Here is a 63,398-nt window from a genome sequence, read left to right as displayed (position 1 = left end):
TAGTAAATAAAATAAATTTTAACACCACTAAAATGAATTTTTGAGCAGCCCCAAAGGTTTTATATTATACATTTAATAAGTTGTATAATTATTAATTTTTTTTAACTTTAGACTAGAGAGAATACTCTGTGGGATAATAATTCATACCCATAATTCCCTTTATGGATACAATTTTATATTGCTTTATACAGGATGCCATATAAATAATAAATTAAGGAAAAGCTAGAAATGTTGCTAGAAATTGATACATCTTTGAAATTTTCCACAGTTGTTTATTAGGTTGTAAAAACTTTGTACCAAAAATTCAACCTCTCAGGGGCGGTCCAAACCCCCTTTTTGGGATTTGGTCCGCCCATCGAGGTATTAATATTTCAAAAACTATGGTATATATCGAAAATTTTTACTCTGAATTTTCGTCTAATTTTCCCAAGTTCTAAAAGAATTCACCCTCAAAATTTGAAACGCAAGTCTTAAATATTTCCATACACTCATTATTTTGGGAACGTTCTTAAAATAATTAAATGTATTAAATATATATTAAATGTGTATTTTTTATTTTTTCAAAATTTCGAACCCTAGGGAAAAACGAGGTGGAGCGTTAAAAACTGACCATTCGGTATAAAATTAAAAATGCATTCAAGTGTGAAACAAAATCACATATTCAAGGTTTTATAGAACACTTTTTTCTCATTAAACTTAGTCATTTGTACATAATTGATTCATTTATGAAACAATTTTTCAAAACCTTTTATATCAAGCAAAGTATGAAAATTTTACCTAGTCAATTAAAATTTAAAATTTGATGAACTATCTTAAAATAAAAAAAAGAACAGTTTTAGTTGAAACTGTCACACCAGTGTAACTAACGAAAGGCTACTTACTGACTGGGTTGCTAAAATATAAAAGAGCTCCATGATACCGCAATTGAAGAGGATGCGATAGAAAAAGAAAAATTACTTAATGTTTGAAACATTATTTTTAGAATTTAGAAGTTAATGAGAAGTTGTGTGGCTTTTATAATGGATTTTTTTATCTCTTTTACGATAAACCTTTGCCAAAAAAGCCACTCTGGAATCATTCATATTTCGGGAGTTAAATCTCCCGACTAATTGGAGTTACGATATTGAGTTTATGTACAAAACGGTAGATAGGAGAATATCATTGATGGTATTAAATCTCGATGCAGCCATCTCGAATGGATATTTTCCACACATCTCCCGGAAGTTTCGGTAACATTTGAAAAATTTGGAAATGGTCCACTTCAATTTGTATGTATGTAGTGTATGTATATGACTTCATTATAGCTGTCGAATCGAAACAGATTTAGTAGCTACTTTGGAATTCTTCGAAGCTAAAATAACACTTGAAAAAGTAGAAATTGATTAATTTATTTTTTCCATAACTGTGCATGTAAAATAATTCTTTTTGTGCGTTCTTTCTGGCTCATTTTGTATGTACAATAAGTATAGACTGTCACCTACTGGTTTGATTACATTATTTACATATAAACACTTGCTATATAAGCTCTCGTACAACGCGGTGGGAAACGGAGTTAATATGTGGAAACTTGAAATGTTGGTAGAAAAGAAATCAGATTTATATTTTCACTAGAATAAAATTTCCTTTTTGTTAATTGTACAATTTGCACTGCGCTCAAATTGTCAATAAAATGAAACTCAATACAAGATGTTGAAAAATTTTTGAAACCAAACTCATAATACAGAAATATTTATCGTGTTGTAGGTAGTTTATACGAAAACAATAGGAATGCGGTTAATAAATTGTTGATATTTTCTAAATTTAATAATAAGTAAAATAATATAATAATTTACCATTTAAGAATTGATCAGATCCAGCAATCATTTTATGGCTTATTTATTAAAAAATTTTTGTTAAAAAATATTTTTTAGAAAAAACACCGAACACAATTTTATTCTCACTAAAATTTTACTTTTTTATGCAACAATATGTAACATATATGTGCATACAATTGCCTATATTTTTTTCGAAAACAACTTTTAATTATTTAAAATTAAAGCACAACACAATAATTGAAGAAAATAATTGTAATTAGAAAGAAAATTTAATGTTTTAATTAAAAGATGCGAATTTAAAAACATTAATCAGGTTCTCTGGTTAATAATAAAGATATTTTAAAACGCATTTAAAAAACTTTTGTTTTTCTAAATTATTAAACACAAAATTTTTATAATAATTTTTATTTGTTAAAAAAGTCAAACATTAAGAATTAATTTTTATAAGAGAATTGATCAGCTTTTTAATTCACTGGATTATTTCAATTTGGACGTTTTAAAAATGTACCTAAATAGCTAGACGATACCACTATTTACTAAAATCATCTTTTCTAGAATTCTACATCGAAACAACTACATTGAATCGATTTAATATATACACTAGAAAATATAACACACAATTCGGGAAAAAATACTATCACTATGCGTTCAAAATTTTATAATTTCACTTTTAGAAAAAATAAATATATTTTAAGTGTTATTCAAAAATGTCTAAAAAGTGATTTTAATTAGAAAATTATAATTTTTTTAATTATCCATTTTGGTTTTTAAATATTTAATTTCATCCATACTGATGTTGGATAACAGCGCAGGTCTTTTCATGATTGTTGCCTGTTGTTGTTGGATATGCGCGCATGGCATATTTTACATCTGCTGGGTAAGTTTTTTTAATTGTTTACATTTTATACAAACGCGTACGTTTGATGCGACACGACGAACGACGGCAATGACTGATCAACTGCTCATTGCGTTTTCGTTTCAGTATTGCGTCAATCCTTTCGTGTGTTTTTTTTTTTTTTGTGACAGTATGAACACGTTTTGTGTTACTTTTATGTTTTTTTTTTAAATTTTTTTTATTGGATAATTTAATTAAACTAACGGGGTGAGTTTCAAAAACGCTCAAAATTTGATCTTTATCACATGTGCTTCGATCCATCCGTTAAAAATTTATTTAAATATTGCAAATATATATATATATTTTACTCTTATATTGAAAATTTATTTCATTTTTTATTATATTTTTTGAAATTGTTCAACTGCAGTGTTGTAGAATTCGAAATCTACTTAAAGTTAGGCAACTTGACTAACATATGTGCAGAATTCGTAATTTAATATACATGAAAAACGAATAACTTTTCTGCTATCTTAAAAAAGAAATCAATCGTTTTAGCCAACTTTTTGATTAATTTTCAAGTACATATTGAATTTAAAAAAATCATTATTAACATATTTTTAATGTTACCTAGGAAAATATTTATTTATTTTTTGATAGTAATATTTCTGTAATGTTTTTTTTTTTCTTTACTTTGTTGAGATAAAAATAATTTAATTTGAATTTATTAGAGAAAAAGGTATGTATAAAGATATTATGTCATCTATAATATTTATTAATTTATTATGTCATACTCTGTGTTCATGAGAGAAAAAAAATTGTAAAAATACTGTTTATTTATTTATTTTTGTTTATGATCACTTCCATCGATGATCTCATTGAATAATAAATTACAGAAATGTTCGGTAATTTAGGTGTTACATCATTATAAATGGAAATGGTAAATTGATAATCTGTAAATATCAAGTATTGTATCTAATTATGGCGTAAATATAGTTCAGTTGGATTTCCTTTCAACATTTAAATCCAGTGATCTATCTGGAATTTATTTTATTAATTATTAAATATCATAGGACTTGATAGAAGAAATATCCAGTAATGTTCGATATTAGCCTCTTTTCTTATCACGAAGCTATGATAGGCAACTCAGTACTTGGATATGTCATATAACAAAATATCCACCAAGCACTGTCCATGATTTAAAAAAAATCCAGGACTACATACTTACAAGTTTCCTATGAGCATCATGGGCGTACTGAAGAGGAGGGAGGGCCTTTCTCAGCCTAGGCTGTCCTTACATTTAGTTAATAGGACAAAAACCGTTTGTCTTCATCTCATAAATTTCAACATTCTGCCCTTGAGAAAAAAAACACGTATTCTTAGTGTTGAAGCTAGAGAGTTTACAAGAAAAACTTTCGCGCAAGGAACAAAATTTTCAATCAAAAACATCGCTTATATAATCGTTCGATTTTAAAATTCATTTATAACGTTCGAATAATTATTGTTTGTTTATATAAAACTAATTGTGAAATAGTATGTGGGTGTGTATTAGTACAGGCGCTGTTTAGTCTGAGAAAGCAATAACCGATTCTCGAGAAATATTTTCCTTTTCAATTCCTTTTCCATAATTAGTTATTCCTAGTATCATAATTCTTTAGCGAGAATTTGCTTTTCAAATTTTTAATTAAGTTTAATTTACAGTTACTGACTGAAAGTCTGTGTCGATTTAAGCGAGGAAGCGTGGTGCAACCTTGGAACTTGAAGGACGTTGTTTAAGTTGTTCTACCAACACGCGTATGGAGCTTTGATTTTAATACAGAATAATTCTGGAAATTTTTATTTCTTAAAACTTAAATTTTTTTTTATTAGGAAACAAGTTTTTTTACTTACCAAGTATAATAACGATTATGATTAAATAACTTTAATCGATAATCATGATTAATTATTTGATCGATAATTTTTAATCATTAATCAGCTTAACCTTTTGCGGACATTGGTTTAACCTAAGGCTCCAAATCTTAATCGTATGTGAAAGATCTTACTCAACTTAGCCAGCGCCTGCAATACTATATTATATATTTATTAAATCGTTCTAGTGAACGGTTTCAAGCAGTTTTAATTTATGTATCGATATCAATTTATCAAAAGATTTATGGTAAATGCATGTACCAATAAATGTTTATGCCACGCTTATATGAAAATTAAAATAAAAGCATTAGGTCATAATACAATATTCTAATTAGTAATAGTGTTTTGAAGGTCAAAATTGTAATTGGTACCTGCATGTAATTGAAATAAGACGTATCTGTTATAATTATTATAAAAGGTTTTCCAATGAGAGCACGCGAGCTTGAAACTTAAACAAGTTGTCAGTTTTGTATGAGCTCATCAAAGTAGGTTATATATCTTTAAAAAGAAATAACTCATTTTCATATCAATTGCAAAAAAAACAACGTTAAAATAAATCAAATATACCTTTTCTTTTAGCGTAGACATAAAAGTTTGATTATGGTTTTTAATTATATAAAAAAACAAAGCAATATAATTTCAGCTTCAGATCCAAAAAAACGTTTAAATTCGGTTAAATCTAAAGTCACAAAATTGTCCCTCTTAGGTAGACAACATACATGTCCAAGGAGATGGAGCCATGACATTGTGTCTAGTTCTAACCAAATAACCAAAAGTTGCAGAGTTTGATGGGGAACATCAAGTTCTGACTTCAGATTGGGCTTAGTTCTCCGGGTTGCTTTAATACCAATTTAGATCCTAAAAGGTAGGAGGTAGACAGAAAACCTACTCCTACACCTACTCTTACCACCCCTATAAAAATAATGATGGATATTTTTTAAAAAAATAAGAGGACAAATTGCAAAAACCAAAAGTTTCACGACAATTCTACTTACAAAATAAGCGAGCGTGTACCATGCCTGCCTATCACGCCCATATCTATGAGAAATTTAAATAAATTAGTTAAAAAAAATTTATTTAAATAATAATTTTATTGTTTGTATTATCAATTTATTTTCAGACATAAAATTTTGATTTCAGACAATAATGTATTGAATTGAGTAAAATAATATATTGATTGCTCAAAATCGCTCAAAATGGTTGTTATGGAAGAATTTTACCATCTGGTAGAGGCGAATCACTTTACCATTAGTGGTATTTGGAAAAGTAAGTATAATCTCTTTAATAATTACGAAGCATTATCAAACTGAAATTGGGATGCATATCTTTTTAGCATTTGCGTCGATCGATAAATATTATTATTAAATAAACATATAGGCAATGGAATTACCTAAATCATATTGAATTTTTATTAGTGCCATATCTTCAGTGACACTCGCAAGATTAATACAAAGCGATTGACGTTAGAATCATTAAGATCGATTCAAGCATTTGTTTTCTATAGTGTGCCTAAAAAAACACACGTACATACATATATAGATTAATAAACACATTACCACTCCTTTGCGTCGCGCAGAATTCTGCAACCATAGAATATCAGTATTTTTTAAAATTAGAATATTCATTTCAGTGATGACTTTTTTTTTCCAGTATTACCAATGATGTTTATAATAGTTGGCTCATTGTGCGGCATAATATATGCATTTACCTTAGGACGTTTTAAAGAACGTTTTAATAGACGTTGCGTATTTTTTTCATATTTTTATACTCCATCAAAGACATCAACAATTACAACAAGAACCTTTACGGCTGATGATGATTTTACCCATCAACAACAATGGAACGAAACATTATTTGGCCGTAGCTATAATATATCACTTCAAATTCATAATAACTTAACGAATAATATATCACATTTCTATAACGAACGTATGTTACCATCATCGTTTATCACAACAGATAATAATAAATTGATCTACATTAATGATGAAAATGATAATAAAGAGAATTTAACAAAATTATTACATATTAATCAACAAGATTATGAATATGTATATTATTTAGTGAATAAAACAATAAATGGCACAGTCAAACAAATACAAGAAACACGTGTTGAATTACCAAAATTAGCAGATATATTTTGGACTGATGAGAGTACCTGTGATTTTTTACAATTTACACCATTAATGTGTAGTTTATTTGGAATAACACTTGTCGCCTTTTTTGTTATGTTTGGTAAAGGTGGTAATTCAGCAACAAATGGGTAAGGATTTTGTAAACTTTAAACATGCTTAACAAATATGAGATGCCGACCCCACAACCAAGTCCAGCCTTTGCTATCTAGGCTAAAAAGCATGCATTTGGCACACTTTCAGGTATACTTATTTGATTATTTCGAATTTCGAATATGCCCTTTTTTTATTTTGTACAAGCAAGCAATTTTAACATTGAAAGTTTTATTATTAATTTTTTGCGCTTTATTAACACTGCTATTTGATTTATCAACAATTCCTTTTGCTTATTTCAGTTTACGTAGTCCGTGGAGGATTGTAGGACCAAGTTTAATTGCTACTACTATATTCGCAATATTAACAATTATAACGTTAAATTATCTGAATAAAGGAACATTAACATTTTGTCAAAATTTCGTACAAACCTATGATAAAATGTAAGTATTTTCAAATTTGATCTATTTTGCGATTGAAGTTTTTGAAGTATGAAGTAAAGAAATTGTCAAAAAGAGGCACCCGCCACCGGCACATAAGAAATAGAATCGCAAAACAAAATGTATGTTTTATACGTAAAACGAAAAGTTAGTAAAAAATCATGTAAAAGACTCATTCATTTACATAACGTCATAAAGTTAAAAATTCGATTTTTTTATATTTATTTTCAAATTTATTTTATAGGCCTTGTAGTGAAATATTAAATACAGTAAGTAATCGCATTGAAAAGGATCATGAAAGAATGCTATTGAGAAACGATGGATATTTAATACAGCATGGTTTAACCCGTATGGCAAATGGAACTCTCATTATATCGAGTAGACCGGATGAATCAACAAAAATACCTTTTAATATAAGTGCAAAACATCTAAATCACATTCGGTGGTTAAACACACACGAATTATATTATTTATCCGAGTTAGTTTTAGCAATTGGAATGTCTGCATGGATATTATGTGCCGTATTTTTAATAATACGTATGGTCACAATCATCGATTTTCAATTAATTAAAGTAACTGTATCGACGAATGAGGTAAATAAATAAAAATTTTTATTCATGCGGAAATAGAACTCTTTCTGCACTTTCTGACATTTTTGTGCAACTAGTAAGAGAAAAGTAACTAACCCTGCACGCAATCGTAAAAAAATTACTCATTTCGAGCTAAGATTTCTAAATTCTTCTTATATAGTAACTTCCAGTCAATACTCCCTGAATTGCTAATAATTCCCGGTTTGTACCCAATCTGTTTAAGAATTGGAACAAATTCGAAATTTGATTCACAATTCAAATAATAATTATATAAATTTGTAAATTACAGTTAATTTTTTGTTTTGTTTAATGTAATTATTAGCCACCTAAATATAAAATATTTTTATTTTACAGAAAATTATTCCTACGAAAAATGTTAAATTTATTAGTACTCCTGAATTGCAAACTATTTTTAGTCGACAAGACGATGAAGCAGAAGAAGAACCCGACACTGAAATGGAATTAATATCGCATAGTCCGGAGGGAGAAAACTCACAAATTACATTAGCTAGTCCAGATCTGTTCGAAGATGATACTGAAGACAGTAGCTATGAATTAATTGATTTAAAACCAAAAATTGCAAAAGACCAACAAATCAGACAAAAGGAATTTGTTTGATAAAATTTTTAAGAAAAAAACGTCGTTTAAATTTTTTTAATATTTAAAAAAATATGTTCTCAGGCTTAAGACTATCAATATGTAGGCTTAATTCTAACAAAAAATAAGATCAAATCAATCAAAATGAAATTGTTTGATACAAATTTTAGAAAAACGCAAGAGTTTTACATTAAGAGGTCATTTTAATGTTATAAAAAACATCTCTTACTAAAAACGTAACTATATTTGTAGTTCAATTTCAAGTTGAAACTCTCTGCCACGGTTACAATTCTTTGGGAGATGTGCTGTACCACTCTGCCGCACATTGGCTGATCGCGAATAACAAAGGAATTTTATCCTTGAGTACTGCAATTGTTGGAAGATTATTGTAAAAGTGTAGTATGCTGCAGCGTATATGGGTATCATATCCCTGACAGTACAAAGATGGTGCGAACTTTAGATGATACCTCTTAATGGAAAACCCTAGAGTTTAGATATTCAAAATATTTTAATTTAAGTATTCTCAACTGCCTTAAATATATGCGCTCAATGTGATTTTAGACAAAATGTTTTTTAATTTCATAAAACTTATTCAGCTCAAAATTGTTATATTTTGTTCCCTCCTTCAAAAAATCCAAATCCGAAAATGATAAAAATTTTTATGCTCTCTTTACCTAATTATTCGACACATAAAATAACAAATTGATTTATGTAGAAAAAAATCCACAACGTGAAATGGATGAAGAGACGTTTGAAGAATTAAATATTGCATTTGAAACCGAATCATCTCCGGACCCAAGCTCAATTACATTAACAAGTCTACATTCAAATGTAGAAGATGAAGAAAGTGAAAATAGTAGTTATGAATTAATTGATAAACCAAAAAGTTCAAAAGACCAAATCAATCAAAAGGCGCATAAACATGTTAAGTACAATTTTTAGAAAAATATAAATTTAGTATTTGTTATCAAAATATTTTCGATATGTTTATAATCTTTATTTTAAAATTTGTTTTATTTATGTAATTTATTTTTTTCTTAATAAAACGTAACTAAAAGAAAGCACACTGTGAACTATTTCACGCTATTAAAGATGTATATGATGGATAGGCCGCAACCAACTAGCTTAATTAGCCGTTCAATTAACAGTTTAGCCATTTTACTGAACAGCGCTGTTTAACTTTTGGGCTGAATTTTATTCAGACATTGAATCAAACACCTAGGTAATTGACTTATACCGATAACGTTCAACTACTTGCCAAGCCTAGCCATTAAAATTCAGTTCCACTTTCTTCACAGTTTGATTGCGATTACGTAAAAAAAAGTACATGGAAGGATGTAGTGACAAAAATTTGAAACTAAGCGTGGTACTAATAAAGTCTGGTTTTCACTGCATGAGTTGCAGTACTCGGCTACAAACTATGGCGACGAAATTTCACGAAATCTTTCTTTGAGAGAGACTGTGGGAAGTAAGTCGCCTTTTGGTGGCCAGGGATCCAAAAATGTAGTTGTTAGCTTGCTATGAATCCTAATACCAGTTATATTTTAAATAACGAAAATAAACTATTTCTAATATCAGATATTTCATCTTTTTTTATCAAATAGTCATCCTATTACATGAATGGTCTAAGCATCAACCAGCCAGTTCATTAAATGTTGTATTAGACGCTATGGCTGAATATCATTCAGGCCGTTGAACAGCGCCGTTTAGTCAGCATCAAACCTTTGAAATGCAAGTTTCTTAAGATAATATTAAATAAAGAAATGAACTTATACTTACAATTAGTGCTGACATATTTCTAACAGTAAGTCCCATTTTTAGTGTATACTGTAAGTAAAATTTGTCAGGGTACTACCGGCAACATAATAGCAGTCATCACTAGGAAACAGTTTCAAAGGTGTAGAATGTGAGAGTGGATCATCTTCGTTAAGTTATCATCATGATGAACCTCATTATCTGGAAATATTTTTCTATTTTTGCCCATATTTCCTAGATCAATTTTTGTATTATATAAATACGTATTTTGGCTACCAAGTAATCATCATCAATATGAATATGCGTTGCTAATTTGGTGACGGTTTGGATAGACACGAGTTCAAAAAGTCGTTATAACTTAATCTAATCTTAAGAATATGAACCAAGAAGTCTAAGGTAAAAATTATAACTTCTACTTCTTGAAATACAAAACACATTTTACGAATAAAATATTTAATATCAATATTATTTTCAATACATATTCATTTTGCAATGTTCCATTAAGAGATCCCCATATACAAAACGAATATTAAGCCCAATATTATGTTATTCAAAAATTTCCATTTTCAATGAAAGATTTTTAAGCATTTTTGTTCACATCGTAAAAAAAATAAAACATTTCAAACTTTCTTTACAATTTGTACAACATCTTCGTCGCACAAAACGTGATCAATACCAACTTTTTGTGGTTGATGTTTTACAGATGAACCCCAAACTAGAGCACTGTATTAGAGAAAAATAATAATTTTTAATTAATTGAAAAAATTTTTTGTTTAATTTAAACTTACTATTTAAATTCTTTTGCAATAGTGCGATGTAATTTATTACAAAAATCTTCAACAGTTGTTCGTTCTGAATGTAATACAATTGGTGAACTGTAATCGGGTAATTGTCCTTTTGGTTTTGTATAACTGAAAAACAAATTCAAATATTACAAATGCTTTTTAATTTACGTCTAAGATTGTGATATTTAATAAAAAAAGTCCGTTTAATTGAAACCGATTTCAATGCAGTTTTGTTTAGACTAGAATATTTCATACAATTCAATTGACCCGAAGACAAAAGATCCGCGCGATATTTTTGTTTCGAAGGCAAAATAATCCGAGAACAAAAAATATGTATGCAGTAATTAAGAAATAATCAAAAAAAAAAAACCAAACGATTAATTAACATATCTACGGACTACAGAGTGGCGTAGATATTTACAGGATGATCGAAGTGGGAAATTTTGGGTTCGGTATGAAAAACATTTACAGAAAGTCATTTTCCTAGTCATATAATAAAACTATAATATAGTAGCTCGAAAATAACTCCTATGATTCAATGAACATTTTAGGATGGGTTAGAAAAAGTTTCCCAGAAAAGCCATTTTTCTATCTTATATTGCGGGATCCCTTAAAAAAGTTACACTTATACTTGAAATTATACAAAAAATCTTAATTTGCTACTTACATTCGTACTAATTTTAAATATTCCCACATTTTTTCTAATAAATCATCAAAATTCCATTTATGATGAGCTGAAATCGGCACACAATGTGGAATCTTATAAATAACATCCAATTCTTCAATGCTTATTTGATCTATTAAAAAAAATACAACAATTTACAAAAATAAAATTCACGAAACGGCTATTTTTATTATCTTACCTATTTTATTGAGTAAATAAATACAGGGTACGTAAATTCGATTACCCTCAATAACATCAATTAAGTCATCGCTGGTTGCATCGTATCTTAATGTAATATCAGCGTTATGAATTTTATATTCAGATAAAATTGTTTTAACTGTTTCCGAATCCAACTCAGATTGTGCACACTAGAATATATAAATTTTATAGCATCGTATTTCATGAGCTGTGACATTCATCAAATTAATAACCAATAAAGAGTAGCCAGGGGCGGATTTACGAATTTGCCGCCCATAGGCAGGCATCAAAGTGCCGCCTTTTTTTACAAACAAAAATCTGTTTTATTTATTTGGAAATTGAAAAATATTAAATATAATAAATGAAAGAACTTTTTAATCATAAGTAAGGCTTACAAAACAAAAAAACAAATCATTTTTCAATTATTTCAATGTACGTTTTTACGCCGGACTTTTTCAACAGCAAATGTATCGATGATTTTGTTCAGATCAACTTGTAGCAAAGTTTCAACTTCAATACACATTATAGCCATAGAATTTAGTCAGTTCTCTTTCATCGCGGAACGCAAATAAGTTTTGATACGTTTCAACCATGAAAATGAACGTTCCGCAGTACAATTTGCTACTGCAGTGCAAGTAAGCATTCTAACAGCGGTATCGATGATCGGATACACCTGTTGCAAGTTCTGTTCGTGCAACCATTTGCCTAGTGAAACAGGATTGGTTGGTTTCCCATTTTGGATCGAGAGTTGCGAAGTGAGACTTCAGATGTAGCAGTTCTGGAACGAGCGTATCATTGAGATTGTCAGGATAGTGTGCACGCAAATTTTAGACATGGTACAGTTGACCAAAACAAGACGGAAGGTTAGGTTATAGTATTTCTGAGAAACGTTCTTAAACTTCCAGGATAGTGACATTCGCGAACATAGTGACTAGATAAAGTTTAAGTGAAGTTGCGACTTTTTCAAATGATTGTTTCACTCAAAATTATAATAATTGAAACGAATTTTTTGCCGTCCCATTTTTTTTTGGCGCCGTAGGCACAGGCCTACTTTGCCTACGCATAAATCCGCCCCTGAGAGTAGCAATCGATCAAACTTAAGTAATGACGTTATTTTAAAACTTAATTATACAAACCATTGAATTTAAATTGATTCCACCTTTATCTTTCCGTCGAAAATTAATATTTGGTGGTTGTTTATTCAGTCGTAAACCAAAACCTTCCAATTCATGTTCCAATAATTTTTTGTGGTGTAATGGTTTTAAAACATCTAATACCATAAAAATAAGACTGCAAGTGCGAGCGACGGCAATTACTTGTCGACCACGACCTTTACCATCTTTAGCACCTTCAATAATTCCGGGAAGATCCAATAACTGTTTTTCAAAATTTCCGTTACAATCGATTTATTCTTAAAGAGTTTATAATTATAATAAACCTACTTGAATTTTAGCACCTTTATATTTAATACATCCAGGAACAGTTGTTAAAGTTGTGAATTCGTATGCGGCAACTTCGGAATAAACACCGGCTAGTGTACTTAACAAAGTTGATTTACCGACAGATGGAAAGCCTACAAAACCAATACGAGCATCACCTGTTTTAGCCACATCGAAACCTTCGCCGGTTGCACCGCCACCACCTTTGGGTGTAATTAATTCCCGTCGTAATTTAGCTAAACGAGCTTTTAATAAACCCAAATGTAAGGCTGTTGCTTTATTTTTTTGAGTGCGGGCCATCTAATTAACAAATTTAATTATTAAAAAAAATGTCCAAAACTTATTTGTGAAAATTTTATACATTACCTCCGATTCGATGGCCGCAATTTTTTCCAAAATTGTACTCATTTTGTATTTTTAATTATAAAGTTTTTGTTAGATGATTTGTCTCAGCTTGAAACCTCGTGGACTCCATTAGAAAAATCTACACTCTACAGTGAAAAATTTGGTGTTGTTCTTGTTATGTTGGTAATTCATGGTCTCATAACCAATATTTATTTATTATTATTGTCAAATTTTCTGTCAATTTCACAATCGAAAAATTGATTTCACAATCATAAGAATGGCATCGTCTTCTCCGTTGGAAAATTTAGAAACTCAATTAGAAATGTTTATTGAAAATGTACGACAAATACGAATTATTGTTAGTGATTTTCAACCACAAGGACAAAATGTCCTAAATCAAAAAATGTACTAAATTATTTTTTTACTTAAGTTTATTCAAATTTAATGATATTATTTCATTTTAGACAATCTTTGGTTCATGGTTTACAAGAAATCGACAAATTAAAGTCACAAGTAACTGATGTTCATGTTCCATTGGAAGTCTTTGAGTAAGTAATTTGTATTTATCCTAGAATTTTCAGATGTATAAATTTGTTTTTTAATTTCAGTTACATTGACCAAGGAAGAAATCCTCAATTATATACAAAAGATTGTATAGAAAAAGCATTGGCGAAGAACGAACAAGTTAAGGGAAAAATTGACGCGTATCGTAAATTCAAAGCTAATATGCTTTTAGAATTAAGTCGAACATTTCCTAATGAACTGAATAAGTATCGTGCTGTAAGAGGCGATGAATAGAACTTAAGATGTATGTTTTAGATTTAATTATTTTAATTATTAATTTGATATTATTTAAAATAAATTCTATTTGATAAATACGATGTTTTATTTATCAACCATATTTAAATTGTGCCCTACAAGCTACTACATAGTTACGCAGAGATGTATATACCAAATCTAGATTGCCAAATTTTTTGGTTAGCTATGCAAACGTTAAGAATAACGCACGTTAAGTACAACATGCAGTGAAATCTAAGATCATAACGTTTGCGCTTAACTTATTAATAAAATTGATAACCGAATGGAATAACCTATGCAATATTTATTTCAGAAGGATCGGATGGTTTTAATTCAAACGATTCAACGTTTGCGATATTGGATACAAAAACGAGTTAAAACTATTTTTATTTCTTATTTGATTTTTTCCTGCTAATAAGCTCAAAGTTTGAATAGTTTCAACTTCTCATTTTATTTATTATTACAATCTGTCTACAATATATGGTAAAAGTCGGATGAATATATGATTATTTCAATCAGGGCTGCCAGATTGTATAATCGGATACAAAAAGGGTATAATATGGTTATTTTATGTATCCAGTTTGTATAGCAGATTGCCTTGTATAATTGGATACAAAAATAAAAATTCAAACGTGAAGTAAATTTTGTCAGAGTTAAAATACCGATTATTTGAGATAACAAGAGATCGAACATTTCTTAATCGTAGATGGCGTGATGAGATTGTCGCTCTTTCGAAAACTATTCTAATCGAAATTGGCGCTGTCTAAGTAATATTCGTTAGCATTACAAGTAAACGTAAAAGTGACTTTTTAACCCAGCGCCACTTGCTTCTGGAACTGTTTTTTAACAATTTTGTCGCTTTGTATAATGAGATTTGATTCAGTATAATTTCAGTGACCGAGCGGTATAAAATAAGTTGGCTCTACTGGCAGCCCTGGTTTCAATATATATGTGCCCCTTAGATTATCAATATCGATTTTGACTCATTAATATTGATTGTGTGAGGCAGGTCTTACAAAAATGATAAATTTTCATACCATCCATTGTAATATCATAAAATAAGAGAAAATAGAATATAAATATTAAAGAACTTGCTATAAACAATAGCTTGTGTATAACCTAGCTGTGTTTTGCAACGCTTAAACTTCTCAATTCTCACGCAGCACTTTTCACTAATCATAAACATATTGAAAGCGCTCTAATGTTGGGATTGACATCGATAATGATCTTTCATAGGGTTTTTTTTTATGATAATGCACTAACAGTAAAATAAAAATTGACATTACCTACCAACTTCACATTAATTATGTGTGGCCTATATATTTTACGCGGGATATTTTTATGTCAGTGTAGTTATTGTTTTTAGTTTGGTCTAATTAATTTAATTTCTGCCGTATAACGCTTTAAAACACGTTCATCTTAAAAAAATAGTCATGAAGACGGGTTCGTCGAAAATATTTATTCAAATTGATTCAAATGAACAACAGGTTTGTACTTGTAAATAAATGTTTGTAGGTTATTTGCGTCTATATAAGATTATGTTTTTAGGAAAATATTCGAAATAAAAAATCATTAAAGACATTTAAAGATTCGTCTGATGATAAAGAAAATCTTCAAATCATTGGACGTCCATTAAAACCATTGAAGATTCATGAAAAGTACGTATTGAAATTTCCACAAATTATGGTTTTACGATTAGTTAATTTTGAAATTTGTTTTTTTAGTGAAATGACATCAGAATTTAAAAAGAAGAAAGTTACAAATAAAGCCGTTCAAACCGACTCTGAAAATTCATCTAAAATTACAGCAAATGATTTGACATCAGAGGCTGGTCCAAGTGAACATTATTGGGAAATGATTGCAGAAAAACGACGTCAAGCACTTGATGAAACGCTCGAAGAAAATCGTAAATTACACGAAAAAATTGAGCTACTCGAAGAGGAGAATAAAACTTGTAAAGAAATGTTACAGGAGTCGAAAAATCTTGTTGAAATTCTTACGGTAAGTTTGTAAAAACAAAAATTTTTTTTAGAAAATGTTAACTTTACGTATTTTACAGGAAATGTTGGAAGAAAAAGACTCAACAGAAGCTGCAGAAGAAGCTATCGAATAACAATTTAATTTTTCTAGAATAATTCTTTAACTTATGTACAAATATCTTTTTAAAATAGATTGTTAAGATTTTCTAAAATATGTACTCATTTTTGAAGTAATATATTTTTGTAGCTTTTTAGTTTTTTTAAATTATTTAATAAAGTTTGAAAATTAACTAATATGTTTATTTTTATTATTAAAACCTAAACTAAGTAAATAGAGTGCTTCAGAAAATAACACAAAGAATTTAAAGCCATGCTAGTGCCGTCAAAACATTGTAAAAGTACGAAACGAAATTTCTACTTATAAAGGACAAGAAAACATGATCTATATTCATGTTTTCTTGATAACTTTGGTAAGTTTTCTAGTATGCTTTCTTACTATTACTTTATGGTACAATTACCTAACGTTTTCTAGAAAACAAATTGAGCTTTTTTTCAAGACGAACTTTAGTTTGAAAATATTTTGATAATCTATGTTTTTTTCACACTTAAAGGTAAATCTACAATAACATCATGTAAGTACATGCAGGGTATTTAAACAGTTAACTCTCATTATTTGTTATTCTAACTTTTTTTCAAAAAATTTGTATTTTATCAAGGTACTGCATGTTTCATAAACTTTCTATGTGTGGGAATAACTGAATCTTAACAAATTTAGTTAAAATAAATGGTGTGAATAGTCGCACGTACCTGTGTACACGGGCACAAGTACGACATACTTAACTCGTGAATTACAGGGTGAACGCAAGGACCAATAAACGAGCAGACCCGTGCTAACTCAATTCCATTTAAGGCATGTTCAAGCCTTGGATCACAGGATGAAATCAAGATACAAACAAAACCCGTCGTGCACAATAGCCCGTGAGAATAGCCACTCCGTAAAATAAAACGAAAATAAAGGATACAGTTTTTTTATTATTAAAATGAGAGTTTGTAATGAAATACCTATATTATGGACGGTGGAAGGAAGGAGCACAATCTTATATGGCCTCTTGATTCAGAAAGTATCCACAAAATAGTATTAAACAAGTGAAAACAAACAATTGACTGAGTTAATTGTTGAAATGCCATGAATAGACAGTGTTGATTACTCGACACATTACACATACATACATGTCACATATACGTAACTGATATCCCCATATAATAAAAAAAACTCTCTAACGGTTTACAAGATGGGTCCTACGGACCCATAGATCAAGACACAATTGACCTTTGTTGCTCATTTACGAACTTGACCTCACTTTTTACGTCCTGAGTACGCTGTAAAAAATTCAGCTTGATATCTTTTTTCGTTTTTGAGTTATCGTGTAGGCAGACAGACGGACAGACAACCGAAAATGGACTAATTAGGGGATTTTATAAATACCTATACCAAAATTTTGTTCATAGCATTAATATTTTTAAGCGTTACAAACTTGGGACTAAACTTAGTATACCTTGCATATTACATATATGCATGGTATAATAAAGAGGTGCCTTTATCTCTACACTCCATAAACTATATGAAAAGTTTACGAATATATCATGAAGGTTATAAAGAAGGAGAAAGATCGCTATGTACTAAAGCATGAGCGCACTTGTCCCTGAAAATTTGTAGAATATATAGTTTATTTTTCAGCCACCAGCCGCGCTGTCATCAAGAAGTAGTATCTGCGAAGTTAGCTGTAAGTAGATGAAGTTAGTTGCATAATGTACAAATTGAAATATCATTTCAAATTAGCGCACAACAGCCCGCTTTTATTGATACTACTTAGCGGTCGCAGCGCCTCACTTATTTTATCCATATTTCGGGGACAATATTTTCTATAGCGATCGTTCTCCTTCTCATAACCTTCATGGAATATATACTCGGTATGCTAAAACTTTTTTGGGAAACACATGTTATTATTTTATAAATAAAAAAAATTTGTTATTGAGTAAAATAGTTAGTTACTTTTACTTATTAGTTTAGTGTAACTTGTGTAAGATTTTATTTAGGTTGGTACCTCTTTTAAAATCCCAGTCTCATAACAATTGAAAGAAGTCTAAAAGTTATTCATTTGTTTTTATATTTGAGAAAGTTATAGCTTCGAGTTCATGGTTTTAGTTTAGTAATTAAAATAATCAAAGTATCGTTTAAAAAAAAATTGAAACTACGAAAATGGATCAACATAATTACTCGTTTCAAGGAACTAATTTTAATCCTAATGAAATGTAAGCATTCTGTTAAATTTTATTTTTACAGTATATTACATTCAAGTTTGGTATATTTTATTGTTTTTAGATATCAACGTAACGAAAATCGAAATGATTTTATGCAAAGGAAATTTTTGAATTCAAAGACATCGACAGCAACATCAGTTTCTCCCATGACCTCATATCGTCAAATGGGTTTTCAGCCACCATACTTGACTCATCACGGTGTCGAAAATAATAATAATATTAATACAACTGAATCATCTCTTCAAAGAGAACAACGATCGCCATTTTTTGTAACTAATGAAGTTAACAATTTTCCTCAATTTGATAATCGTGGAAACAGTTTTCAACCAGTGCGAAATGATGGTTTTAATCAAAATATTAGGGTAAGATTGGTTTATAGATTTTTCAAACCTATCCCTTTTAACTGATCAGTGATCAATTTCAGTAGATGTTGTATTTTTGCGAGGATGAAATTAATAAAGGGTTGTTGAAGCATCGGGGATAATTTTAAAAGTAGTTTCTCCATTATTTGGATGTTTTTAAAAGAAAATTGTGCATTATTGTGGAGACAAGTTCTCCCTCCCTTAGAGTCCCTTCCGTAGCGACACCTATATGTTTGCTGCGTTGGTTGAGTCACATATTATACGATTTTAATCACAAACTATGCACATTTTATCATAAAGTAGAAAATTTTGAGCTAAATATTGGACTTTGTCCTAAATTTTACATCAGGAACTCAGATGCGTTCGTTTCAAGTCGGTTCCCTAGTAAGTACATTGCCATAAAATATTTCTATACCCTGTATATATGAAATAAATATCAAGGCATATTAATTTTAGTCCTAAGTTTGTATGTATGTATGGTTCCATATCCCTTTAAGGGATGCTAGAGACTACTTTAGTCCATGTTTTTCGCTTTTCCGGGGCTCTGCATATTTCTTCTAATGTCATTCCAGTCCAAGCTTTTAGATTTTCCATTCAGCTAATTTTTTTCCATCCAACTGCTTGTTTAGCTGGAATTTCACCAAATAAAGCCACCTTGATCATATTATAAGTTTGTAACGCTTAGAAATATTAATGTTACTGCAAACAAAATTTTGGTATAGGTGTTTATAAAATCCGGTTGTCCGTCCGTCGACATGATAATTCAAAAACGAAAAGAGATATCAAGCTGGAATTTTGATAGTGTGCTCTGATTGTAAAAAGTGAATTTGAGTTCGTAAATGAGCAACAAAGGGAGCAAAAATTGGGTCTTGGATCCGTAGGATCCATCTGGTAAAACGTTAGAGATAGAACAAAAGTTTAAATGTAAAAAATGCTCCTCATAAAAAGATTAACAACTTTGATTCAAAATTTATTTCGTAAACATCACTGTTTACCCGTTAGGGTGCAAATTAGGACAAAACTTGGTATCCATTTTCTCCAAAACTATAAAAGATAGGGAGTTGAAAATTTGATGCTAAACCAAACAAATGGCAGCGGACAAGCTGCCATAATTGTATTGGTTTTTTAAATTATTCTAATTTATAAATAATAATACAAGAACTGACATTTAACACTTGTTATACAGGGTGTTTCAACAATTAACTAAATCAATTTTTATTTCCATTTTATTTTTAGTTTCAAAATAATAATCAAAGCCAATTTTATAAACCAAAACCATTTATAAATATGAATTCTAATCCATATGGTTCCATAAATTCATATCAATCATATGCGTTAAATAATATGTCAACAATGACATCCCGAAACGAGCCCGATATACAAGTTATCGACTTAGAACAATGTCAAAATAATAATAATAATAATTTTGCTGCTCCGAATTTCAATCAAAATCAACAACAAATTAAAACCACCATTTTTAATCCACATTTAAATAAAACTAAAGAAATTACAAAAAATGATCTTATCATTGAATCAACTGAAAAATTACAAATTGAAAATAAAGAAAATTTACCAAAAAAACCAATTTTAAAACGTAAACTTATGGATTTAACAATGGAAGCTGAGGATCTAGATGAACCAAATATGAAGGTATTCAGTTTTTGTTTAAAACTTACAGTACAACAGGTGATGTAAGGTCGAACTTCACCCATCTGATAACTAGATGAGATATATTTTTTATGAAATTTTATTGATTTTTAAACACTTTATAGCTATCACAGTTTTCCTACCGAAAAGTGTTCATGACTATTTTCAATTACAGTGAACCTCCGGTAATCCGGCCCCTGTCTAATCCGGTGCCCCTTGTAATCCGAACTTTTTTTATATTAAAAGATAGTAAGATACCTATTATTGAATATAACATATAGAATCTTATCATTGGATTTGTGACTTTTCGGATTACAAGGTACTCTTTAGTAAAAAATTCTGGGCTATAGGGGGTCTTAGACAGTACTTCATAATCCGACAAATTCGATAGTTCGACACTGCTCTGCAAAACGTTTGTCGGATTACCGGGGATTCACTGTATAATAATTTTAATCAATTTTTTCTATAAACAGTTTTTCAGGCAAGGCTATATCATTATTTTCGTAATTAAATGATCTTTCTTCGTTTCGATTGGTTAACAGATCGGCATAGTTACCCATATTGATATCGATATTGGTATCAGAAGTGTTTATTTTTATTTTTTTGCTTTCACATTTATTGTTTTCAAAATAAATTTCAGCGTCAACGTTTACAAACAATGCGTGTGTTAACTGGAAGTATCGAAAAAATTCTTCATTGGCATAAAATATTACCCAATAATGTATTTTGTTTGTTTGAGACAATAGGTATACAATTTTTGAAATATTCATTTTTTTTGCAATTTTCATCATAAGCATATATTTTTGAATAATTTTGTATTTATTGACGTCGATTTCTCTGTGGTTTTATTGAATAATTGGAGCTTAATATTATCTGAAGCCATATTCCTTCATACTCGATCGCCATTCAGCTATTTCAGTATTGTAAAATAAAGACAGAACGGTTTTACTTTATTCTTATACCTACTGTTTCAAAAAGTTGCAAGATACACCAATTCATTGACTAAATCAACTTCTAAATCTTGAAGATAAAAATCGACAAATTTTTGGAGATTTATATTAACTGAGAAGATTCCATCGTGCTTATCTCGTTAACAAACCGAATTATCCATTAATGTTTGCCAGTATTGTGTAAGGTTTATATTGCGGTCGTTATGGAAGTTATTTGGCAAGCGTTAGAAATTTTTTTCAGTTTTTACTAACTTTGTTTTACAGCAGTTTTCGGGACTTCCTCCTCGCTTGATTTCAAATTACCGTCATACTGCCAGTGTGCGGTGCCTGCCACTATTTTGCAATAAGAGTGTATGTTGTTACAAGAAAATGGCACTTGAATTTATCCTATTAGGATCCACTTTTTCCCGGTTTACTTTAACCCCACCCCCCTCCGAAACCGCCAAAAAGTTTTGCCTGCCACTATATTTTCCGATTTATTAAAAATAGATTATTTGACTTACCGTTGTTTCCAGACGGTTAGGTTCCACTTTTTCTCCAGATTTCTACACCCTCTTCTATCTCGAAAATGGCCGTTCTGTCAAATATATGTCCTATGAGAGAAAGTGCTCCACATCGACTCAGAATCTTATTTACTACGTGGCAGAAAGTTAAGGTTTATGAAATTTTTAACGTGACATATCCTTAAATTCAATCCTCGGAATGGTTTTGTCTAGGAATGCTTATGATGATTTACCTTAAAATAGTTTCATAAAATAAAAAATATATTTAAAATCATACAGGCCCGTGCATAAAAGTCAATAATGGTTTCAATAGATTGGAGAAACGTTTATTGTTACGTGATGAACGTGGTCCAGTGTTACAAGTTTCATATTATGAGACTGAAATACCAATCAATGAAGAACTAATTCAAGCGGGTAAAATCATTCATTGTATAGGACGTATGGTATCAGCAAATCGTTTAATTGCTTTAAAAATATCTGAAATTCAATCCGATAAATCGAATATACAAGCGTATTTATCACGGATTTCATTTAAATTGGAAAATACTGTAAATCGTATAACTTATCAATGAAATTAAATTTTGTATTATTTTAATTTTATTTAGTTTAAAATGAGTTTATTTTTGTAGAGTTTATTTTTGTTTAAATAATTATAAAATATTGTTATATGTAATTAATAATTTTCAATAAAATTTAAAAATTATAATTATTAAACCATTTTTTTTTGTATAATTTTAATTAATATCCTCTCTCCGATGTTCTTTAGCTATAAATCTCTGCATCCAATCATTAAATTAACCGGATTTTTATACTTTTTGGATCAAAATTACCCCATCCACCGAGTTTCATCAAATTCCAAAACCAAATTTTTTTTGCGTTTTTCTCGATTTTTTCAAAGGGGTACCCCTTAAAAAAATTGCAAAAAATCGAAAAATTTTTGTTATCTCCAATTTCGATAAAACTCAGTATATAAGGTAATTTTGACCCAAAAAGTACGAAAATCGGGTGCATTTGTCGACTGGTCTAATAGTTTTTGAGATACGGACTAATATCGATCCAAATATTGCGATATCTCAGAAACTCTGCATCCAATCATTAAATTAATCGGATTTTTATACTTTTTGGATCAAAATTACCCCACCTACCGAGTTTCATCAAATTCCAAGGCAAAAATTTTTTTCCGATTTTCTCGATTTTTTTAAAGGGGTACCCCTTAAAAAAATTGCAAAAATTCGAAAAATTTTTCTTATCTCTTATTCCGATAAAACTAAGTATATAAGGTAATTTTGACCCGAAAAGTACAAAAATCGGGTGCATTTGATGATTGGTCGAATATTTTTTGAGATACGGACTAAAATCGATCCAAATATTGCGATATCTCAGAAACTCTGCATCCAATCATTAAATTATGGAATTCAACAAACTAAAGCATTCAACAATCAACCGTAATTTTTTTTTAATGTGAAAATCAGAAGGTTTTTAAATTAATTTTAGGTCAAACACACCCAAAATACTTGTAAGGATTAATAACTGACATTATAAACCTAGACATGGAACATTTCATGGTTCTAAACGGAGATCACAGTAGGTTAAACCATCTCCCACACAGGATGCAAATGCCATTAAATGTGGTATAACATTTTGTTCATTCATTCCTGTAAATAAATGTGACCATGGTCCTAATGCAAATACACCTACATCATCACCCCCATGAGTTTCCGATGCCAACGGAGCTATTGCAGGAAATTGATAATCTTTGTATGACACATCATCATTTGAAATATTGTAACGTATAAAATTTTTACTGCGTTTGTCTTTTACTGGACGTTTATATCCAGGACCATTTGCATAGCTTAACGTTGAATATGGTAACTTATCTTGCCCCATTCCAGCTAATGATAAAATATCACCTCCACGGTCTGCGTAACCAGCAAAACTCATTGTATGAGCATGGTCACTAGTAACAACAACGAGAGTATCGTCTAAGTCAATTAATTCAACAGCTTTTCGTATTGCGTCAGAAAGTTGTACGGTTTCATCCAAAGCTTTATGAGCTCGAGTTTCATGGTGACCATGGTCGATACGCCCACCTTCCACAAATAAGAAATATCCATTTGAAGTTTTATTTAAAACAGTTATTGCTGCTTCAGTCATTTCAGCTAATGTAGGTTCAGTTTCTTTATTTGTGTCTAAATTGTAAAGACAATGATCACTTTCAAAAAGACCCAATAGTGAATCCAAATCTGAATCTGCTGTAGCTTCTAAAAGTTGATTTCTATTCCAAACATATTTTGCATTAAGACCAGCAATTTGTTTCTGGTTTTGCCATGTTTTAATTAAGTTAATTCCATCTGAACGATGGCCTTGTGAACCTTCTTCATCAGTCACGTTCTTTGGTAAAAATTCACGACGACCTCCGCCTAATATAACCTAAAAAATTGCAAGAACACCTTTGGTAATGTGTTTAGAAAAGCTGTGGAAATGAAAAAGTAACACTAAAGAGGCGTTAGACGTAGACCAACTTTTGTAATTAGTGTAATGTGTTCGAGTTTGATAATTACAGACTATCCCAGCAATGGTAAGTAAGCTTTTACAAAGTAAGAAAACAATACTTCTTTAAACATGATAAAAAACAAAAACTCATGGACCTATTTTAGAAACCTGACAAACCTGATACTTTTAGAAATCTGGCAAAATTGAATTGTTATTTTAAAGGGAAATATTCTTCAATTTGTAGGTATTAAGTATTTTCAGTTTATAATTAGTGCTAATTAACTGACCTTGAAATGTTTGCCCGTAGATGATGTGATCAATTGTGTTGCAATGTCTGGGCAAATTGTTGGATCTTGGTTATCCTTAATAATATCAGTATCACACTCCCAATCACGATTAGCAGTGTGTGCGTAGGTTCCGCCAGGTGAAGCATCTGTTACACGAGTTGTGGTTACAATTCCTGCTGCCTTTCCAGCATCTAATGCCCATTGTGCAATGGACGTAACATGGTTGTTTGGATCACTTTGAGCCTTACAATCTTTTCGTTTTACTGCAGCCGTAACACCCATTGTGCCTTCATTAGCCTTTACACCACATAAATATGCGGTTGCTGAACATGCTGAATCGGCAACTTGAGCATTTACACAATATGTTTGGCTTAAACCAGTGTAGGGGAAAGTTTCAAAGAATAAATGTGATTGTTCTCCCAATTCACCATTTAATTGGCCTTTATAAATTCGGGCGGGAGCCAATGTTGGTATGGACATACCATCACCCAAAAACATGAGAACATTTTTTGCTTTTTGTTTGTTAATACGTTTGTATAAATGCTCACGAACTGTTACTTGGGCTCTTTTTTGCCAAAAGTCTGCATTATTTTCATTTGTAGACCGTATTGGGTGCTTGTGTGTAATATATCGATATGGATCTGCTCGATTTCGAACAGGTTCTGGGCCTATGTGGTATTCATCTGTAATTTAGTTTAATTAATTTTTTTAAATTTCTAAATCTTGATGCTAAGAAATTTTCTCTTCTCAACAAACGTTTTATATATTGGGTGTAGTATATTTTACAAGCACCTAAAGAAGGTAACAACTTTAATATTTTACTTAGTTTGCTTAGGTCTATACGGTTGAATTACAGAAACTTGTAAATATACGCTAGAATTCACTGAAGAATTCCAAGGATTCTTCTGCCTGTAGTTATCTATGCACTCTGTATATAAATTTTTGTTAACATGAAAATAACAACTGAGATGAATAAGGTAAATAAAATAGTTCTCCAAAAAATGTCTGTTTCAGCTTAAACTTTCCCAAATTTTACAATAGCGTAATTTCTTTTTGAAATTACTGAATAATTAATCATTTGATTTTATTTTAAATGGCTAACTGAATTGATGATTATATAGATAAATTATTAATAATAGTACAGACAATAGAATCAAATATTCACCTTAAGCTTAAAAATTACGTGAAAATGATGAAAATTTGGTTTTAGGTATATAGTTGTGTGGTTATGGGTAGGTAATTCCGAGACATCAATATTTTTTTTATTCAAATTTCTAATTGGTTGATATATGCCACATTTTCGACGAGTATTACTCAAAAATCGAAAATTCAATCAAACAAAAGGTGATATTTCAACGGCATAGAATAAAAAAAAAATCGAATAATTGTCGATACTGTAAAAATAATAGTTTACGAGATATGGCATATTTAATGTTGTATGAAAATGTGCAGAACTGAAGTTTGCTTAGGCATATCTTTTTACTCATATGAGAAAATACTAGTTTTAGTATTTAGTAGAAAAAGCAATACATTCTCGGACGACTATGAAATTTGCCGGCAGAGGCACCAACCTTGGTCACAGGTTATACATAGGAGTCCGAGATTCTTCTTGTCCTTAGAAATGCAAACGTTATTTTTTTCTGAAATTGTTAATAGAAATAAATTTTCCCGTACTGAATTTAATTTCCCGTACTGTTATTTTTTTTCTATGCCCGGTAACTATTTAAAATGCCAGACAAACAGGTTTTTTTCTTACTGTCATGAGTTGAATGACGAATTAATATCGGAAAATTATAGGTATACAATTTGCAAGTGGCAAGAGGGTTGAAATAAAGAACTGATTTTCTAAGCAATCAAGACAAATTTCTGCGATGATTGACAACAGATCTGTGAATGAGTAAGATCCTTAAAAATGTAAAGCAAATTTCCGAAAACTTTTCCTTTTCCGATGCAGAAGCGAGAAAATAAGACATCCAAATTTTAAAAGATAAATTGGGAAAACAAACAATATTAAAAATGTATTAAAAAAACATACCATTATTTTCGAGAAATGTTGAGGGTAGTACTGGACGTGCGCCCAATGGATAAAAATAATTACTATTACACATTAAAATTAAAAATAATTTTAATAGCATTGTCAAATAATATAAATACTTTCTTTTGTACAAATTCGTTTTCAATTTACAGCTGGTTAATTTTAGTGACTAATAAAGTTTAAATGATTGCAAAATTTGTATGTCTTAAATTACAAACTCAAAATATCTTTAGAATAGGTGGGATATACCTATTTTCAAATTAACAAATTTTTCATTCAAGACTTACATTCACTATCCGTTACTCGCTCGCTTCACTGGTCGATTTATTCAAAATTTCAAAATTATTTTAAAAAGTGATTGGATGTACAAAACCATACAATAAACAACTTTTCCCTCTACTCTGGAGGCTCCGATTTTACAAAATAAGAAATTTTGGGACTCCGTTTTTTTTTAATTATCGATATTAAATATACTCACCGTTATAATGGGTAAGAAACTCAGTTCTAAATTGAAATTATTCAAGAAAAAAAAAAAAAAACTACTAAAATGTTTATAAATATTAACTTCTTTTATTTTTTATTAAAAATAATCGTTTTTATTATATAATAAATATTGTTTGATTGAACAATATAATAACAAATTAAATTTTTCTTTAACGTTTTTTAAATAAACTCTTTTATTCCAGTCGCTAGCAAAAATTTTGTGGACATGAAGGTGTTGATACGCAATTTAGATTATTTTCTATGATTTTTGATCCATAGAACCGATTTTTCATGGTTTCAAGCTCGTCAGCCTGGTCGGTTATCTTCCGACCATTATTTGACTAATGCAAAAATGTCCTTTATACGATCGACTACAAATTCTTATACGTAATCTTTGTAAATTAACTGACTTGTTACGAAAAATATTTTTCCCTAAACTGAATCGTTTTCGCCTCCTAAAGTTAAACCAAAAAAACCATTTTTGCATGTTAATTCTAAGCAGTACAAAACCTTGACATTGACGAGATAGTATTCACCAAAAAAAAAAGAATTTTGTAAGGTTAATATACTTTTAGATTGGGGGGCGATATTGTGAAAATGGTATAATTTAGGAAAATTTTTGTCTAAACCTAGCAGATATTACCTATACAATATATTTTTGAATCGATCGGATGAAGGGTGTTTTTTCCTGTCCTGCCGAACGAATTTGATACCCTTTCATATTTACCCTTTGAACTTTTTTATATCCACAGAATCCTTGTTAGCGACTAGAGTATTTTACATACAATTGTAATTATATTATTATATACATTTTTTTAAACTTATCACAGCGTTAATACATTGATATCAAAAGGATCAACAGAATCATGGAACATTTCAGTGGCCTGTACGAATATCACAGTACGTTAAACCATCACCCAAACACGACGCAAATGCCATTAAATGTGGTATAACATTTTGTTCGTACATTCCTGTGAATAGATGTGACCATGGTCCTAAAGCAAATACACCTACATCATCACCCCCATGAGTTTCCGAGCTCAATGGAGCTATTGCAGGAAATTCATAGTTTTTAGCAGACATATTATCCTCTGAAATATTATGACGTCCCCCATTATGTGACGCAGGTTTATATCCAGGACCATTTGCATAGCTTAACGTTGAATATGGTAACTTATCTTGCCCCATTCCAGCTAATGATAAAATATCACCTCCACGGTCTGCGTAACCAGCAAAACTCATTGTATGAGCATGGTCACTAGTAACAACAACGAGAGTATCGTCTAAGTCAATTAATTCAACAGCTTTTCGTATTGCGTCAGAAAGTTGTACGGTTTCATCCAAAGCTTTATGAGCTCGAGTTTCATGATGACCATGGTCGATACGCCCACCTTCCACAAATAAGAAATATCCATTTGAAGTTTTATTTAAAACAGTTATTGCTGCTTCAGTCATTTCAGCTAATGTAGGTTCAGTTTCTTTATTTGTGTCTAAATTGTAAAGACAATGATCACTTTCAAAAAGACCCAATAGTGAATCCAAATTCGAATCTGCTGTAGCTTCTAAAAGTTGATTTCTATTCCAAACATATTTTGCATTAAGACCAGCCTTTTGTTTCTCTTTTTGCCATGTTTTAATTAAGTTGATTCCATCTGAACGATGGCCTTGTGAACCTTCTTCATCAGTCACGTTCATTGGTAAAAATTCACGACGACCTCCGCCCAATATAACCTGAAAAAATATGAAGAAAACCTTTGGTAATGTGTTTAGAAAAGCTGTGATGATAATGGACAGGTTTAGCTAAAACAGAGCTAGCTTATAATGGATGTTTTGTAATTTTTTACTGCCTTAATTGAAAGGTAATTCTAGCAATGAATAATATGCATTAATATAGTATTCATAGTGAGGACTAGGTTATTTGCAACATGGCAAAAATAGAAAGGAATTTTGGTTGAACTTTCAGTACAAAAATACATCTACAAGTTTAAAATCATAAACCTCAAAAAAACTGAGTTGTTCTCAAAGGAATCATTTTATTAATAGAATATCAGTTTGTACCTTGTAGTGTTTGCCAGGAGATGATGTAATTAATTGTGTAGCAATGTCTGGGCAAATACTTGGATCTTGTTTATCCTTAATAATATCAGTATCACATTCCCAATCACGATTAGCAGTGTGTGCGTAGGTTCCACCAGGTGAAGCATGCGTTACACGAGTTGTGGTTACAATTCCTGCTGCCTTACCAGCATCCAATGCCCATTGTGCAATGGACGTAACATGGTTGTTTGGATCACTTTGAGCCTTACAATCTTTTCGTTTTACTGCAGCCGTAACACCCATTGTGCCTTCATTAGCCTTTACACCACATAAATATGCGGTTGCTGAACATGCTGAATCGGCAACTTGAGCATTTACACAATATGTTTGACTTAAGCCAGTGTAGGGGAAATTTTCAAAGAATAAATGTGATTGTTCTCCTGATTCACCATTTAACTGTCCTTGATAAATTCGGGCGGCACCTAATGTTGGTATGGACATACCATCACCCAAGAACATGATAACATTTTTTGCTCGCTTCTTGTTAATACGTTTGTATAAATGTTCACGAACTGTTACTTGTGCTCTTGTTCGCCAAAAATCGGCATTATTTTCTTCGTCGGCATTGTGGTATAACAAGTTGTTGATTACTGAACGGCGATGTCGAACAGATTCTGGTCGTATGTGATATCCATCTGTAATTAATTAATTAATTAATTTCTAAAGCAAGATATTTAAATAACTAACTCAGTTAGCTGTTTTGAGCTGATGATGATTATTTATTTACCAGTAAATTTTGCAATGATGTTAATTATTATAAAAATTTATCAATTTTAATTGAAGAAACAATGGATTTTCTTTCGTATCAATGAGTACATATCTATTTCAATAATTTCTGTTTATTAAAATTTTGATAACAGCTGCCGGGCACGTACTTTTCAATAAGCATAGCACTTGCATTTTGATAAACAAAGAATATCTGTTTGGATAATATTGTTGTTTACATAATATTAAATTCCCCAAGGTTTTAAAGAGATTTTAGGAAAATTTTAGGAAAATTTTTGAAAAATTTTATATATTTGCAACGTGTTTATGTAATTATGTAAAATTATCAAAGGTACTTTATGAGAATTTTCAAATACGCTTATGTAAATTTTTTTAAAGAACTATGGATATAAAAAATAGATATTTTATGCTATTAATAGTGTTATTAACTTATCTTAGTTTTTAATTTATTGCTTAAAATGGAAATGGAAATGAAATTTGTTGATTTATGATCGTAAGGAATGCTATAATACCTTGACCAAAATAATCTTTTAACATTGTCTCTGTCAATGGTAAGAACTTGATAATAAGATTGAAATACGTGCGATTATTTCGTCAAGGTTCATTTACCTTATTCAATAAGGTAAATAAGGTGATCATGCATTGTTTTTCTTTTGATTTTGTCATTAACATGAACGCTATTAAATATGCAAATCATTTTCTTGAATATATTGATAAAAAAAAATACGGAACCTTGACTAGGTAATTATTTCGGTCGGCCTTAATTTTGAACTGTAAAATATTTAATTACAGATTTTTTATTTGGTTAAAATTTCAATATTAAATTATTGCAAGTAAGTTGCTTTTTATCTAGTTTCTTTAACATGAATTAATGTTTAGACTTTAATTTTGATGATTCGATTAAAATTAAATACAGGTATGCAAATTTGCATTAGTATTTTATCTCGCGAAGAATTATCCAGCAGAATAGTTCTAAATTCTCACATAAGTGATAATAAGTTTAGAAGATTTTATAGATAATGCAAAGAAAGTTACGGAACGCTATGAATTTTGGACATTTCAAAAATTAATCGATTCCAAAAAAAACACTACTGATCTTTATTATAACCTTTGTTTGGTATCAATTTAGAGATAATTTTTGATGGCCTTGAATTTTTTTAATTAATCAGCAAAGACTATAAAAATATCTTTTTTTTTAAATTCTATTTTATGTTAATCATCACGTGGCTTTAAAAAATGTTTTAAGTATCAAAATATGATTTTTTTTTATTTGATTGTCATTAAAACAATGAATTATTTATATTATCAGTTTTTTACTGGAATATGTAGATTCTACATTCTGATAACTGAAATCTTCAAACTCTAATAAAGTTTATTAATGATTCTATCAAACGAAAGAGGAACTCAATAATATTTTTAAATGATTATTTCTTTTTCTTTGTGACAATATCATTTAACTTTGAGAAAGATGGGATCCTTATCAGATATTTATTATAGTTATAATAAGTCGATAAGCTAACAGGAAGAAGATAACGGCAAATTCTTCTTCTTAGCACGTGAATTCAATCTAAGAACTTTCTTTGAAAACAGAAAAAAGTATTTAGAAGCTTAAGTTCTAAAAATGATGTTCGGCAATTAGAGTTTTAAGTTGTGCATCGGTAGGTACTTGGGCATTCAGCCTCTATCAGATTATCAGAACGCAGTCAAAAGGAGATTTAGCGGATAATTTTTTGAAAATTGAAACTAAAGTTAATAATCTTTATTTGTTATTTTGTCAAAGATAATATTTTAAGTAAAATTTAAACAAAATTATACTAAAGAAGTTTATTAATTAAAATAAATATTTAAATTAGCTAGAATAAACAAATATTTTTTTGGTTTTAATATTAATAACAATATAATTTTTTAGACTTTGAATGTAAGTAAATGATTCCAGACTGTGACGTCAAACATTATTTAAATATCAAAATTAATTTGACTCATCCCGTATCTAAACATGCGTTTAAAACACACGATAATGGTAAACAATCACTACTACATGTGGATTTTTCGTGTTAATCAAAGATTGGAGCCGATATTTAAGTAATACTGATAAAGTTTTCATAATATTAATTTGTTAATTAACAAAAAAAAAAAAAATTTATTATTTATAATATTGTAATAATTTTATTGTAAAATTATGAAATGGTTTGATGATAATAATATAAATATTGCATTGTATATTTCAAGTATCTTCCTTGGCATTAATTAATTATTTTTAACCAATTAAATGAAATTATTTTAATTGATTTAGATAACAAAAAATTTTTTAATATTTATAAAAACTTTTGAACAATTTTTGAACTATTTGTTATCAGGCATGAACTAAAACTGATACTTTGAAATTTTGTTGTAGAAATACACGTTGATGAATTTCTAAAAAAAATTCACCGCCGTTTTTAGACAGTTTCGCTACAAAATTTATCTACAAAGTATGATTTTCTTGCTTAAAATTAGTTAAGGCAATGGTATGAAAATTTTCAAAAAATTTCAACTGTGTTTTGAGCTGAATTTTGTAGAGCAGACCCTTTAATACTTTTAAATAGCAATAGACTCCAAGTTTATAAAAAAATATTTAAGGGTGCTTGTTTTTTGCTAGAGGCTAAAAAAAATGCTATATGGCTAAAAAAAATTGGACTATTATGTAAATATATTAAAATCATAATTTTTATCAACTATGAATTGAAATGAGGAGTAGCCTAAATATATTTCCGGGCTGATATGATATATTTGTGAAAATTAACACGTACCTAAATTATATTTTATTTCCAAATTTTTCTGCTTCTAGTAATAATTTTCTTTTAAGTAAAAATACAATTTCTTTTTTTTTGAGTATTAATAAATTTGATTAGAAAAAGCACCTAAATAGAAGTCCCATACCTCTGTATATTGTTTAATACGAAATTCTTAAGTTAAAATTTTGATAAAATTTGGAAAAATATATGTTTTTTAAAACATAAAATCGATTTTTAGTTTCGGATTTATCTGCTTTCCGGAGTTTGCATTTTCCAAAAAAAGAAATACTTTAAAAATTGGGAAAGTTCCTACTTTGAGTAAAAACTTCAAAGTCCACGGAACTTCTGCTGAACTAGCACGATGTTACAAGTCAACTGTATAGGTACGATTTATGAGAAGTTAATAATAATCAAAGTCAGTGGTGTTACCAAAAAAGAGCACATTTCCCAAAAACCGTACAGAAAATCGATATTAATTTTTACAAAAAAGTTATAAAAGAGTGATTAATTGATTTTATAACTATTACATTAAGTGTTATTACCCTAACATGTGAATCACATGTAATGTTATAGTAATAACACTTAGAATGTTTGAAGTTTTTTTGTTTATTTTTGATTGAGTATAGGTTTTTCATTTTTATGCAGAGTTTTATTTAAATTATTAAATAATGAGACTGAGAAAGTGCTTAATTTTAGCAAATAATGAATGATAAAACAGAGGGTCTTATTAAATTTTTTTTTTCTTGTCTTCATTAGACAATAAATTATTATTCTGACGTTCATCAGAAACTGTTGAGCATTAATTGTAATACTTTTATGATCTATTATAGTTATTTAAATATTTACTTATTCATTAATTTGATATATCATTATTTTAATAAAAATAATTTCTAAAATAAATAAAAATATTTTCTATATAAAAGCTATGATAATGTTAAAATTTTATTTAGTAATGGTAATAAATTTTAACTGAAAACAGATCAAACCTAATTAATAGGAAATTAATCGATTAATTGATTAAAAGAATTAATGTGAAATAAAATACTAATATTTTTCTTGTAGAAATAATATACGAATAAAGGTTTTATGATTTTTTATTATTGATTTATTATAGATCGATTGATTTTGATAAAAAAAACGCTTGATATGAGGAATTATTTATTAATTTTGCTTTGAATTTTTTTTAGGTTTTTTGCAAGTATGAAAAACTAGTCGAAATACAATTTTGTGAATATTTTTAAACTGTCAAATTTTTTGGGTTGTATAATTATATTTTCGAATATAGTAAATCCAAAAATTCCCTCTGTCGGTCGTTCGCTATATGTTTTAGATCGGTTGCTTCAGAAATTATTAAGTTTTGAGATTGATTAATTTATAATTTCTGTATTTATAATTTTTTGACGACCTCGTTTGAATTCTTGCCAAAAGTACTTTAGAAAAGATTAACTGATTGTTCTCTCGGGGGATCTTAAAATATAATGATTGAAATCTATGCAAAGTTGCGAAATCTTTCGAAGCTTAACATTAGCTTTTTTTCGGAATTTATTTGGGGTATTGGATCGTTTGCTATTGCAGATACAAAAGTAAACAAATTTGAGTCCATGCGCTTTTTTTTTTTTATATAAGTGTAACTTTTAATATTAGAATAATCTTTTCCTGCACAACATGTTGAACCTCGCAATTGAAAATACATATTTTTAAGTAGTTTAGGAAAAACCCTCTCGTGTTATTTTCCAAAAATTTTTTTTTAATAGATACTTTTTTTTCATGATGTAAGCATTATAATAAAATATGATAACATAGATCCAGCGATTTTAACAGAAAAATAGATTTGAGATCGAAAAAATTTTATGCTGTCGTAGATTTTACATAATGTATAACTGTAGTTTTATTATGGTTAGAAATAGGAGCAAATTTCTATTCTAATACACCTGTTCTAGTATAGAAATATGGCTCTCTCTTTTAAAACTATATATTACGCCTAAGCCCGCAATGCTTACATCAACTTTTCCTTTCCGTATTCGTTCTATTTTGAGTATTTAAATCGGAAGACATTTTTTGCCATTTCATTTTTTCCCAGTTAAATTACTCAATTTATGTAAAAAATAAGAACTAATTTCAAAAACCAAATGTTATCCAAATCTCCCAATATTGTGAAAAAGTTTTAACAAAATCAAATATTAATCAATTGGATTTTTATATTAAATATTGAAAATAATTAATAAGTAAATATTGAAAATAAAAAAATTCGAGCTGTGTTATGAAATTAAAAAAATTAAAATAAGCAAATTTCATTTAAAATTCCAAGATCTTTCTAATTCGAGATATACGACCCCAAACAATGCCTCTAACTATATGTTTAAATGAATTATTTATCTTGTTTCTGGTGAAATGAAATTCATATCAAAGCGAATTTCAAACTTAATTTGTTTATAAAATTAACGATATAACGATAATAAATGAAATAATTACAACTTTAAATTAATTTTTAATTGATTAAATTAAAAAAAAAAAAATAAATAAATAAAGTATTAAAAAAAAAAATCAAAATAAACATACCATGTTCGTCAAATGTTGAGGCTGGTTCAGGTTCTGGTCGAGCGTTAGTTGTATAAAAATAAATATTAAATATAAAAAATAAAAATAATAATTTTAATAACATTTTAAAAATTAATTTAAAAAAATTTTCAAGAATATAATGCTGCTCGTTCGTTTTAATTTTAAATGAAAACAAAACTTAATATGACTGAATTTATAATAGCAATATATAATTAAAAAAAATTTTTTTTTTAAGTTTTCAAATAAAGTAAACTTCAGTTAGAGTGGGACTATTAAATATTAACACTGAATTACTCTAAATCAACTAAATATATCGGCTTTTGTTATAGGCGATTATTTGTTTACTTTTAATTTTTTTTTTATTATAGGAAGGAACTTGTTGAACTGAACAAATTTTTTTAGTCGATCAAGTCATGTGAATAGCTTATGCTGTTAATGATTCTGTGTGATTTGAATTTTAATTAATTTTAACAAGGTTTTTTTTATTTTGTAGGTGTAAAAGATGTATATAGATCACCTCGAGTTAAAGGTTAAGGCTAAATTATTAAAAGCTTTTATTCAGTTTCACCTGTTCTGGTGTATGTAATCAAATTTTGCTAGTAAAATTTGACCAACAATCCAGTTTCTGATTGAGTTGAAATTTTGCACTCACGTGTAAATAGGATGAAAATGCAATTTATGGTAAGCATGACTTATTTTCCCATCGCTTCCACCATATTTGATTTTTATAAATAAATAAGTTTTTTAACTTTCATATAAAAAAATTTAAAGAAAAAATACTTTTCAAGAAATTAAGAAACAAGAAAAATTGTTAGCTTTGACTGTCATTCATAAATGACTATTGTAAAAGCTTGAGACGCTTCGAATCATCTTTGATATTTTACGTACCAAAAGTCAAAAATTAATATTTTATATCTTTATGATTTGAGAATTGTACAATGTTAAAAAATGTTCGCATTTGTGGGTGTGTGTGCCTTGTCTGAGTAAAATATAATAAAAAAATTAGGAATATGTTCATAAAATAATCAAATAATTATATAGGCATGGTAGAGAAGTGTGTGATTTCTAAACTACATTAAGTAAATTTATTTACTAGTATAGTTTGATAGCTTTAAAGATAAATAGAGAATTTCATGTTTTTTGCCCTTTTTTTTCGAAAGTTTACTAATAATTACTAAAAAAAAAAATTGTAAAAAATTTTTTTTACATTGTCCTTTCATCTAATTTACAATTTAAAATGGTTTTTCTAGATTATAAAGTCAAACGCCGATGACGTCAAGACATCGTTTTTAGCAACGCCATCGCACGGAGAAATGATAAAAAAACATGCACAATGATAAACGGTTTGTTTCTAAACTTGCTTTCAATATATTATAAAGTAATTTTCCATAGAAACAGGATGAAAAATGTGAATTTAGCCTGACTTCGATCGCCTCACTTCCTCAGCGGGAGTAAAAACGTCACTACCGTTTTTTTTTTATTCAAAATTATAACTATTTTTTTATTAATAATTAATAAAAAAAATGAAATTATTAATTTAAAAAAAATTACTTAAATATGATTAAAAAAAAATTAATGCAAGTTCTCTATATGATGACTTATCTCTAGGGCGTAGACATTTTTCAGGTGAGTTTTGAAGTTATTCACACTATGCCAGTGTGGTTTGAGCAACAAAGAGATGTTAGTAAAAGCGCAATGCTGGGATATTCAACGCCTCACTGTAACTGAAGAATGATAATAAAAACACGATAAATGAAAAAAAAAAAATATAACCTTCCGACTTCCAATAGGTACAATTTAGAATATTGACTTAAAAACACGATACAGTTTAATTTTCTTAAAAACACAATTAATTTTTCTTCAAATAATCTTTTATATAGTTTAATGTGATAAAAAAGACAATTTGAAAAAAAATTGAAGGGAATTCGTTTTACAGCGCTTTCAAATTTGCACACTTTTCTGCCCCACGCTATATTTTGATCATAAATATAAATTCAATGATATAGTGGACATGAATGAACATTTAAATAACATTAAAAATACTATTAGTTAAAAATTTTTATTGGATGTCAGACGGCCTTATTTTTTATGGCATTATAATAAAATTTACAAAATAAAATCTTTAGTAGTATATGCAGCGAGTAAAAATGAAACTCCCGCTAAACAATGTTTGGCGGTCGCCTTGGGTATATATATATAATAGGGGACGATTTTTCCATTAAATTTTAATTTATTTTTCGCTTGTGTTTATAATAACGTCTTGTCAAAAAAAATACCTTATTTGTGGTATGCAATTTTAAAGAAATTAATATAAATAAATTGTTTTTTTAGAAGTTTTTAAAATTAAAAGTAATTCATTTTTTTGTGAACTCGCGAATTTAAGTGATGGGAAATACTTCGTAGATATTTACTTACACTTTTCAAAAATCTTTTTTGAAATATTTATGTCAACGGAATCCTTAGCACGTTTTTTAACCGCGACTAATTAGTACATTTTCAACAAAAATGATTTTTAAGTGATATACTGTTTTATCTGTAGTGATTTAAAATGTATAATTTTGGTGGTTCCGTAGATTTTTTTAGATAATTAGGAGGTCCTTTCGAATTGTGAAAAACAAATTAAACAAGCTTAAAATGTGATTTATCTACTTGAAAACTACAGGATAAAAGTCTTCAAAATAATTATGAAAAAAGTATTTTAGGATAATTCAAAACAACCTTTAGGAAACGGTGTAGTTGGAATTGGATTTCGTTTTGCATTAATGTAAAACCGTACTCGTAATCTGTAATCTTAATTCCAAACTAAACCGATCCGGTATAAACCCCGGAGTTTGAAAGTTAATCGGAGAATGAAATTTAAAACTTTTTAAACACACTGTTTTTTTGTGGCTTTGAAATGAATTCTCACATTTTATATGCATTAATCTCATGAAATTTACTAAGGAATTCTTTCGAAATTTCAAAAAAAAAGCTTAAAAGTACAAAAATAAATTCGTGCAATAGGCGTATATCTACCGGTAATTCATTAAAATTCAGGTAAAGATAATTGATTTATTTTTTATCTACCGCACCTGAATATAATAAGGTGAGTAGTTTTGTATCATGTCTTGTTAGACATTTGCGCATACAATTGTCGCTGAATTACATGGATATACTCGTAATTATCTGTGTAAATGATATGATATCGCAAATATTATTTTAGAAATTTACACGAAGTAAACGTTATGATTATTTTTATTGTTTTACAAAATAAAAATAGGTACACAATCGAGCAATTCACTTACAACCACTATAACGCACGTGTGACTACTTAAACGATTATTATTGCTCAACGTATATACATTGTTGAGCGATTGTCTAGCAAACATTAAGTTCAAAGAACATATCTATAATAATGTGTCTAGTGCCGTAACGAGGGTACATAGCGCCGGTGGCAAGTATATAGGTTGCTCCTTATATATATCGGGATCGGTTTTAATGATTTTGATGAAATTCGTATACTGATAGCATCTAACATAAGAATAAAGGCAAAATGGGGACGAATCATCATAATCGTGCCATTTTACCTTAAAAAGTCTGTACATTTAATTGATAAACTTTTTAAATATATTCAAATGATAAAGTATCAAGTTAAAGTATTGATTTCTCTCTACGATTCCGAGCATAGCAAGGAACTCATTACTCTCCTAAATTAAACTGGGGTATTTTGCATAAGGAACTGATTAACATCTAAAATCGAAGTTTTGTTGATAATAAATAAAGTAAATAATACAGAGTAATATAAACAAAATAGGATTAAAATTGTAATAATTATTAATATATTCGCTTTTCATTAAAAGGTACCAAAAAGTACCATATTTGCAATTTTGATAAATCAAGTATGTAATCCTAGTAAATTTGGGTCATACTTTTCAAATTTGAGGTCAAAGTTAACTTAGCTCTAATAGATTTCCAGAAGGTGGAATCCTAGTCCCGGAATTAAGCACGCAAGTGATAGCTAGCGAAAAATGGACCTCACAGCTGAAAAGAATGATCCAAAATTAGTGGGTTTCAAAAAAAATTCCAATAAGATCGGATCAAAATTTGCCTGTGTTATCAAGAAAATCGAATTTTTTGACTTTATGACGTCAACAGAATCCAAAAAATTTAATTTTGCTCTATCACATCCAAATTTTATCCAATTTTGATAAACCAAGTATGTAATCCTACTAAATTTGGGTCATATATTTCAAATTTGTGATCAAAATTAACCTAGCTCTTATAGGCTTCAAGATTGTGGAGTCCTGGTCCCGGAATTAGGCACATAAGTGATGACTAGGGAAAAACTGCCATGGTAGATGAAAAGCATGTCTCAAAATAGTGGGTTTCAACAAAAATTACAATAAAATCGGATCAAATTTGCCTGTGTTTTCAAAAAAATCAAATTTTTTAACTTTATGACGTCATCAGAATCCAAAAAATTTAATTTTGCTCTATAACATCCAAATTTTTCTCCAATTTTGATAAACCAAGTATGTAATCTTACTAAATTTGTGATCAAAATTAACAAAGCTCTCATAGAAAATTGAGTAAAACGCAGGAACTCTATATTAAATTTAATAGTGTCAATAAATTACAAAAAAAAAAAAAAATTATAAATTAGAAGCGATTAGGAAAATATTCTGAATGGATTTCAGTTAGAATTGGTGAGTGAAGTCACAAATCACAGCTAGTCCTAGATAAATTTATAAAAATTGCTTGATTGATTGTTTCTGTATTACAGAAATCGAAATTGATTAATTGATATTATTAATATTATGATTGTATGTACAAATTTTATTATGTCATAGATAGGTATAATCAATTTTAATCAGTGGAAATACTAGTTTTACTACTTGGAAGATTTTTTTTTTGTTTTTTGGTTGAAAATGATTTGTCTGACCAATATCAATGCAATCAACTTATGCACAAAAGTTATATAGGATGTCAAAGTTTTAAGGCTTCTCACTCATCGAAAAATGTAGGGAACTTATACTAAAAAACTTAAAATTATCTTGAAAAAGTTAAATTTAAGCTGATTTTACGCATTTTAATTCAAAAAATAATTAATCTACTTTTCAGGACGATTTTATAATATAAATAGATTTTATAATTCTGGTGGAAGCGCAGATAACATTCCATTATATTAATGAATAATATCATAGTTTAAATTGTAGCTGGCTGAACTAAAAAGTAAAAAATAAGTAATACTTTAATAAAACTAAAAAAAACACTCTTTTGTAATTTATATATGAACTAAAAAGTGGAAAATAATTTTTATAAGTTCAAAAAAAAAGTGATTAAAACATTTTTTCGTAAAAAACCCGACTGTCAAGGAGTGGTCATGTTTATCTTGTATGCAAGTGTGTATGTATGTATGTATGTATACTAAAACTTTGTTAAATATAAATCTGAAGACTGTGTTAAATATAAATCTGAAAAGAAAGAAAACAAGTCCAGAAAGAAACATTATTGAGATGATTTGAGCCGATCTAAATTTTAATGAACTGTGACTGTTTAAAACGCTATGTAACTCCTTTTTTGTCTTTTTTTCAGATTTTATTTAACATAGTCAGGTTTTTGATTTTTTTAATTTATTTTATTAAGATGTTTTATAATTACTTTAGTTTTATCAATATCTGTTACTAAATTAATTACAATAATGTAAATATAGCACCTACGCTTTTTTTACGAAAAAATGATTTTTTTTTTCTTAATATTTCTATTATTTTTTTTTAACTTGTAGACTATTATTATTTATTTTCGATTTTTCTCCCCAAAAAATCTCTCTTACCGGCTTTTTTCGTTTTCTTATTCAGTATATTCAGCATTTAATATTTTTAGATTTATCAAGTTATTTGTACAAGAAAAAAATTGAAATGAATAAGCTGAAGGTCATATAACTTGGAAAGCTTATAAAGACAATTCGGTTCATTAAGCAGGTACCAACAATTCTAAAAAATGAACAGGTTTTTCCACTAAATTGATTGTCCCACCGGATGTAGAGGTGCTTATTATTTGATAATAATAATAGTACCTAGTTATTTATTATTATTTTTTAAAATTTATTAAATAATAATTAATTATTTGTACGTATTATATATTTTTTAAATAACCATACATAAAAAAATAAAATTTTTTCATCAATTTTCTAAACAAAAATGAAATATAAGTAATTTATACTTTAATAAATGAACAAACAAATGTGCCACAAGCTACAGAAATATTCCTCCATATTCATAACCATTGTTTATCTGAATTTCCTTACTTGTCTAAGCAAAATTATTTCTGAATTGGAATACATAAAAATTTTTGTAACATTTTTATATTTAAGCTAAAACAAACTATATCTATTTAAGTCTTTAAATACTTTTAAATTATATTTATTTAATTTTAGTTGTGCGTCACGAAATTGGCTATGAAAAATATATGAATGAATTAAATTTTTAATTTAAAAACACTGTATCAGTATTAAATAACTTTGAAGTTAATTTTATTAAATTTTATGTGCGTCATATAAATAATGAGTTAAAATGTAAACAAAACCGTGAAATTATGTGACAAAATTTTCTCAATTATAATTTTTTAAAATTATTATCCATTACCGGCTCATTTCACCGGACTGTAAGAATGGAAAAATTAAAGCCATCGTGTTCACATCCGCATTTATTTTTATGTTATGAGTAATTATATTCACATTGACTGCTATTTTTCTTTTTCAAATAAAGTAGTTAAGAATTATTGATTTACGACCATGTGAATAAAATTTATTCTATTTATACAAATAAGAATAAATTCTAATATTATAATCCTTAATCTTAAAATAATAAAAAGTTTATTTATCACCAAGACTGTAAAAATGTAACAGTGGCGGATTAATCATACGCTAATGTACGTGTAAGAGGCTATAAAAAAGGACTATTCGTTGAATTTAAAGCTTAAAAAGTGGCAAAAAGAAAGTATCAATGGGACTAAATGGAAAATATTAATCGATATCGACTCACCAAAGTCAGCTCCTGGTGTGAATGCTTCGTGTTGACATTGATCGTGGGCAAAAAACTGCATTTTTAGCTGCAGTTGGATAAGGCCAGGAAAAGGCAGGCAGAGAACATCAAGTATCCCTCTCACATTCTCGTTCCACGCCCGACTTCGTCCTACTTCGTGAGAATGTAGAGGAGGATTAACTAATAACTTGTATTGTTTTAAAAGCGACAAATTTTCGATGGTTTGGAAAATTTCTTAATCCGCCACTGAATGCGATGTGTGATAACGTGACCTTAACTGATATATATTTCCACAAGCTCTATACCATATTTATCTACTAAAAAATGTCGAAAAATTATTATCAGAAGCAAAAATTGTAGGTGCTGGTTACTTCATGTCACTAAACAAATGTTAAAGACCTTGTGAACGTAATTGTATGCATAAGGAATTTTAAAATAGGTATAATTTAGTAAGAGCGTCATCTAACGTCTGTATATACGTTATGCTTGTGAGAATGATATTTCACACCAAATTTCCCCAGATTACGTCTCATTATCCCTATTAGATTAGTTTGATATATTTAAACAGGCGTTTAACCCGTTAGCACTCCCGTCAACCGTTCAATAATCTATAGTCCCGTGATTAGGGATTTTTTCACGCGTTCTGCACATGTGTCAAATATTTATCGTGTTAAATATTCGTTAATTTACTGAGTCCGAATTTGAATAAGTGGATAATTTTAGTACAAAAATCCAAGTAATTATAATCATATTCATTAATTATACTTTTGTATTGAATGAATTCTTTGTAGGTATTTTAAAGGTGACAATTTTATATAGAAAATAAATATACTTATATATATAGTAAGAATTCTTTCAATAAAAATTATAATGTTAATAAATCATTAAAAAAAGTTACTTACAACAACGTCATCTGTATTTATAAAATTTATTATTAAAATTAGTTAATAATTATTACACAATTAATTAAGTATTATGACACATTGCAATAATAAATCGCCTTTCAAACTTAAATAAAATAATTTTTGTTTAACATTCTTTATATTTATATGGAGGTTAAATGAATTTAATAGCCTTTAAATTTAAATTATTTTATGTTATTAACAAATAAATTTTTCAAAAATTATTAGTATTTAGTATTTTAATTGATATTGAAAAATTGTTGCATTTTTGTGCATACATATTACTTTTTATAGAGTTCCGTTTCGTTGTTAAATAAAGCATCCTCTTAAGTGACCTTTCTGCCTGGATCATATGATTTTCTTATAATTTCGACAATTATAGACCAATAGTCTTGGCCTATGAAAAAGTAAATTAGAAAATTTGACATGCTATATTTAAAATCAATTTTAAAATGTCCTAGTTTTCATTAAAAAAAATTTATCATATTTCATAATATCATAAACAATTAATAACGATAATTATTATTATATTATGAGTCTAATTTAAATATGTAATTTGCAAAAACAGAATTCACTCATTGCCTGAAAAAACCTGTGAAACTAAATGTAACCGAAAATAGTGGTGTAGTCTACATCAGGTAAAACGTTAAAACATGGTTAATTTCGGTGATTCAAAATTACTCACCACACACCATAGTTATTAAAATTATTTAAGATTATTTTGGTAATTTTATTAATGGTACAATTTTGGTTTATTTAATTTAATCTTAAATGTTTTAATATTTTATACAAATTAAGTTAATTTCATGTTTAAAAAAAATTAATTTTTTGTTTGTTTGGGTTTGGTCTCGATTTTTATTGAGGGTAATTGGAGCATATTGAACTGAATAGAGTGGTAGCCTTGAAATATTAAAAACTCGATTATCGAAGCAGGTCTATTTTGGTTTTTAATTGGCATGTTAATTTGAGTATTTTTAAATTATTTTAATGGGAAAGTTCTCATCCCAATTAAAATTATTATGTACCCTGCATATATTAAATATGTATCATGGTATATTAATTTTAATCCCAAGTTTGTAACCCTTAGAAATATTGATGATAAGAAATAAATTTTGGTATAGGTGCTCATAAAATCACTTAATTATTCCTTTTCCGATTTCTAACAAAAACGAAAAGAGATATCAGACTGAAATTTTGTAGCGTGCTCAGGACATAAAAAGGGAGTTTGAGTTCGTAAATGAGCAACATAAGTCAATTTTTGTCTTGGGTCCGCAAAACCCATCTAGCAAACCGTTAGAGATAGAACAAAAATTTTAATCTAAAAATTTTTCTTTATAAAAAATTTTTGCATAAATAATAAAAAAGTTTTCCGTATACTATCTTTTCACCTATATATCGCAATAAATTCTTCCCAAAAATTACGAATGACACTCTTTATCTGATTTTTTCGCAGACAAGTCCGCACTGACCGATTTACTATATAAATTATATTATGTAAGTCTTTATTCCTTAGACGAGAATAAATATAAAAATTTTTATACAAATACAGGATTTATAAGTAGGTGTCATGGAGTAACATGTGATGCAACGAAAAAAGTAAGTCACTAGGTACCTTACCCTTCATAGCATGTATAAAAACAACCATATATTTGGTTCAGGTAGATATTATAGGAGAGTTTATATGTTATAACATTCATTCAATAATTAAATTACTTGAAAAAGCAATATTTGAAGTGTTATATAAGAGTTACTACATATATATACCTACATAATACTCATTCATTCCTGGATATGAGTAGGGACTCGGGATTGTTTAATGTTATATTTGGAATATATATGACTGTATTTGAGTATAGACAAAATAGGAAATCTACAAAGTTTTAAGCTATAAAAAAATCTTATGGATAACTCCAAATGGCCCTCTTTTTTACTCCAGGTAAGTCTTTTTTACTCCAGGTTTGACAGGTAAGTATGTATGTTCATCTGTTCCCTCATAACTTCTTAACTACTTATCATAATTTGATAAATAAGGTATCGTTGAAAGTGTCTTGATCGTACGCTGATTAAAGGCTATATGACGTCACATTAAATTGAATATGACACCCTCTAGAAGACATAAAGTCTTGAATTAAAAACTTTTAATTTGATTATATCGTGTTAGATATCAAATGAAAGGGCGTAATTGTGAAAATCATGCCCTAAAAAGTATGAAAGCAAGAAAATATTTTCATCTTAAATTGTTATAATAAGTAAAATCTTCATTACAATCGGAGACCACTTTCCTGACCTGCGGAAAACTTTTTAATTATAGAGATCCTTTGACTGTAATGACGATTTTACTCATAATAACAATTTCAGATGAAAATATTTTCTTGTTTTCATTATTTTTAGAGCGTGATTTCAAAGTCGCCGGTATAACAAGTGAAATATTCGTCAAAAGAACGCGAGAAGGTGTTTAGCCACGTCACTCGAGTGTAAAAGAGACAATCTGCACGAATTTCACACACTTTTTTTGATGCAAATGTGGATTATTTCTCTCGTTATACATGACTTTCCTTCTAATAAGCTATTTCTTGGAATCCTCATTAGATTGTAAAACCATCTAATGAGAATTCATGGAAAACGAAGGTTTCATCGGAAATCGAATAAAAATGCTAGTAACTGTTTACGACAGTTCATAGTACATGAATTTCGGACTTTGATTTTGAAACATATGTATGTATTGAAGTAACATTCGACATAAATATCAAATATCTTTTTTAAAGTATTTCTAGTAGCATCAGTGTTTTGAAATAAAAAGTATGTTAGGTTCTATCTGTAAATTAAATTTTCAACACGTAATGTAAAAAAAACATAGATTTATAAAATAAATGGCTTGGATATTATATGAAAATCGAAAACGTAGGTAGACGTATATATTCACTTCAAAGAATTTTATTCATTTGATTATAAATTCGAAAATTAACTATGATTTTAGTATGTTTTCGAGGTTTATTTCGAAAAGAAAACTTTGAAATTTTAATATTTCATTGGTTACTTACAATATTTCTGAGACTTGATTACAAAATAATTCAAACTTTTATATACATTGAAGCTGAAAATGAAAATTTTGTATGGAGAGTTTGATGCAGAAAAATGTTTCAAAATTTTTTTTGAGTTTAATCTTATTCAAAGTAAATCTACACGGTTGCCATATCAGATTAATTTGGTTACCCTAACAACCATTACCTACCCTCAGAATGTGGTCAAGTACAATTTTGTTTTTTTATCTATTCTCCACAATTCATCTTTATATGTAAGAATAATCCCATTCAAACCCACAATATCTTACGACATCTTATGGTAATTAGCCTGAATCTTTGGAAGTTCTCTCTCATTCTAGCCAAAAATCATACATTTATCAATCCCAGAAGAGAGAAATGAAACAACTTGACCTGTTTTTATTTAAGAATCTTTGATATACAATAAGTTTCCAAAAGTGCTTTGAATTGTGTTAATTTAATGATATTTTTATTTAATAAGTAAACATTAACAATACAAATCGTTATTGATTTTGTATATTAACGCCGACTATAAAATTTAATTACTGTCGTCTATAAAAAAAAATTCAATATTAACACTAGATTATACAAAAATCCACTAATTTGCGTCTTAATTAGACAAATATTATAAAAAAACAAGTGAAAACAAACAAGTGAGTTAATTGTTGAAATACCATGCATAGTCAGTGTTGATTTCTTTATCACATAACACATACATACATGTGACAGCATACATAACTGATATTCAAGTATAGTGCATACTATAAAATTTCCGCCTAATTGGCCCCCACACGGGTAAACAGTGATGTTTACGAAAAAATGTTTCAAACAAAAGTTGTTTATTTTTTTATAGGGAAAATTTTTTACATTCAAACTTTTGTTCTATCTCTAACGGTTTACAAGATGGGTCCTACGGACAAGACCCAATTGACCTATGATGCTCATTTTTCGAACTCGACCTCACTTTTTACGTCCTGAGAACGCTGTAAAAAGTCAGCTCGATATCTTTTTTCGTTTTTGAGTTATCGTGTCCACAGACGGACGGACGGACAACCGGTAATGGACTAATTAGGTGATTCTATGAACATCTATACCAAAATTTTTTTCGTAGCATCAATAATTTTAAGCGTTACAAACTTGGGACGAAACTTAATATACTATGTATATTTCATATATACATGGTATAATAACTAAAAAGACTTGTGACTTTTAACTGACTAACTCCATGACAAACGGGTGGATCCAATAACACACAAAATTTACAAATAAAATTAAACAAAAATTAAATATTATTATTTTCTGCAGACTTTTTTAAAACGTTAAGAGATAGAAGAGGTTTTTCAACAATTTTTAAGTCTATTTTTACATATGAAAGTAGTATATATGTTTTTATAAGGACAGTTGTTTCATCTCTCAAATAACACATATCTTGAACTATATTTTTAATGGAAGCTTAAGTTTTTTTTATTCCACTGCAGTGTATAAATGTAATTGACCTATTAATGCATAAGTGAGTGTACAGATTGGTCCGCATTATAAAACAACTTTTACTTTTCTTATAGCTTTTCCTTTTACATCAGATTCTTACGTATAACTAAAAGCCAATGTTCTAGAAACTTCTGATCAAATTTTGCAAAACTAGATTAAACGAATGCCGAAAATGTCGCCATCCAGCGTTCCAGGAAGAAGCATTATAGTAGAGAAATAGACCTTAAAGTAGTAAAATGAATAAAATAAAAATTGTTAAAATTACGACGAAAAAAAACTTAGGGTAGTTGCCCCAACGTGCCCCCTTTCTTGGAAACGTCTTTGGTTCTTAAATTTGTCCATATCTAGTTGAATGTAATTAAATGAAATTTAACTTCCTTCTTTTACGAATAAAAACCATACTTCGAGTTTCAGAGCCCTCCTTACCTATGAGAAAAATAGCCTATGGAAAAATTTTACGGCCGGTAAAAGTTAGTAATCGTTTTCAATTAGAATGCAAATTTCTGTTGATACAAAAAAAGAAAGGATTACATTAAACAAAAAAGAGAAAATTAGTCTCATTTCAAGTCTTTTTATTTCGCCGATAAAATTGGAGCTGCTTTTAGGGATATTACGTTTTCTTCAAATTTATTAAAGCTCAATAAAGTAGATTAATGAATATAATAAGTTTAGATTGCAATATGCGCTACTCTGTACACTGAAAACTAACTTTGAAAGAAAAAAAAGTAGGAATATAAAGTTATAAAGAGCTTTATAAATAAACAAATTATAAAGAATAATTTTTCGAAACTTAATTTTTGTCTTAATCTTGCTACTGTAAAATGAGAATAATCGATTTTTATGAAAACCTTTTTTTGTAGTAAACAGTTAACTTCATCTCAATTCCATACTTAAAGGTGGTTAAAACCCCACATTTTACGCCCATGAATTGATACTTCTTATAACGTTGATATGAGCTGTTTTGTATGGAAAACAGTGTCACACATCAAAATTTAAGTTGCTATCCAATTTAATGTTATGAAAAAAAAAAAACGATTTCAAAATTGCAGTTTCAAGAGCGTATAGCGCCAAAACGGAGCAACTTTAACTAGGGCATCTCCCTATTAGCTCAGTTGGTTAAGGCGTCACCAATTCCGTCCGCGGTATACTTAGGGTAGCGGGTTCGATATATGCATGAACGAGGTGCACTCAGCCTTTGAAATTGAGGAGCTAATAAATGAAATTATCAGCGGAAAGGTGGTAAAACACATGTATGGTATCACAATGGGCTCTATAGCCTATGTGTGTCCTTCGTGGACAGCCAATATAATCTAACCTAACCTACTAAGGCATGTTTATCTAAATCGACTTATTTTGAGGTAAGCTATATTTAATAAAGCACTGTAGAGACCTTTGAGTGATACCCTGTATAAGCCTACTAAACAGTAAGTTTTTGTAACTTTATAGGATTGATTAATTTAAAACAAAAAGAAAAATGTCACAACACCGTTAATAGAACATTTGACATAAATAATAGGTAAATTAGATTAATTATAAAATGCATAATATGTAAGTAATAATTTTTTTATTCCCATTTTGTGTATGAACGAACGGTTTTCAAAACCAAACACATTTTATACGGCAAAAAAAAGCAAAACTCCACGATTTGCACGCCGGCGTATATAATTTTCATCAGGATCGTAACGTATATATATATACACATATATTCACGTATTAAATGCTATATATCCTGTTTTAAACACGAGTCACCGTAACAGTATATACAGAAGTTTTCGATGTGCATTGCTTGTTGGTATTTTAGTTCTGTCATAGGCGTCGCGACGTCTACAATAAACGTTCGCTTGCTATATATATATGTGAACATATAATTCTATATACAAACAATACTTTTACTATTTCTTGTAGTAAATAATACATCGTTCGGTTTGTTTTACGAGAGAAAATGCTGTTTTAAAATTGCATTTCATTCAGGTATTTTTCGCGGTTCTTTTTCAGTGTTTTGAAAAATTATAAACATGTGAATGCAAATTTTTTTTTATCAACTTGTGTGCTGGTGTTATAGTTTGGTTTTTTTTTGGTGGCGTGTTTCGGTTTTTATTTTTTGAAAAAGTGTATTTGACATATTTTTAAGGTAAATATGTGTGAAAAATTATTTTGTTTAATTTTTTGGTCATTTGAAATTTTGTTCCCGTAAAATAAACAAGTGAAAACAAACAATTGATTTAGTTAATTGTTGAAATACCCTGTATTGAAAATTTTTAATGATAGTGCTTGCATTATTTTTAATAAATTATAAGAGTTGAAAAACAAACACCGAAAATTTTCGAAAGTATTTTCTAAAACTCTTCTTCATTTTTTCACAAGACTACTAGTTGAAACCATCAGCAAACTTTTAACTCCCTCTTTTATAGTTTTGGAGAAAAAGAACACCAAAATTTTGTACAAATTTGCGCCCTCACGGGTTAACCATAATACTTACGAAAAAAATGTTTCAAACAAAAGTTGTTTATTTGTTATAAGGAACATTTCTTTACTTAAAACTTTTGTTCTATCTCTAATGGTTTACAAGATAGGTCTTACGGACCCAAGACCCAATTGAATTATGTTGTTCATTTACGAACAAACTCACTTTTTTCGTCCTGAGCACGCTATAAAAATTTGAGCTTGATATTGATTCTCGTTTTGAAGTTTTTGTGTTGACGGTCACCCAGATGATTTGATGAACTTATACAAAAATTTTGAAAAAATAAATATGACAATTAATTTTATAAAACTTTGCTTATTATGAAACAGAAATTAGACTAATCTTAGTCGAAAAATTCAAAATTACTTATGAATTTAACGAAGAATTTTCATTTTAAAATCGTTCCTTCATATCCCTATGTTCTTCTTAATTTTGAGGCATCTTGTAAGGCTAAAATGTTCATTTTTTTTAAAAATCAGCCAGCATATTGTCTATAAATCAGCTTGCCTAGGAATTGATTAATTATTTCTCCATTAAATTATTTCAGGTTTAAACTGATTTTTAATTACCTAAGTTAAAAATTTACTAGTTAAATGATGCCCAATTATTATGCTGTGAAAAACATTTTGAGGGAAACTTTTTAATCGGTTTTATTCAGACCCATAGTTTAAATAACAATCAATAATAAATCAATAAACTAAGCTCGTAGGGATAAGCATAAAAGGGGAAATATTAAATAGTAGTAATATTAGTGGTATATTTATTGTTATTAAATTAAATTCATACAATCTATACATCGATTGGTACAAATAATAAAAATTATGATATATACAAAGATACATTAAGATAGATATAATCCTATCTTTCTGTATCTTAAAGAAATAATGAAATTATATTAATAAATAAATAAAGCGTTTTAAATATCCCTGTAGTCCACACGACTAACTTCCCAGAGAGGGAAAAACATTTAAAAAAAAGGTCTTCTTGGCCTTCATAGATTATTCTTCGAACATGTACAGCAGTTTATCCTGGAACGATCATTATCTCCATAGATAAATGATGTGTTTTACCACTTTTCAGATTCAGTTTATTTAGTTTTTCCAGTTTTTTTTATTATAATTAACAAACGCCTCAACTGATTATACTGAAAACTATTTCAGTTCTTAAATACGAGATTACGCGTCGAATAAGCCCAGTCACGAAGCGAAAGAATCCGAACGAACATACTCACATACGTACAGAAAGGTATAAACAGATGACGTTATTTATACATAATATATTACACTTATTGAGTTGTATGTTTTTTTTTTCTAAGAAATATTTTAAATAGAAATGAAGAAGTTGTCGAATGCTTCCATTGGATTTCTTGAAAAGTATAATTAGATTTTTGTTTGACGATTAGATGATACATTTTAGCAAGTATTTATTTTATTATAAACTACAGAATGGGCTGAAAAGTATACGATTTCAAAAACGTTGTAAAATAAAAACCTATTAGTTTTTCTATATTAGAGTATATTAAAAAAGACATAAATTGAATTTTTAATTAAATTATATTTTTAACTAAATAAAGTTAATTAAGTGGGTTATAAATTAATCGGATCTAAGAACTTGCGACATTTCTTGCGAGTTTATCTGAAATAGAAGAGCATCTTGGGAGAAAAAAACTGTAACAGCTTCCATTAACAGTTAAAGCATTGAAAGATCAAAACTGATAATTCTGAGGAATGTTATGAATAACTTGTTCATTACAAAGAATTTATACACCTGAATGATATTCATTTTACTGGAGGAAATTTTTTCGGTCTGGAACACTTCTTGAACGCTTTTTTATGAAATGATGGTAAAAAATAATTTGAAAAAGTTAATGTGTTTTTGTTTTAAAACGTTTTCAATATCGCATACTTCTCTTTCTCATCTATGTTTATTAAAGCTTTAGATAAATTTCATCTTTAATCTTAGACTGTTATTTTCTATATCCGCTATCGGAATGCGGTCATTAGGGAACACCGAATACATTCGCATACGTACACATCATGCCACGATTAAGCGCCGTCATAATGCGATCAACTTTTACATTTAAATCTGGGTCGAAACAAGAATTACATTTTCTTAAATGAATTAAAACTTAATAGAATGATTCTAAGACAAAGATATCAACATCTAATACCTTTCTAAAATTAAACAAACTTTATATGTTATGAAAATTATTGTCATTATTTACATTTTCTATATGTTTCTAGGTATCTTTCTAGATATAATATTTATATGTTGTTTTGTTCTCTAAAAATGTTTTTGTATAATTTTGTTTTACAATAATATAGAGCTGGAAATCAGCGTGTTTTTATATGAACGTTTTTATTTTTATAATCAAAAGTTTTGCAAAAGATATCAACAAGTTGAAAGAAGTGGGATTATGGGTGTCTCTAATCATCGGACCAAACAGAATTTCTTACCAAAATTAAAGATGAAAAGTCTTTTGGTGTTTTTCGACCAGGCGTAAATTATTCTTAGTTAATATTAATCGAAAAAAATGGTCTGCCTGATGATAAATTATAGTGAACTTTGTTTCCTACAACTTTACTTATTATAAAAATTTACGTTTTCTTAATATTTGTCGAGAAATACATAAAATTAAAAATGATATTTATATTATTTAAAATCGTTAAATCATCTGCTCGAAAAATGCCAATGCCTTTGTGTCTTAGAATTTCGCAAGGAATTTAGGCAGTTTTCTGATTGGTCCATTGATTCTGGGACAGCCTCTATTTTGTTTGAATAGTAGCATCTAATATAAAAAAGTCTAATTAGGTATTCTAGGTAGTCTAGTTTTCATTTAGATGTAAGACTAGACTACCGGACACTTTTAACTTTGATTTAACAAGCTTTTATTTAACTTCACTTCCTGTATGTATGCATACTTGTATGTGCGTCCTGGAGACACCCATACATGTATTTCACCCTCTTCCACTGAAGGTATGAGGCTGAAATGCCACATACGTGGTGTTCTCGTGACAAAGCAATTTATGGTAAGTAAGTATGACATGATTTTATCGGCGCTTCCACTATATTTTATCGAAGAATAAATGCAATAGAGTAATATGAAAGTGATAATTTTGATACGCTGATCTTCTGCTCAAAAAGTGTTTTGTATATACCTTATATTAATTACATTTGATGCATGAATTAAATTAAGGATTAAAAATTAATTTGTTTATGGTAGATATATATGTGTCTAGTTTTAATTAAAGTATATTAATTTTAATTAGATCAAAATTATTAATTAGGGTATTTTGAATATAACTAAATCTTGTTCATAATAAGTATACATAACAGATATATTTTCTTAAAAAATTATATATTTGTTACTTTATAAATTTCATTTTAAATTCGGACAAAAACCCCGACGACTACAAAATGCTCTATACGCTCTAAAAAGAATGAAACAAGAAAATATTATCTCAAAGAATATGTGGTTAAAATTTCAGCATAGGTATCCGGGCAAATTTTTAAGAAAAAAGTCATTGAAAATCGATATAAAATACATTGGCTATTATGGAAGAATCTCCAAAAACGACATATTTTGAAAGTTTTTGATAATTTTCATTTGGAATGAATGAAAACAAATTTAAAAAATACATTTTGATAGAAAGTTAACATACAAGCAATGGCATAGAAAAGAAAAAAACCAAGTGTCTCCGTCCTAATAAGGGATGTAAGAGCAGGATAGATTTAGGGTTGAAATTATTTTTATCTTATTTTCAACTTTGATGATGAATTTTGTTACAACTTTATGAATGTAGACGAAAAATGAAAATAAAATTTTTCGATATGTTCCTTGGTTTTCGAAATATCGAAATCTGAATAATTAAACAAAATTTTCAATATTTTGAAAATTACGCCATATATCGAAAAATTTTTAATCTTTGTAAATATTAGAATTAGACATATCAAAAACATGATTGATGATAAACATTATAGTTAAATATATTTTCTTTATGATGATAATATTAGTAATAAATGTTCTCTTTTCTGTTACCCAATTTGTCTTTCCATCTGTCCAATGAATTGACAGAAATATGATATCTTAATTTTTAAAGATATCATAAAATATTTTTATTTCGGTTTTCAGAACAAATAAAATAATTTCTATCAGGTTATCCATATAATATGCAATGTATTCGTGTATTAATAATTAATAATAAAATAGCCTTTATTTTAGCTTCTTGTTATAAAAATCAAAAAATTAATAAAAATATATAAACAAGGCGATCATTAAATTATTCAACAATTACTAAAATGCAAGAAAGATTTTCTTAATAGAGTTTTTCTTCTTATATTGTATTTGCGTTCAACATTCAGCAGTCAGTTAGTCAGCAATAAATATTTTCCTATAAATATTATATACGAAATATTATGTCGTAATATTGTATTATACATAATGAACGTTTACATTACAGCATTATAGAAACAAAATAGTTTCTAATCAAAAATTTATATACGTTAATAAAACCTGTTGCTATAATTTTTTATTCTAACACAATACGAAAACATTGGCGAACAATTCAAGCGGGATTTTTCGAAAAATTTGACTACTAATAGTGTTGCAATAAAATAAAAGTTAAAGACTAAAATTCGATTAAAAAAAAATGTCGCAAGCAAATTAAACTTCGGATTCCATTTTTAAGATTTTGGATAAAAAATAGTTATAGTTGAGGCCCTTAAAATTTAGTGTGAAACAACAAAACCTTTCAATTGGAATCAGGATTTTGATATTCCTCTTTATTTTATACTCGTTTTCGCCTATTCTGTGATTGAGTTTTAGTTTTATTTCGAATCTTTATACGATTCAATTTCTATTGAGTTAGATCTGTTACTCGTAATTAATCTTCTTAACTTTGCCGAATAATTTAAGATTTCAGATACTTCACATACTCACAGATCAAAATTACAATGACGGAACGTATAAAATTACGGACCAAAGAAAAAACAAGACAAAATTTTAAAAACCCTTGACAAATTTTTCAGGTACGGAATCATAAACTATAACTTGAAACATATCTAAGAACACTCTCCATTAAATAACTTTTTCCTTTAGAGCATTCATTCTACAAGGCGCTACGATACCAAGCAAGACAGACAGACAGGCACACAGGCAGACAGACAGACACAAATACGCACATAGCTGTCAAACTTATAACACCCCTTTTTTCCAGGATTAAAAATAGTCCAAAAAATAGGTTTGTTTTGGAGATTTATTAACAGACAATGAATAGGAAATTTAAACCCAACTAAATTTTGAACTAAGTCAGTTTGTAGAAGAATTTTTAAGGATCTTTGTAGTTTGTTTTTCAACTCATCTTCCCTGGTTTGATATTTGTTTATTTATCCAACATATATTTATTGAGATATTTATTAGAAGCTTACCAAACATGATATCCAGTATTTATTATAGGAAATATATGATTGAATAATATTTAGTGTCGATGACTGTACTATCAGTAGTGTGTAAAGTAATAGCATTTTAATGGTATCGTAAATATAAGATTTCATTTATATCGCAAGTAAGCGTGCTATATTATAGGAGCTGGATTTCTGGATATAACACTGCCAGTAGTAACTAGCAGTATAGCAGTAAGTGGAATACACGTTTTATGAATTCAAATTGATTTTCATCAGTTCTCTACCAACAAGGAGGAACGTTTGTTTCATAAATAAATTACATTTTCATATATAATATTAGGCTGGTATATAATATACTTGAGGCCAAATAAACTCGGTCATTCAGTGTATTAAAAGTTATTGGAACACTTGATGAGACAAAATATCAAAATATGTTTGTAAATGCCGAATAACCTCATCATTGTTGAAATAATTAAATTGGATGTATGCCCAAAAGAATGCTGCCTTCATACACTGAAAAAAAAGTAAAATAATGACAACCTCATCCCGGAGTTGGACGTTTCATATTGAAATAAAGTAACCATACTTTCAAACAATTGTCTAACGATTGGAACAAGTACAGTCAAATATTTGTATTTACAATGGAATGGGATTGAATTTAAAATATGAATTCATTGATACAAAATCACTAAAGTTAAATAAAAAAAATCATTACTTCTATGAAAGAGATTGATTTTAGTTTAGCTTAAGTCATGCATTTTATTGATGAAAAATAAAATTGTACTTAGTCGAAATATATAATGGTTTAAATATAGAATTAGGTTAGTATGAAAACATATCTATTATGTCTAGTTTATATGTGATTGAGTCAACCACATGAAGATTGTTGTTACTAATAGACAGAGAATTTGAAATAAACTAAATGATCATTTTTATGATATATAGGATATATTTTTGTAGTATTAAAACAATCATTGATAGGGCAGTTGGTAGAGAAGTGGACTTAAGACATATGTCGCTGGTTCAAATACGACACGAATGAATCAATTTTTTTTAAATAAACCTATTAACCATTCATTGTTTTTACCTGCTTATTTTATTAACTCATAAAATCTTACGTAAGAATGGATTAACTCCCCTAAACACATGAATATATTTTTAAAACTCCCTTCCCCCACAAGTTTTCTAACGTAATTAATGAATGGATTCTTTCTTAAAATTGTTTACTGCCTTATTTTTCGATCCTTTCTGAATACGCGTTGGAAAAGTTTAAGATTGCCGAAATTGATGAACATTTTGTTCACATGTATTTTGTTACTAATTATTTTTTCAAAACAACAAATTTGTTTATCCCAAATATTTGCATTCGTTTGCGAATCAGTATCTTTGCCTCTGAGTATACCATAAACTTTATTTGAGCAGTTTTCATTTTGTTGCTCATTTTTCAATGGCCATCATGTAAACGAGGAGGTATAATTCAAACTATGAGGTAGGAGGTAGAGTTATAGGTGTAGAATGTTTCGATCAAATTAAAAAATAAATAAATTAATTGAATTTCATGTTTTATCTTTAAATATTCATTTTCTTTTCATAACTTTCCATTTTTCCGAGTATTATAGAAAAGTTTTTACTTTTATGAAGCTTTTATTTATCTGCATGGCTGTTCCAAATTTAACTTGTAGATATAGAATAAAGCTAGTTTTTTTTAAAATGCTTGTTTTTTGCATGTTGATAAACTTTCTAATTTAAATTGCTATTTAAAGCACCCCGGAGAACTAGGTACAATCTGCTGTCAGAAAATGATGGCCCCTATCAAGCTCTGCAACTTTTGTTTAAGTTATTTTTTGATTGGCTAACTCCACTCTGTGTAACCAAATCACTTTATTGGAGAAGTTTTACGATTCCAAGAACAATTCTTATGGAGTCAGTAAGTGAAATGTGTTTTTGTGTTAGGCAAAGCGTATTTAACGGCCAATAATTTCCAGAGTTGTATTTATCAATAACAATAATGCACCTTAATAGCACAAGGTATGTTTTTTTCTTACTATTTAATTTACTGATCACCCAGACTGTTTATTTTTATGATAAACATTTGTCTAATCAATGTAGATATTGGATTTTATTCAATTCTTGTAAAAAAACTCAGCTCTTTGTTAGAGTCAATATATCTTCTTTTATATACTTATATTTTAAGGTTTATAAATACAAACAATAGTCGCCTGTATACAGTTTGACAACCATCTTGTTAGACATTTAAAATATAAGAAGTAAGAAGTATATATTATGTGTGTTATGAGACACTTTGACGAAGACGATTGACCAACTTAAGTCGACTGTCATCACGTATACACACAAACAATTAATAAATGCGTTATCACACACAATACATAGTCTAAAAACTCTTTCCTTGTCAGACATAAGAACGTACATGAAAACTCTTCTTACTTCATATATTTGAAATAGCTAACGAGATGGATGCCAAACTGTATAAAAAGGGAAAGTGTAGTATCTAGAATCAAATTTTACATGTATGTGTTTTTTCTGTCTATAGCACTGTTATTCTTCAACATCATGTATTTATTTTGGAGATATGAATATGAAACAACTGTCAAGAAAACTGTGTGAACCCTCGTATATGATGTAGTATATGAACCTCGTATATGAACCCTCGTATATGGTACAACATGATAATATACCGTAGTTCCTTGACCTTCACACGCTTAGTAAAAGCTCTTTTCAACATGTAATCGTTACAGATCCCTCTATTTGAAAACAACACTACATTGATCATCAGTCATAAGCCTACTTGCATTCTTGTTAAGATAAGCCTACTTTGTTAATATATAATTTAATGGATAGATATGTAAGTCTATGGTTTCAATATGTAATCGTTACAGTTCACTTTAAGGAACTCCACACTCATTTGAATGCTCAGAAACAGCTTCAAATGATATTCTTAATGAAGCGTTGTGGATAAGACTTCTTTTTCCCATTAATACTTTGCTTACAGCTATGCTTGGACGTTAATAAAACACAATGAACACAATGTTAAAAGTGTAAATTTTGTTGTATGCATATTAACATGTATCAATGCTACATTCAAGGTACATCAGGTTGTTAGATTCAAGGTACATTACTTTGGGTGTTTGAAAACGTAACGTTATGTTTACAACTGAAATATGGTATAACATTTTGCCAACAACCAATAATTTAAGTTGTGTATAATTTGTAAAACAATATGCAACGATCAGCTTGTAAATACATTTATAATTTGTTAGAAAACAAAACAGTCATAACAATCAGGCTTTAGCCAACTAGCATTCTTAGAAAATAGCCTCATTGCCTTATAAATGCTGCTAGTGACCTATTTTGACTCTAAGAACTACATTTTACCCTATATTATATAAATAAATAAACAATCTAATATGAATTTAATAATATTATATAGATAGTTTGAAAACACGACTTGGTACATAATATTATACAAAGCTCTATTATGTCTATGAAGCTCGCGTTCATGTAAATATCGAGGCATGATATTTATTATATGCTGTACATGTTTATACATTGAATATTGGAATTTAATAAACATTTTTCTACAATCAATTACTTTCTACTCAGTTATATACAGCGTGTAACAGATATGACCTGTGTTATTGAATAGGCTTCGTTTTTATACTTTTAATAAATTTTTAAAGAGTTGTTATCAGACTCGCAACTTGACACAATTAAAAATCTCTTGTGATAATAATTATATAACGACTTGTAGCTATATTCATAGCATGTCGATGACGCGAAACTATCAGATTTTACCTACTTTTATAAAGGTGTCCCAGAAGTAACACACGCTTTTGTTGCATCATGTAGAAAATAAAATTGTAAGACGAAAATTCCTCTTTCATTTTTTTATCCGAAGCACGGGTAGTTAGCTATTAGTTAAAATAGGCAGCCAATAAGAAGCGCGCTTTAGGTGCCTATCGAAGTTTTCACTTCAAAAACATTTTTTCTCAAGTCCTGGGTATCTTAGAACACATACTGGCTATAATACAATAAGTAATATTGCAGTGTTGAAGGTAGGTTTGGACAGTTAGTTCCATCATCTAGGAAACTGACCGTGTCGGTCATGAGATTCTTATTCACATGCCTAAATTTTCATTTTCAATTTTTTAATTTTCCCAACCGAACGAGTAAAACCGACTATCGACTTGAATAACTAGTAAATCCGACTATCGACTAGTTATTCAATACAGTTACTGTAAAAATTGTTATAGATGAAACAAGACATAAATTTTAATCAATTTAGACAGGCAATGTTAACGCATTATGCATAAATATACATATAAACAAACGGCTCTTCTATAATGAAAATATTTTAATATAATATAACAGTTTCTTATAAATCTGTCTATATATAGAAAATGGTTTATTGTATATAAAAATGTATATTTTAGTATTTGTTTATATTCAGAAAATTTATTAAAAAATATTCTTTATGAAACTTTTTTGAACATTGGATTGTTGAATAAAAAAACAATAATTATTTTTTACATGTTATTTCAATCCTTTATCGTAAATAATATTAAACTTTGCCAAAGGAAACTTTTTTGAAAACTATGTATATTTACGCCAGTAAAATCTTACAACCAAAAACAACCTAAATTCGCAAAACGCGATGTAAAGCTGCTTTTTTGGTATGTTATTTACTACGTTACTACGTTTTGAAAGCAAACAAAAAGTGTAGTCTAGTCGCAATATGTATTTGTATAACACAAACGTACCAGGATGACCGATTGCTCGGTATTTTTTGATTTGAAAAAAGGCACAAATTTTATCACTAGTATAAGAACCGTTTTAAATGTCGCCACAAAAATACCAATTTGAATGTCCCGCTAATGTACTTTATTTCGTTAACTACAATAAACACCAATAGATGTCAGGAAGAGTCGTATTTTGCAGTTTGTTTCAGATTTTCCTGAAAACACGGATAGAACGAAATTTTCTAAAAATGAAACCTAACTAGATCGATTTTTAGCCCCAAAAACTCCCTGCATATTAGTTTGCATGAAAATCGTTGGAGCCTTTTCCGAGATTGCTGATATATATACAATAATTGTTCGTTTAAATGAATAAGAATTGAAATAGGAAAAAAAAAACGAAAAAAAATTTAATTAGATATTTAATTTAGTTAGTAACTAATGACAATTTTATATTAAATATGAACTTGATCGTATTATAAAATAATTTATTATAAATCGGCTTTTCACTTTTTAATAATCAGTAAAGTATTTGAGAATTTATTATTATATGAATGTTACCAAAAATATGTATGGAAGAATAATAATGATAACGAAGTAATATTTATACCGTATGCTAAATAAAAATGCTCGAAATTTATGTTTGTGCACCTCGAACACACACACTTTTTAAGATACTTAACCGAAATCTGAACTTAATATCCAGCGTACTAGAAATTGACAAATACGGCTGATTCTTAATATGTTGTCTAGCTTTAGAAATGGTTAGAGATATCGAAAAAACTATTAGAAAAAGTTGCTTAGAATATTTTTTTTAAACTCATATACCGATTTTCATGATAAGGGATACAAAATATCAATAGTAATTTACGTATAGGCAATTTTATTACGAATATGATATCCAAATAACATAATGAAAAAAATTAAATCTTAATATTATTTCTCATGGAATTTGACGAAGGAATAAGAAAGATATCGTATAGACAGAAAACAGGCTAACGTAATAATATTATAAGATAGCAGATGACGTAACGTAGAAATGATTGATACTCTGTAAAGCTCCAAACATTCGAGAAATGTTAACAAATGATAAAAGAGAATGAAAAGGTAAAATAACAAATTGAGAGAATATTTTTGATAATAATAATTGTCTCTGAAGGAACTTTTTGGTAAATTGAAAGTAGGTCTATTTGTATGTAAGATATTAGGTTCGGTAGGCAGGTATTTAAATACCTTTCTCGTCTATATAGAAGACATTCCTTTAAATGTAGTAAGTTCTATTTCATTCCTAACGTAGTTTATGCGCATACATTTATGTATAATGTATGTGGAAAATAATCTTTTTGCCAAAATAAGATTACTTATACTTGTTACATTGCTAAACGTATAAATGTGAAAGATTTGGGTGTGTAAATAAATATCAAGAATATAGAAAGAATATTTTATTATCTATTTATATTTACAATGGCTACAATCAATAATATGAGACTCTTAATTTGCAGTTTTTCAGAGGATGTTCATTTTGCAGTTTTGCTATGTGATTTCATAGTTATGCGCTTTAACCAGTTCTTGAACAAAGACTATCACGCTATAGCGCTCACTTATCTTTCTTTTTGTTCACAATTTTATGGATGTTAATTTTTTGGTGGCTTTTAAGTTTTGGCCATGATGCTCGCTGACATTGTAACATTCTATAGGTCCAATGATTAAATTAACCTGATTTTTATACTTTTTGATTCAAAATTATTTCATACACCGAGTTTTATCAAATTCCAAACCAAATTTTTTTAACGTTTTTCTCGATTTTTACAAAGGGGTACCCCTTAAAAAATTTGCAAAAAATCGAAAAATTTTTTTTAATTTCCAATTTCAATAAAAACTTAGTATATAAGGTAATTTTGACTCAAATATTACAAAAGTTTCGTACATTTGATGACTGGTCGAATAGTTTTTGAGATAGGGGCTAAAATCGATCAAAATATTGCGATATCTCAGAAACTCTGCATCAAATCATTAAATTAACCTGATTTTTATACTTTTTGGATCAAAATTACCTCATCCACCGAGTTTCGTCAAATTCCAAAACAAAATTTTTTTTTTCCGTTTTTCTCGATTTTTACAAAGGGGTACCCCTTAAAAAAATTGCAAAAAATCGAAAAATTTTTTTTATCTCCAATTTCGATAAAACTCAGTATATAAGGTAATTTTGAGCCAAAACGTACAAAAATCGGGTACATTTGATGACTGGTCGAATAGTTTTTGAGATACGGGCTAAAATCTATCCAAATATAGCGATATCTCAGAAACTCTGCATACAATCATTAAATTAACCTGATTTTTATACTTTTTGGATACCTCATCCACCGAGTTTTATCAAATTCCAAAACAAAAATTAACATTCCCTATTTAAAAGTCTTTTTCTTTCTCTATTAACAAGTGTCATGAGTGTACGTCCTTCAGAAATTTAGCGACATCCTTGATTATTTCTATTATGTGAGGTTGTAGCATCTTTTCAAGAGTATATTATTGAAAGAAATAGCTTCAAAAATGAAGCTTGGGCCCCATTTCAATTCACCTCTTCTTAAAAAATATAGAGATATAAGTTTTATCTCGACGATATTGGTCGAATAACCAAAATTTATTGAATTTAGTTTATAATCATTTAACATAATGTAATGCCCTAATATTATACGGTCAAATAATCATGATAAACATTT

General features: G+C 28.6%; 7 protein-coding genes across 7 annotated transcripts; 4 read left to right on the top strand and 3 right to left on the bottom strand.

Moving 5' to 3' along the window:
* Positions 1–2,728: 2,728 nt before the first annotated feature.
* Positions 2,729–8,464, top strand: LOC123291937. Its single transcript, XM_044872404.1, has 6 exons — positions 2,729–2,916; positions 5,695–5,820; positions 6,205–6,817; positions 7,082–7,222; positions 7,464–7,812; positions 8,164–8,464. Exons 2-6 carry the CDS (start codon positions 5,751–5,753, stop codon positions 8,425–8,427), a joined length of 1,437 nt encoding a protein of 478 aa, XP_044728339.1. The 5' UTR covers positions 2,729–2,916; positions 5,695–5,750; the 3' UTR covers positions 8,428–8,464.
* A 2,169-nt stretch (positions 8,465–10,633) lies between these two features.
* Positions 10,634–13,774, bottom strand: LOC123291649 (GTP-binding protein 128up). Its single transcript, XM_044872009.1, has 7 exons — positions 13,614–13,774; positions 13,251–13,547; positions 12,945–13,184; positions 11,810–11,978; positions 11,614–11,743; positions 10,950–11,072; positions 10,634–10,884 (listed from the first exon to the last, which is right to left on the bottom strand). Exons 1-7 carry the CDS (start codon positions 13,653–13,655, stop codon positions 10,782–10,784), a joined length of 1,104 nt encoding a protein of 367 aa, XP_044727944.1. The 5' UTR covers positions 13,656–13,774; the 3' UTR covers positions 10,634–10,781.
* Positions 13,775–13,803: 29 nt separating this feature from the next.
* On the top strand, positions 13,804–14,399 carry LOC123291604 (mediator of RNA polymerase II transcription subunit 10; the record flags this gene model as incomplete). Its single annotated transcript, XM_044871943.1, has 3 exons — positions 13,804–13,997; positions 14,057–14,140; positions 14,201–14,399. Coding segments are annotated over 3 exons (468 nt in total), but the record flags the coding sequence as incomplete, so codon positions are not given.
* A 1,312-nt stretch (positions 14,400–15,711) lies between these two features.
* Positions 15,712–16,587, top strand: LOC123293484 (geminin). Its single transcript, XM_044874330.1, has 4 exons — positions 15,712–15,877; positions 15,939–16,048; positions 16,115–16,391; positions 16,450–16,587. Exons 1-4 carry the CDS (start codon positions 15,824–15,826, stop codon positions 16,501–16,503), a joined length of 495 nt encoding a protein of 164 aa, XP_044730265.1. The 5' UTR covers positions 15,712–15,823; the 3' UTR covers positions 16,504–16,587.
* Positions 16,588–20,562: 3,975 nt separating this feature from the next.
* LOC123291601 lies at positions 20,563–22,725 on the top strand. The gene is made up of 3 exons (XM_044871941.1): positions 20,563–20,703; positions 21,341–21,446; positions 22,433–22,725. Exons 1-3 carry the CDS (start codon positions 20,656–20,658, stop codon positions 22,723–22,725), a joined length of 447 nt encoding a protein of 148 aa, XP_044727876.1. The 5' UTR covers positions 20,563–20,655.
* Positions 22,726–23,713: 988 nt separating this feature from the next.
* LOC123291599 (membrane-bound alkaline phosphatase-like) lies at positions 23,714–26,420 on the bottom strand. Its single transcript, XM_044871939.1, has 3 exons — positions 26,417–26,420; positions 24,934–25,616; positions 23,714–24,583 (listed from the first exon to the last, which is right to left on the bottom strand). The coding sequence occupies exons 1-3, from the start codon at positions 26,418–26,420 to the stop codon at positions 23,714–23,716; spliced, it is 1,557 nt and encodes a 518-aa protein (XP_044727874.1).
* Positions 26,421–27,599: 1,179 nt separating this feature from the next.
* Positions 27,600–35,726, bottom strand: LOC123292242 (membrane-bound alkaline phosphatase-like). Its single transcript, XM_044872818.1, has 3 exons — positions 35,608–35,726; positions 29,510–30,183; positions 27,600–29,182 (listed from the first exon to the last, which is right to left on the bottom strand). Exons 1-3 carry the CDS (start codon positions 35,708–35,710, stop codon positions 28,328–28,330), a joined length of 1,632 nt encoding a protein of 543 aa, XP_044728753.1. The 5' UTR covers positions 35,711–35,726; the 3' UTR covers positions 27,600–28,327.
* Positions 35,727–63,398: the final 27,672 nt, after the last annotated feature.

Source organism: Chrysoperla carnea, chromosome 2, assembly GCF_905475395.1.
Source record: "Chrysoperla carnea chromosome 2, inChrCarn1.1, whole genome shotgun sequence".
NCBI classification, from domain to species: domain Eukaryota; kingdom Metazoa; phylum Arthropoda; class Insecta; order Neuroptera; family Chrysopidae; genus Chrysoperla; species Chrysoperla carnea.
Note: the sequence above shows the minus strand (reverse complement) of the source record. Positions and strands in the feature narration are given on the sequence as shown.

Coding starts and splice junctions, on each gene's coding strand:
- LOC123291937 (XM_044872404.1), top strand. CDS start 5,751: ATGGTTGTTATGGAAGAATTTTACCATCTGGTAGAGGCGAATCACTTT. Junction 5,821..6,204: donor CATTAGTGGTATTTGGAAAA/GTAAGTATAATC, acceptor TTTTTTTTCCAG/TATTACCAATGATGTTTATA. Junction 7,223..7,463: donor GTACAAACCTATGATAAAAT/GTAAGTATTTTC, acceptor TTTATTTTATAG/GCCTTGTAGTGAAATATTAA.
- LOC123291649 (XM_044872009.1), bottom strand. CDS start 13,655: ATGAGTACAATTTTGGAAAAAATTGCGGCCATCGAATCGGAG. Junction 13,548..13,613: donor TTGCGGCCATCGAATCGGAG/GTAATGTATAAA, acceptor TTTGTTAATTAG/ATGGCCCGCACTCAAAAAAA. Junction 13,185..13,250: donor ATAAAGGTGCTAAAATTCAA/GTAGGTTTATTA, acceptor TTTGAAAAACAG/TTATTGGATCTTCCCGGAAT.
- LOC123293484 (XM_044874330.1), top strand. CDS start 15,824: ATGAAGACGGGTTCGTCGAAAATATTTATTCAAATTGATTCAAATGAA. Junction 15,878..15,938: donor TTGATTCAAATGAACAACAG/GTTTGTACTTGT, acceptor TTATGTTTTTAG/GAAAATATTCGAAATAAAAA. Junction 16,392..16,449: donor ATCTTGTTGAAATTCTTACG/GTAAGTTTGTAA, acceptor CGTATTTTACAG/GAAATGTTGGAAGAAAAAGA.
- LOC123291601 (XM_044871941.1), top strand. CDS start 20,656: ATGGATTTAACAATGGAAGCTGAGGATCTAGATGAACCAAATATGAAG. Junction 20,704..21,340: donor TAGATGAACCAAATATGAAG/GTATTCAGTTTT, acceptor AATAAATTTCAG/CGTCAACGTTTACAAACAAT. Junction 21,447..22,432: donor TTGTTTGTTTGAGACAATAG/GTATACAATTTT, acceptor AAAATCATACAG/GCCCGTGCATAAAAGTCAAT.
- LOC123291599 (XM_044871939.1), bottom strand. Junction 24,584..24,933: donor CTACGGGCAAACATTTCAAG/GTCAGTTAATTA, acceptor GCAATTTTTTAG/GTTATATTAGGCGGAGGTCG.
- LOC123292242 (XM_044872818.1), bottom strand. CDS start 35,710: ATGTTATTAAAATTATTATTTTTATTTTTTATATTTAATATTTATTTT. Junction 30,184..35,607: donor CTCAACATTTGACGAACATG/GTATGTTTATTT, acceptor AATTAATTACAG/ATGGATATCACATACGACCA. Junction 29,183..29,509: donor CTCCTGGCAAACACTACAAG/GTACAAACTGAT, acceptor ATATTTTTTCAG/GTTATATTGGGCGGAGGTCG.